The sequence below is a fragment of the Schistocerca gregaria genome, chromosome 5 (assembly GCF_023897955.1).
Source record: "Schistocerca gregaria isolate iqSchGreg1 chromosome 5, iqSchGreg1.2, whole genome shotgun sequence".
In the NCBI taxonomy this organism is placed as follows: Eukaryota; Metazoa; Arthropoda; class Insecta; order Orthoptera; family Acrididae; genus Schistocerca; species Schistocerca gregaria.
The window spans coordinates 66,570,169-66,642,257 of record NC_064924.1 but is presented as its reverse complement, the minus strand read 5'-3'; positions in this window follow the sequence as shown (position 1 = coordinate 66,642,257).

Sequence of the window (72,089 nt, the reverse complement as noted above, 5' to 3'; positions counted from 1 at the left end):
CAAGGCATTTGACTGTCTAGATCATGCCACACTCTTAGACAAACACAGGTTTTATGGAATTGAAGGATATAGACACAGCTTGTTTGAATCGTACTTAATGAACAGAAAGCAAAAAGTTGTGCTGAATAGTACAAAAAATGTTGGGAGGATGGTAAATTCTAGTGAATGGAGAGTTATTACAAAAGGAGTCCCACAGGGTTCAATTTTAGGTCCTCTGCTGTTCCTTATTAATGTGAATGACCTCCCACTTAACGTTCAGCAGGCGGAACTAGTACGTTTTGCAGATGACATGAGTGTTATAATAAATCCCATTACAGAAAAAGCAGCTGAAGATATTGTTAAGGATGTCTTTCAAAGAATTATTAAGTGGTTCTCAGCAAATGAACTGTCCCTTAACTTTGAAAAAACTCACTATAGCCAGTTGTGTACACCGAACAGAGTCATACCGACAATTGATGTAGCATATGAGCAGAGCTTAGTTATCAGGGTAGATTTCTGAAAATTTTTGGGTGCTCACATTGATGACAACTTGACCTGGAAGAAGCGTATTACTAAGTTTCTCAAACAATTAAGTTTATCTTCTTTTGCTCTTTGTATAATCGCTAGTCTTGGTAATAAACAGATCAGCCTCCTAAGGTACTTTGCATATTCCCACTCAGTAATGTCTTTCTGGAGTAACTCACCACTTAGACATAAAGAATTGATTGCACAAAAGAGAGCAGTGAGAATAATTAGTGGTGTTCACCCAACGACGTCATGTAGGCACCTTTTCAAGCAGTTAGGTATTTTAACTGCACCATCAGAGTACATATATTCGCTAATGAAATTCGTTACAAATAATCCATCACAATTTATGAAGAATACTGATGTTCGTACATACAACACTACAGGGAAAAATGACCTTTTCTGTCCATTATTGAAGCTGTCAGTTGCTCAAAAAGGAGTACTTCATTCAGCAACAAAAATCTTTGATCATTTGCCCAACAACATATAGTGTCTGGCACATAGCAGATCAAGATTTAAATCTTTCTTAAAATCATTTCTTTAGGGCAAGTCCTTCAACTCCATACTCGAATGTCTGTTTTAGAATTGGTAAAAAAATTGTACCTCTAAATGAAGTAGCATGTGCAGAACTAAAAATTTCAGTAGTATTAATATTAGCACTATTCATGTGTGTATATAGTTGCATGCCCCGGTATGAGGCGAAGAATATGACTTCAAAATTCTGCAATGCCATCATGAAGCAGCCTTAAAACAGAATTGAACTTAACGTAATTGAAATTAGTGTTGTCTACAGTATAGGAAATAATTTTATTTAAAGGCAGGTCATTTTCGTTGACTAATGACATAATCATGAATTGAACTTGCGGTTTCATAGGCACTTACGTAAAAGTTACCTTCATTGCTGACATCTGTTACAAGTGAAAAGAAACAGTTTTTAGAAACAAGTGCGGTCATAACATCTTTTAGAGACTTTGGAGCCAACATATCTTGCAGCAAACTCTCTCCATTCATTCTTCCACACGAAACACTGTCAGCAACACTGGAATCCCTAAAAATCTCCAAAAATATGTAATGTCAGTTTATTCGAACAATCCATGCTGGCGTAAGTGTGCTTATATTTTACATTGTGAAACATGCTAAATATCTCTGTTGCAGTCGTGTTATCTTGCTGTGTTTGAGGAGTCGCTTGATTAGAAAAATACGAATCCAGATTTTTTTCATTTTAGTTCATGGTCTTGTATTTCCTTTTGGGGTTTCAGTTGTAGGAAGTTGCTCAAGATCTGACTCACCTCCAAGGGAGAGAGAATTCACGCGCACAGATGCAACAGCGTGCCTTGCAGCATTGGCCCATAACGGGCTTCACCGACGTGTATGACGATTTCCAGCTATTTTGACACGACATTACTCGTTTAGCTGTCTTCATAGGACTTGTACTGAGTACTTTCTCATCAGATTCACAACTTAACACTGGTGTCTTCGATGAGCTTTGATAACCTCACAATTTACGTCGATTTAATGTCAAACAGTATGAACAGTGACATTGGAAATTGAAATGGAAGTCCTTCGAAAGTACGCGGCGGAAGACGAGGTAAACAATTCAGCATGCTCAGCTTCACTAGCAAAGCCGAGACATCACGAGATTTCCTTCTTCTAAGGGTCCAACGAAAATCGAAAGAAAAGGAGCTACTTTGAACTTCAAGGGTTTTTAAAACATTTCGATACAAAAAAAGACAAAAGCTCGTTTTTATGGGACAACTGTTCATAACACGGGACGCAGTATTTTTCACCTCAGTTACGGGATGCCCCGCACAATATGGGACAGGTGCAATCCTATACGCTAAATATGGTAATGGATATGTAGTATCTTGCTCATAGGCATATATAGAGTGTTTCACAATTTTTATTACAAGCGTTTGGGGGATGTAGAGAGGAGACAGCAGAAAAGTTTTCATTAGGTATATGTGCCCAGAAACGTACTGTTTGAATATAAAGCAAGATTTAAGATCAGATCACTTTCAAATTTCCAGTATTACTGTATGGTACGTAATGGTAGAGCTGCACAATGTATGTATCAAGAATGTTTACCGGATCGACTCAGTGCATCGCATACCATTTTCGTGCGATTACAACAACGTCTACGACAAACTTGTACGTTCGTAACAAGAAGAGCTGAGTGCGTTGATCCACGGAATCGCATCAGGGTTTGTGGACCCTGTGTATGAAAGGATAGGTCGCATGTGCACCTTGTGCGCAAGAACAGTAAGGTCTCCACGTGGATCAACTCCTGGAGGGCACATCGTCCCCTCCGTGTGTGTACCATGAAGCTGGAAATTTGAAACTTATTTTCCATTTAATAGGTACGTTTCAGGACTTAGCTTACTTATCGAGTCTTATATGCGCAACGATCAGAAGCTTGCAACAGGAACTGTGAAACACCCCTTATACGCTCTTGCTCGTGTAAAAAGTATCAACAGACCATTTGACATTCTGTTCCGCTCTGCAGTCATTACTGTTCAAAATGGTTCAAATGGCTCTGAGCACGATGGGTCTTAACTGCTGAGGTCATCAGTCCCCTAGAACAGAACTACTTAAGCCTAACTAACGTAATGACATCACACACATCCATGCCCGAGGCAGGATTCGAACCTGCGACGGTAGTAGCAGCGCGGTTCCAGACTGTAGTGCCTAGAACCGCTCGGCCATCTCGGCCGACCTATCATTACTGTGTCTGTTGTTAAAAATACATCTTTCGTCTTATTATTCTTTGCCGTATTTGAGATGTGGCAAGATTCAGTGTGGACGGGCCGTACTCTGTTACCGTTGCTTGCTCAGTTTCTTTTTTCCTTTTTTTAAAAAAAAAATCACGTACGCTTTATTTGAAAACGATTGCAAATATTGGGTTGACAATAAGGAACCATTGTCAAACTTCACTGTTAAGACACAATATCAAATAAAATAATTTTTAAGCAAGTTACACTCGCGGCTGAAGGCCTTATTGACCATAAATTCAACTTATTTGTAGACAGTGCTCCAGGGATCGATCTGGGAAAGTCGCTCAACTTCGTAAACGATGAGACAGGCAGCCAAGGGTTGTATTCACTTAACCGGATGGCAAATCAAGTTAGTGACAGTTTAAACGCAGGCCAACACTCTTGCAACAGCTACCTAACGTCTGCTAACCAATACAACGATGGAATAACCCATGCAAGACGGAACCGGCGGACAGCACTGAGTCCTCAGAATCCGGTGTTTAGAACATCCAGAAGCAGAAGGAATCACTACAACCAAAGTAACCCAAAAGAAAGAAATGTCCGAACCACAATCAAGGAGGCTGTCGACCTACAGGCCTTACCGGACAGCAGCGGCAAGGCGAGGAAAGGAACACCGCCGCGAAAATACGCTAACCTCCAGGGTAGGTAACTGGGGCGTTAGCGGCCACTAGCCAGAAAAATACTGCTGGTTGAACTTCACCAATAAACACAAGGAATTCAATGATTAATAATAAAAGGTGGAGGACGGCTAATTAATTTCGCCAACTCAAAACGCTCCACTCGTTGCTCTTCGTCTCAGCGACCCTGCGAACAGCAACGTGCGAACAAGCTGCATGCTCTCAAAATAGTGGAGGTTTCATAACTGGGTTAATGTTCACTCAACTCAAACGTCCTGCGTGCGGTGAAGAACGAGGTTGCCGCCCTCGCAACTACAGCCCCTCGACCTGGCACTGTCTGCAGTCTCGGCATGTCCTGGCGCTGCCCGACCTCACTGCTGCTCCGTCCCAACCGAATTACCCGACGCACTCCGACCACGAAAATACTTGACGCCCTTTCAAAGGTAGTACTAGAGTATTAGATATCGATAACCGCTGCTGCTGCCACTCACGGACAGACAACGCTAGCAAACGTAGTGGCGCAAGAAGAAAACGAAACGTCACTATCCCTATTATACGATGCCAATCTACCAACGGTACCAACACGAGCCGCAAGTCGGCTCAGTATTACGTTCTTACCATCAAATGTAAAAATACGTTTCAAACTTTGTTGTAGTATTTAGCTTTCACCACAGCTGACATCAGTATAGAGGGTGTCCATAAATAGTTACCCTAATTTCAAGATTAAATATTGTACTAAATATTAAATACTGTACTAATGATGGTAAGGTTTGTTTCTTGCTACATGTCTACTAGCAAACGCATGACGTTTCTGTACACCTGTGTCTCATTCAACAGTTTCGCCACAAGGAGCCGCGTGTGAGCTATATGGATGAAATGGCTGCCCCCTAGCAAAAAGTTCAATGTGCTGTGTGGCTAGCAGAAACCAAATCACCGATTACTAGGCCGCACGGGGTAGTCGCGGGGTTTTGGGCGTCTTGCCACGATTCACGCGGATCCCCCCCCCCCCCCCCCCCCCGTCGAAGGTTCGAGTCCTCCCTCGGGCATGGATGTGTGTGTTCTCCCTAGCGGCCGGCCGCGGTGGTCTAGCGGTTCTAGGCGCGCAGTCCGGAACCGCGCGACTGCTACGGTCGTAGGTTCGAATCCTGCCTCGGACATGGGTGTGTGTGATGTCCTTAGGTTACTTAGGTTTAAGTAGTTCTAAGTTCTAGGGGACTGATGACCACAGATGTTAAGTCCCATAGTGCTCAGAGCCATTTGAACCATTCTCCCTAGCATAAGTGAGTTTAAGTCACATTAAGTAGTGTGTAAGCCTAGGGACCGGTGACCTGAGCAGTTTGGTCCCATAGAAACTTACCACCACCAACGATTACTGTGTACCGAAAGGTTGTGCCCCATTATGGAAACAAAGCACTTCACTTCAAGTTAAACTGAAGAAGGATGGAAACATTTTTAGCAACGGGTTTCAGAAATGGACAGGAAGTAGCAGACCATCTGTTTCGGACGGGACTATGGAGTCACTGCAACTCGCCTTCAGAAGGTCGCTACACAAATCGATGAGACAAGCTTCGCGGAAGCTTCAGGTGCCAAAACGTACAGTGCGTAAAGTGGTTCGCTAACGTTTTAAATTGTATGCGTAAAAGGTTCAAATTGTTGTAAAATTGCAACCAGATGATCGCCGAAAACGTGAACGGTCTGCGATGGACATGCTGAACCGTTTGGTTGAGGATACCAATTTCTTGAAGCGTGTGTAATTTCCGACGAGGCTTCATTTTATTTTTTTGGTTCAGTCAATAGTCATAATGTCCTGTTCTGGGAATCATAAAATACTTATGTCGCACGAGAACACATTCGAGACAGTCCGAAACTTAATGTGTGATCGAGTAACTGGTCCATTTCCCTCCTTGAAAACAATGTGAGTAAATGTGTTTACCTTGACCCGCTGGTAAATTATGTCGTTGCCAAACCCTACAGGATATGCAACACACTATCATCTTTTAGCAAGATGGTATTCCCCCCTCATTGGCCTCTAGAAGTCCGTGAATTTCTTCATGAAACCTTCCCCATCATGCAGATTGGCAGGGAGGGCCCAGTTCCATCCTCCGAGGTCACTTGATATTATCTCCATAGCTTTCTTTCTTTGAGAATATGTGAAAGATATTGTAAACAAAACAGCAGTTACTGGTATTATGACATTGCAACAACGCTTCGCTGATGCCATTGGCAGAGTCACATCAGAAACTAGAGACTGAATACAGGCTTGATATTTTGCGTGGTACCACGGGTGCACATGCTGAAGTGATTTAAATGTCTGTTACCTGTACTAAATGATTTTGTATGGTTCAAAACTTGATAAGTAGAGGTATATATCGTGTAATCCATGTTCCATTTACTGTATCCAATAAAGAGTTACATTGTTTTGTTTGCTTTATGGACACCCTTTAAATATTTCACAAGCTGCGGCATAGTCGTGGATTAAAACAGTGATTCAGAAAGTGTGCTATAAACCTCTTTTATTTCCGTGGATGATCGCAAAACTTTTAGTCCTTGGCTACCGTTTTGATCAGAATTGACCATCTGCAGGAAAACATAAGAAATAAATACAACTCGTACACAGATTACATCTTAAAACAATGAAATATGCCGTAACGAAAAATTGTTACTTTCATGGGCGTCGAAATATGAGCTTAAAATATGACGAGGAGTACCTGTTTTATAAGATGTCCTAATACAATAAAGCCAATGTAGTATCGTTACAAAATACACACATAACCAGGTTAGCATCGTCGTACATATTTTAATTATGGTGTATGCTGGGGAATAGTACATGTTAATAGTGCTACTATTCGAACAAACTGCAGCACAACATATGTTTGTCCCATAAACTCGTTAGATATCGCTACTGTAACTCTACACATATTCGTCAATAATGAAATAGTACAGAATTCAAATGGTTCAAATGGCTCTAAGCACTATGGGACTTAACATCTGAGGTCATCAGTCCCCTAGACATAGAACTACATAAACCTGACTAACCTAAGGACATCACACACATCCATACCCGAGGCAGGATTAGAACCGGCGACCATAGCAGCAGCGCGGTTCCGGACTGAAGTGCCTAGAACCGCTCGGTAACAACGGCAGGCTGCACAGAATTCAATAAATGACTAATACAATAGATAAAGTCTATAATTTTCTTGTCAAGTGTATAAGTTCTCACAGTGATAAAATATATTAATTAAAAACACGAGTAAAATGAAATTTAAAAGTATTAAAATGATCATTTTAGATTAAAATAATTCCATACGTAAGAACAAACCTATGAAATAAATAAAATAACATGAAGCTGATAGAATAACCTGGAAAAGAAGCGAAAAGAGTGAAAACAAAAAATTAAAGTAAGTAAAAAGTCAAATATATTGGGGTGGCCGTTAGAATGCATCTTAGGCCAGAAGCCGGTGGAACATAACCGCAATAGCGCCTCATATACCGTACAACACGGCGTTCCAAGAAAAGTGTACAGGTGGGGGGGGGGGGGGGGGGGGGGGAGCGGGAAGGGAGCAGCAGTTGTAGGAAGTGTTGGGGAGTCAGTACCAGGTCACCAGCATTGTGAAGCCTGGTGCTACGTGGGAATTTTAGACAACTACTCAAATTGGTGGCACTAAATTGGTGGCATTTCGTGCAACTGTTTCAGCGTCATCTTAATGTGGCAGTTAGGCGCGTTAACATGGGGCTGGAGAAGGCACTGACGACAGAGGGCATGGGTCACATTGCAGTGGTGCCAGTTGACTATCAGTAGAGCAGGTTTCACTGTGCATGGCAACTCATTAGGTATGGGAAGGGGAGGCTGGCACAGCTTATAGATGACAGGGTGGTGGTGGGGTCACTCATGGAAAAATTGCTGTAGTAGTTGGTGTCAGAGCTGCGCATTTTTTAGATTGAAATCAAGTATACCTGCTTACAGGAAATCCATGTACATATGGTGAGATAAAGTTAGTGAACTGCTTATAGGCGTTGACTGAAATTATTTGTATAACGGAGCACTACTTAAGTAATTTGACAATTCAGGTGCTTCCTTTACCAGGATACAGATTAGCTGGCTGTTTTTCAGGGAGTTCCTTGCGGAGTGGGGGAGTGCCCATGTACGTAAAAAACAGTTGTCCATTTGAGTCCGTAGACGTATAACGCCATTGCATTGAACAGATATTTCAATGTTGTACAAGTTGTTGCTGATAGGTCCCCTAACTTCAAAAATTTTCTGCTCAAGCTAGAGAGGGTTCTTGATTCACTTTATAGGAAGTACCAAAAATTAGTTATATGTGGTGACATCCATATTAATTTTGTATGTGATTGTGAAAGAAAAAGGATGATGGTAGATCTCCTAAATTCATATGATCTGACGCAGACTACATTTTTTTTTAATTCATCTAGGATGCGGGGAAACAGTAGCACAGCCACAGACAAGATTTTTATTCATTCTTCATTACTAGATGGGCATTCTGTTAGTAAAAGCGTGAAAGGCCTTTCCGACCATGATGTACAATTTTTACACTAAAATGCTTTTGTACTCAAACAAATGTCACATATAATTTCAAATTATGTAGGAAAGTTAATCTAGCAACAATAGAGAGTTTTTAAACCTTGTTTTGCTTTAGAAGTCGTTTAACACCTGAAAATGCTATATTCTCTTTTCTCTGTGAGGTACTGAATGGGTTAAACAAATAGGCTTCGACCGCTAGGCATATTTTTTTTATTTAACTGAGGCGTTTGATTGAGTTAACCATAAAATATTGCTCCAGAAGTTGGACCATTACAGAATGTGGGTAGTAGCTCACAATTGGTTCATCTTTACTTTAGCAACAGACAGCAAAATGTCATTATCCACTGTTATGAGTTGCTGTGATGCGGGATCTGACTGGGGTACACTCGAATGGGGCGGAGGGGGGGGGGGGGGTGCAGGAGGGATGTTGTGTGCAACATTGGCTCGGTTTCAAATAGTACAGTTCCCGACATAAGTTCATGACTTGGAGGAAATAATCTAACACTCAATCACAGTAAGACTCAGTTTTTACAGTTTCTAACACATATTTCAACGAAACCTTATGTTTTAATTTCACAGACTGGGCATATGATTAGTGAAACAGAACAGTTCAAATTTTTTAGACGCTCAGATAGATAGTAAGCTGTCGTGGAAAGCCCACATTCAGGATCTTGTTCAAGGACTTAATGCCGCCATTTTTACTGTTCGAATGGTATCTGAAGTGAGTGATCGTTAGACAGGAAAGTTAATTTACTTTGCTCATTTTAATTCGCTAATGTTGTATGGTATTACATTTTGAGGTAACTCTTCCCATTCTAAAAGGTTATTTTTGGCTCAGAAACGGGCGTTACGGGCAGTAAGTGGTGTAAGTTCGCGAAACTGTTGTCGACCCCTGTTCACAAGTCTGGGTATTTTGACACGGCCGTTTCAACACATATGTTCTTTACTGTCATTTCTTGTTAACAATATCCGCTTATTCGCAAGAATAAACAGCTTTCACTCAGTTAATACGCGGCAGAAATCAAACCTGCATTTGGATCGGACTTCCTTAACTCCTGTGCAGAAAGGTAAGCAGTATATTGCTGCATCCATTTTCAATAAGCTACCACAAGATTTCAAAAATCTTATCAGCAATCCATGCGCTTTCAAATCAAAACTAAAGAGTTTCCTGATGGGTCACTCCTTCTACACTACTGGCCATTACAATTGCTACACTACGAAGATGACGTGCTACAGACGCGAAATTTAACAGACAGGAAGAAGGTGCTGTGATATTCAAATGATTAGCTTTTCAGAGCATTCACACAAGGGTGGCGCCGGTGGCGACACCTACAACGTGCTGACATGAGGAAAGTTTCCAACCGATTTCTCATACACAAACAGCAGTTGACCGTCGTTGCCTGGTGAAACGTTGTTGTGATGCCTCGTGTAAGGAGGAGAAATGTGTACCGTCACGTTTTCGACTTTCATAAAGGTCGGATTGTAGCCTATGCGATTGCGGTTTATTGTATCGTATCGCGACAAGGGCGCATAGTGCCAAATGGTGTGGTGTACAGTGAAATGCAGCCCATTTCAGATACTATAAGGAGAGAAGGATATCTTTTTTATCTCATGAAGTAACAAGTAGAGTGGGTAACTGTAATCTGGGAGGATATGACAGAGCTAGAATTAACCCTGGGTAATTTGCAAAACAAGACAGAAAAATTTAAAGAAACTGAAAAACATAAAAATAAGATTCAAACCAAAAATAAACAAACTGCAAACAATAAAATCGGTACTTACCGAAGAAGAATGACAAATAAGAACAAAACGAATGAAAAAATACTGGGCAATTCGGAAGGAAAACCCATTGAGGAAGATGACCAGAAAATGATTAACTGAAATGGGCTAATCAAGGCGTAGAAGTAACTTTTTTTAAATTGTAGCCAACAACATTCCACGTTACTGTGAGCGTTTACCACACATTTCTGCCAGAGATCTTCCTTCTGCTGTTTACTAACCGTTACATGGTCCGAAAAAGAAATATTATTGAATAAGTGTATGAAAGTTTTGGGAGAATCGTTTCTAGACAGTCCTGTAATTTATGTATGCACTTCGCCACCGTGGCACAGTGGCTTTGCACACTGCAAGGGCTACCTCAGCACTCCTCCCTGCTGAATCCAAATTCCTATTCATGTCTCAGCCCAATTATAACTCCTCCCAATTTCGAACAGCGTGTAATGTGATGACTCATGCGTCTCAGGGTCTCTAGAAACCTAAAGAATGACAAGTGTGGTGTCTTCGTTTTGTTATTGCCTTGATTTGCTGAGGATAACGCTCTCACTCTTGTAAAAAATCTTTCCACAAATCAGTACAAACGGTATTCTTGACCCTCACCAGCGTTGCTCGATGGCTGCTTGGCACACGGCTGTAGCAGCGGATAACAGAAATTCACCGAACGCGTCGCTACTTTATGTGTGACACAGCCTGTGGCGTAACCGTCTCATACCGTCAGACGTCGTGTATCCCAGTTTCACACCCGGTATCAGTGAGAGCTGCACATCACCCGCTTCTGCGTAGTCCAACTGGATCGTGACATATAACTGAAGCGGAAAAGAAGGAAGATGGTAGTTCAAATCGCTGTCGATGACGAGAACATTAGAGACGGATCACATGCTAGGATTGGTGAAAGATGGGGAAGGAAATCGATCGTGGCCTAAGCGATTTAGGAAGCCACGCAAAACCCAAATATGGGTAGTCCGACCCGCATTTGAACCGTTGTCCTCCCAAACACAAGTCCACTGTCTTAATAATTGCGCTCGCTCGGTACAACTGAAGAACCTATTTCCAAACTCTCATATTTCCATCTCAGAACGTTATTCAGAGTATAAGGGCAAAACATTGGCTGGATCTTTTCTTTGTCATGTTACTTGCTTTTTTTTTCTTTCCGCAAAGGCTTCTATCTGTTGTTAAATGTGGTATCGGATAGATCGGTGTCATTTCCAGAGTGACGTACCTCCCTTCCGTGCTGCCAATAGAAACATTTATCTTGGTGTACTGTAGAGTTTTGTGTCATATTTTAATTGAGTGTAATATAGCCACGAATGAATACTAAAAATATTAAGCTTACATTCCACAAAGATGTCACGTAATCCATTAGAATGGCAGAAAAATATAGACAACTTGCAGATATGTGCTAGTGATAGCAGACTAGAGTTGCTTATAAACACAGAAATGAACCATGCCAAGCAGTGAAATTCCAGTCAGAAGATTACCATGCTTTCACGCATTCTTTTACAATCACAAACTAAAACTTCAGTAGAATAATTTTACTACCTAACAGTGTCATTCTGGGACAGAAAACGGTAAGAAGCAGAGAAATCAATACTCAGCAGCTGTAGTTTACAGTGGCATACTTTGTACGAATATTCTGTGTGGGTATCTAAAACTACTGTATGCCATGTTTTCTGTGTACTTGCGGTCTTTTGATTGGTGGATGACATGAATCAGTTAATGAAGTTATTGTGAAAAGTCCTTGAGTTTGATTCGTCTTCAGTATAAAGCCATTTGTAAACAACATAAAACACTACAAAATGGTTTCATTCGGAATACATTACGGGAATTTTGATAGACAATTTACCATAAGTTGACTTCCATTCACTGAAAATTAATGCAGTTCTAGAGAAAAAAATTTTATATACACGAAGTTTACCACTTCTGTGGAACATTTTTCACCTCGTATAAATAAATTTTTTCTCTATTCCAGTAAACTAAATAGTGATTTCGATTATGTAAGTTGTGTTTAAACATTATTACATAAGCTGGTAAACATTACGTTCGTCTTGAATAACATCACGACATTTAGCGCATCCACTGTGGCGCAGTGCTTAGTGTCGCTTGTTGTCGTACTCTGGTTCGCCAGTTCTAACCCGTCTACCAACAATTACTTTTTAGTAGTCATTATTTCTGACCTATGTTCGATGGGCGACATATCCGGTGAAAGAGCAGGTCAGGGAAGCGTGGTACACGTTATTCTTCGACGAAGGTTGCACATTCCTCGCCACATACGGTCTGGCGTTGTGTTGTTGAAATATGGCATATGGAACGGCCTGCAAGAGCGGCAGAGTCTCGGGCTGTGAAACCACCTTGATGTAGCGGTAGCTGTTCAGATTTCCTTCAAGACGTAGGATGCGAGATCGCTTGTTATGGGCAATGGCGCCGCAAACCATTACTCTTGGCGTTTGTCCGCCATGGTGCTCAACTATACAATTTGCCCAAAAAAATGGTTAAAATGGCTCTGAGTTCGTCAGTCCCCTAGACTTAGAACTATTTAAACCTAACTAACGTAAGGACATCACACACATCCATCCCCGACGCAAGTTTCGAACCTGTGACAGTAGCAGTCGCGTGGTTCCGGACTGAAGCGCCTAGAACCGCTCGGTCACACTGGCCGGCACGGTCTGCCCGACTGCGTTCACACGGAGGAGTCGAACGCGTAATCGGCCGTCAGCGTAGGACAAGATGAAGAGGGAGTCGACTGAAAACACTAACTGCATTTTGCTACTAAGAAAGCCAGTGTAGTCGCTCACTTGCCCATTGTAGTCTGCTGCGCTGGTAAATTCTGGTCAGTGGAAGCAGGCGGAATGGCACAAGTGCCACCATTTCACCTCGTAGAAGACGGCGCCGAACCGTCGACCAGAGATGTCCAACGGCGTTGCAGTGCTTCAACTTCGCACCAGCAGTGTGGACGAAGCCGTTCTGTCCGTTTCGACCAAGCGGACAAGACAGCGTTCATCTCGACCTGTGGTCACGTAGCGTCATCCAGGATCCTGTCGGCGCTGTGTATGGGCCTCTTCTCTCCGCTGGCAAGCCACTATGGGCTGCTCACACCCGTCGAGATGCAGTAACATCAGTCTGATGCTACCGCAGCTCGACAGGTGTGAGCAGCCCATAGTGGCTTGCCCTCTATGTTTTCTGTTTCAAAATTCTGTAACTGAAGCTTTATCGCTTGCTATTTATTTTATATGTGACATGTAAGTACTACGCCTATTCCTTTTAATACTGCTAGTCAGTACTTATACAAATTTTTCGTACGTTTATGTTATAGGCCAGTTTAAATATTTATTTCTGATGAAGGCTCTCTTAGAAGTGACTGAAGCCTAGGTCAAAAAGACTTCATTTTGCGAGCGAGGGATGTTTATTGATTTATTTAACCATACAAAGCTGTGGCCATCCCTTGCCACAACTTTCGCCCATCTCTCGGGCAGGATACGAAGCTCGCGGTGGAAGAACTTGGAGATCCCTAAATCGATCCACTTTTGCACTTCTGCTGGTCAGCTAGGCCTTGTGCCATTGATAGAAAAAGTTGGTAGTCAGAGGAAGAAATGTTTGGAGAATGTGAGGGTAAGGTAGGACCTCTTATTTCAACGTTCCCAACTATATTTTGATGACTTTTGCGACATGGGGTCGACCCCTGCCATGGTGCAAAATCACATTTTCACGTCTATCGGTGTACTGTGGCCGTTTCTCTTTCAATGCTCGGCTCAGACACGTCAGTAGCTTTCGATAACGGCCCCGTATGATTATCTCAGTCGGTCTCTCTGCTTTCGAAGATCTTCCCCCTTCCTATGCCATGCTGCTCTTCGACGTCAAAATCACCGTTCTTGAAGCTCTGAAATCATTCCATTCTCTTCCTTTCACTAATAGATGCCTCGCCGTAGGTCTTACCCGGCATTTTAAGAGCCTCAGCCGCAGATTTCTTTACGTTACATCAGAAGATTAAAATATTTCGCAAATGAAATTAAGTGAATTGAGCTGACTTATTCATTCGAGAATAACTTTATGATGCAATCACAAATCTACTAATATTTTGATGGCGTTGTGTTTATGCTTATTACGTATTTGACACGTACAACCTACCACCAGCACCACCACTACTCTCATGGCAGAAGCAGACTTGTAGGCCTAATACGTTGCCGGTACCTAGCAGCTCCTAGCGGCCAACTGCTTCCCAGAAAGATATACCAGCGCTCCTTATCCAAAGCAAAGAGCCTCTAACGGTCGGCGTCATATTTCGTGGTCACCAGTAATGGCAGCTGAAAGGCATTCTATTATAATTAATATTGTAATTAACCCAAAATTATTTTTATACATGACGAACGAAGACACGAAATTTCCATTTTATACCGTGCTCGGCAACCAAGGTCTTTTTATTTCCCTTTATAATCTAATTCCCTAACAAAAAATTGTTGTATAAATACACAACAACATAATTAAATAGAATTATATACTCACAACGAACTAGAGAAAAAGGAAATAGGTCAAAGACAAACTAGTGGCAATATTATGGTGGCAACGCTACAAAACACAATCCACGATACATACTTAGAAGCATAAAAGTAAACAAAAAACAGTGGTGTACGAGAAAGAGAAAAACAAAAAAATGCGTATCTCTGTAGAGGAACTAAAACTTTCCAGAATGAGATTTTCACTCTGCAGCGGAGTGTGCGCTGATGTGAAACTTCCTGGCAGAAAGGTCCCGAGTTCGAGTCTCGGTCGGGCACACAGTTTTAATCTGCCAGGAAGTTTCACAACTAAAACTTTGACTACGACTATCAATGTCTACAGAAGAAAATCATCAACGATGTGCTACCAGACGGCATTTCCCGATGTAGGCGAGAAATCAAGCGCAAATCATCATAAGTAAAAACGAAAATATTGATAACAAACTGTTTTTCGATCCTAAAACAAATGAAAATGTAAATAACTTAATTACAGACCATTGATGATTCTTTACCTCAATAAAGCAAAAACGGACAGTATGGCCACACAAAACGAAGAATTTAAAACAAATGTAGTATCAGAACATGTCGAATGGGAGCAACAGCTGAGTACAGCTCATGCACTGAGAATAAATCAAAGAATGACGATTGATGCAGAGCAAAAATACAATAACGTAAATTAACGTTATAATTTTGTTTATTTCCTAATGCAGTTTAGTCCTGTAACAGCTACGGTGACTCGAGGACTGCATAAAAACTCACTGAGTACATTTCCTTATATTTGCGAAGTTAGGCCAATAATAAAAAAGATGTGTGAGAAGCATATTTCTTATACTTTAGGTGTAGATTAAACGATCAGGATGAACTATGGGCTCCGCGTGTTTGTTGTGTAAACTGCGACGTCAATCTAATACAGTGGGTGAAAGACAAGTTAAGTTCAGTGCCAACGGCCATGCCTGCTGTTTGGCATGAGCCAACTAACCATTTTAATGACTCTTATTTTTACGATAGCGAAATCAAAACGATATTCCCGAAAACAAAAATATAAAATTGTCACCGAGCTAGGTGGCGTGGGGGATAGCACACTGGACTCGCATTCGGGAGGACGATGACGGTTCAGACCCGTGCCCAGTTATCCTGATTTAGGTTTTCGTGATTTGCTTCAGGAAAATTCCGGGGTAGTTCCTTCGAAAGTGTACGGTCGTCTTGCTTCTCCAGTCTTCCCTAATCGACTGGGACCGATAAGCTCGTCGCGTGGTCCCCTCCGTCAAATCAACCAACCAGCCAATAGAATTTTTTACCCTAATGTTCTATCCTTAGACCAGTTTGACACGGAGAGTGTTCATCAATGCCAGAATCTCCATTAGAGTCGTAAGATATTGAAATCTCAGGATGTAGTTGTCACTGTGATGCAAATGATGTTCCTTGCAATAACTTTGGTCCCAAATACGAACCTGTAAACTCTAAGGAAACTGAAGAAAGGAATTGTCATTGGATCTGATATTATAAAAGTGACAAATGATGTAATTTGAGAGTAAGATAAATGTAAAGGAAAAGGTTGTGAGCAAAGCATTTTTGGAAGTAGTGAATGGCTTTTCTGATAAAGAAAAAAAGAACAAATCTCGTGTTAAAACCCTTGAGAGGACATATAACTCCATGGGAAGCCGAGTTTTTCAACTACACTTCCTCCATTCACAGTTTCAATATTTAAGACGCCATAAAAGAAATAGTTGGTTGTTATATGTTATAGGAAAAAAAGCCGGCAGTCATCAGTGTATGTACTGCAGTGGGCATGGAACACATAGGAGGACTGACCTGAGGATCAACACACACGACTTGTAGGCTGCCGTGACAAGCTCACCACAAGTTTAGCCGCATGCAGCGGTCGTCTTCTTTCAGCTGTCGCCTTCATCGATTCGTCTGACGCCAGGCCTTAGGCAAAGTTTTCACGGTCTCTTACGCGTCGTAGCTGTAAACACGTTATTCACCGCCGTATATCTTGATATCATGGTTTTCCTTGGGAGATCTGTTGGACACGCAGTGTTCCACGAATGTTGAACTTGCATCTCATTAACTAAACGTTCATTTCGTATTGACAAAACTCTGCGTGTGAGAATTCTGTACCCTCACACATCATCTTTCATACAAATATTACAGGTTAACTGAAGTTTCATTTATATTATTTTGGAATACCGCAATCGATTTTCTTTCTTTCGATAGTTCGTTAAGTAACATGGGCCAAGCAAAATAAATCATCGTTGGCAATGAATAGAGTGAGTTGGTTGTTATGTGGTGCTGCCGTCCCACGTCGTTTTGTTGCGACTGCAAGTTTTGGTCCCTGTGAAATTATTGATATGCAAGGTGTCCTATGGATTGAAACATTTTTTTTTTTTTGTTGCGTGTCATCTGAAGACGTCCGCCACGAATTCCCCTCCTGTGCCAACCTCTTCATCTCAGAGTAACTCTTGCACCTATGTCCTCGACAAGTGGACTTACTATGATTTAATACTTGTTGAAATTCTCAACACTAGTATCGTGTGTATTGCTGTCAGTTTAGTTTGGAGTGCCCTAATATGGCTATTACGCCAAACAGTGCAGTTATTTCCAATTGACGTGGTTTCTTTGTGATTGGTTTTCGCCTAAGGAACTCGATAGTACTTGTTTCTTCATACAATAATTTGTGTCTGATTTACACCCGTCGCACAGTCAGTCCCATGTGAGTGGTCAGCTCGACGGAATGTCATACATAACGCCACGGGTTCGATTCCCTGATGGGTCTGAGAATTGCTCCCCTCAGGGGCTGGGTGTTGTGTTGTCATCATCATCATTTCATCCCCATTGACATGCAAGTCGCCGAAATGACGTCAACTTGCACCAGGCGAAAGGTCTATCCGACGGGAGGCCCTAGCCACACGGCATTTACATTTTACCCATGTTGTTGTTGTTGTGGTCTTCAGTCCTGAAACTGGTTTGATGCAGCTCTCCATGCTACTCTATCCTGTGCAAGCTTCTTCATCTCCCAGCACCTATTGCAGCCTACATCCTTCTGAATCTGCTTAGTGTATTCATCTCTTGGTCTCCCTCTTCGATTTTTACCCTCCACGCTGCCCTCCATTACCAAACTGGTGATCCCTTGATGCCTCAGAACATGTCCTACCAACCGGTCCCTTCTTCTAGTCAAGTTGTGCCACAAGCTCCTCTTCTCCCCAATTATATTCAATACCTCCTCATTAGTTACCCATGGCACAGTTTAAATTTTAATATATATGACGAGCCAAAACAGTGTAACCACTAATATCGTATTCGTCCGCCTTTGGGACGCTATACAATAACCATTATGAGTGCAATGGATTCGGAAGGCCCTCGATAGGTTTCTGTAGCTATGTGACACCAGACAGACATCGCGCAGGCTACGCAGTTCCCGTAAATATCGGAGTGTCGGATGAGTGGTTTCTGGGCGCGAATCTGACGCCTAATAGGGTCCCTGATGTGTTCCATCGGGTTGAGATCAAGCACATTTACTATCCAATACATGAACATGAATTCACTATAATACTCCTAAAACCACTGTACGACAATTCTGGCCTTCTGACACGTACAGTTATCCTACTGGAGGATTCCATCAACGCTGGGGAAGACACCAAACATGAAGGGACATCGGTGGTCTCCAATAATGTTCACGTATTCCTCAGCTGCCTCGGTGCGTTTGCTTACAGTCACAGGTCCAACAGAAGCCCAGTAAGTGTCTCCCATAGCATAATATGACCCTTACCATAACGTGGTGCGTGTTTCGAGCCGTTCTTGTACCGTCCGCCTGGATTACGGCGCAGGCGGACCACAACCATCGATCTGATGTATCTTTGGACCAGGTGACAGGTTTCCACTGATCCCACTTCCAATACGGACCATCCAGTATCCACTGCAATCGTAATTGACAATTCCGTTGGGAACATCAGGAAATATGTGCATGTCGTCTGCTACAAAGCCGTCATTTTCAGTTGTGTGTGCAGAGTGGAGTGCTCCGAAACAGTTTTGCTTCCACCAGGATTGTGATTTGTCGTAAGATCTGCACATATTGCTTCATATTTTGTATTAGAGAGCTGCTGAGCCTCTGACCTCCACATTCTGTGATGCGGTGTGGACGTCCAACACCTTGTTGTCCACTAGTGGGTTTACCGTCCTTCAACCACTTTCCATAAACGCTCGTGACAGTAGCTCACGAACAGCCGACTAGATTTACCTTCCTGAGATGGTCGTTTCAAGGCTTCGGGTCATGAACTGTGCTTTCTTAAAATCGCGTATGTCACTGAAGTTTGCGGCTCCACACTCATTCTCGATGCTTACGGCATCGCGTGTCCACAACGCCACGGGCTGGCATTCATTCTGGCGGTCAACGGTGGTCATAATGCTTTGATTCATCAGTGTATAGCCACATTCAACGACGTCATTGCTGGAGTACATGCCAGCGTGGCAAACAGAAGGTGAAGAGGTAGAGAAGTTCTATGACGATATTGAACAGGTAATACAGTATGCGAAGGGGGATGAAAATCTAATAATCAAGTGGCTTTCGAAAGCAAATGTAGAGGGACCAACAGAAGAAAGGATTACGGGAAAATATGGTCTTGGCGGTAGGGACGAGAGAAGAGAAAGACGTTCTGCTATAAAATTTTAGAAGGTAATAACGAATATTTGTTGAAGAATCACAAGAAGAGGAGGTATACTTAGAAAAGACGTAGATACAAGGGAGGATTCCAGCTCCATTTTATCATGATCATACAGAAATTCCGAAATCAGATATTGGATTGCAAGGTGTACCCGTGAGCAGATATAGATTCAAATCACAATTATCAATTTAATAAAGACGAAGAGTAGACTGAAATTGAAGAGAATCGTCTGGAAGGATCAGTGTGGCAGGAAGTGAGATACTGAAGTACTGAGGAGTTATGAGTCGCGTTTCAAGTTCGCTACGGGCGTACCTGTATAGATACTGCGATGAAGAATACCACAGTGGACAGTTCAGTTGAAGAGGTGTGGACATCTCTAAAAAGGGTAATCACAGCTGCTGGGCAGTCACACATAGGTACAAGGAAGAAATCTCGGATACCAGAGGAAATGCTTCAATTGATTGACAAAAGAAGGAGTAACAGAAGATAGAAATACAGCAATATCAGTTCCTTAGAAATGAAATAAAAAGGAGGCGCACGGCATTCAAGGAGAAATGGCAGAAGGGAAGATGGAAGAAGTAGAAGAAGATATGATTGTGGGGAGCACTGACTCAACAATATAGAAAACTCAAAACAGTCTTCGGTGAAATTAATAGGAAGGTTAACAATATTAAGAAAACAAGGATTTCCACAGTGGAATGCAGAGGAGAGAATAGTTAGGGGAGGGTTTGTCCGATGACATGATACAAGAAGAAATTGGAGTCGATGTGGAAGACATAGGAGAGCTAGTATTGGAGCCGCAATTTAAAAGCAATCTGGAACACTTGAGATCAAATACGGCAGAAAGGACAGATTCCGTCGGTATTTCTAAATCTTTGGGAGAATTGCCAACCGAACGACTTCAAGTTAGTGTGAGGAATCTATGATACTGGCGACGTATTATCAGAATTTCGGAAAAACGTCCTCCACACAATTCCGAAGATACTGAGGACAGGTAAATGCGAGAACTATCACACGATCAGGTTGACAGTTCACAAATCCAAGCCGGTGACAAGGGTAACACATAGAGGAATGGAAAAGAAAACTGAAGAACGGTTAGATGATAATCATTTTGGCTTTAGCAAAGACAAAGGCCACAGTGAGATAAGATGATTACAATTTTGGTTTGTGGGGCGCTCAACTGCGCGATTATCAGTGCTGATACAAATTCCCAATCTTTGCACTTCCAAAGCTCATCAGTTTTTCTGAATGAGACTACGAATTTCGTACAACAGTGGGATAGTTGCCACGTTTCGACTGATAATGGGATGGGGGAGGGGCATCATGATACAAGACACGTTCAATAGAACTAAAAACCAGTCCTAGTTGTAAATGTTTTATTTTTCATTTGATGATAAGTTTCGGGCGAGGCCCATTTTGAAATCAACATAACAATGTCGAAAATGAAATTTCCGAAGATGTCAAAAAAATGTGTAACGTATATTCACAGTGCATACAGTTACCTGTTATTTGTCCAACACACACATCCTAATTTACATTCTATGTTCATTATTTGATTTGCAATTTCACTTCTCCGTCCCCTACTTTCATAGAACATGATCACCACTCCACCCTAATAGCTTCTAAGCGTCACTCACACTAGGAATATGCACTTTCTTTCTTTCTTTTTCCTCTTCTTCTTCATCTTCCTCGCGCACTTCATGGTCACTGTGGCTTTGATTCTTCGCTTCATTTGCAATGTTGGCTTCAGTTTGCGTTTCGGTTGTAACAAGGTCATCATCTATTGTTGCATACATTTCATATTCGCACTGATTGAAAATATCACAGCTGATTTCAGGGAACAATGGAGATAGCAGCAGATCACCGGTGTCCTCGAACGTGTCTTCAGTTTTGGCGGCATTTATTCCTCGAACATGAGGACACTGCGGAATGGAACTCTCGTTTTCATTTAGAGATCAAAGGTACTGGGGAGGCACGAATAGACGAATCTTGGCTCGATAACAATCTCACTTCTGGCAAATGTTGGTAGGGCGAAGGTGTGGTTGGTGAGACAGCTAATGGAAGAGACACCCAAAGATTAATAGTAGCATCTGTCGGTTCTAAGAATGGTTTCGTGAGGGCAGCTGAGCTCAACCAACTCTTTGCAAAATCGAGCGAAGGAGATTACCACAGCCAGAAGAATTCGAATAACTTTGAAAAGTGGTTTGAAGAAATGGTATTACCAAATCTTCCCCCTAACTCAGATATGGTCTTAGACACTGCGCCCTATCACAGTAGCCAGCTGTATTACTACACTCCTGGAAATTGAAATAAGAACACCGTGAATTCATTGTCCCAGGAAGGGGAAACTTTATTGACACATTCCTGGGGTCAGATACATCACATGATCACACTGACAGAACCACAGGCACATAGACACAGCAACAGAGCATGCACAATGTCAGCACTAGTACAGTGTATATCCACCTTTCGCAGCAATGCAGGCTGCTATTCTCCCATGGAGACGATCGTAGAGATGCTGGATGTAGTCCTGTGGAACGGCTTGTCATGCCATTTCCACCTGGCACCTCAGTTGGACCAGCGTTCGTGCTGGACGTGCAGACCGCGTGAGACGACGCTTCATCCAGTCCCAAACATGCTCAATGGGGGACAGATCCGGAGATCTTGCTGGCCAGGGTAGTTGACTTACACCTTCTAGAGCACGTTGGGTGGCACGGGATACATTCGGACGTGCATTGTCCTGTTGGAACAGCAAGTTCCCTTGCCGGTCTAGGAATAGTAGAACGATGGGTTCGATGACGGTTTGGATGTGCCGTACACTATTCAGTGTCCCCTCGACCATCACCAGAGGTGTACTGCCAGTGTAGGAGATCGCTCCCCACACCATGATGCCGAGTTTTGGCCCTGTGTGCCTCGGTCGTATGCAGTCCTGATTGTGGCGCTCACCTGCACGGCGCCAAACATGCATATGACCATCATTGGCACCAAGGCAGAAGCGACTCTCATCGCTGAAGATGACAAGTCTCCATTCGTCCCTCCATTCACGCCTGTCGCGACACCACTGGAGGCGGGCTGCACGATGTTGGGGCGTGAGCGAAAGGCGGCCAAACGGTGTGCGGGACCGTAGCCCAGCTTCATGGAGACGGTTGCGAATGGTCCTCGCCGATACCCCAGGAGCAACAGTGTCCCTCATTTGCTGGGAAGTGGCGGTGCGGTCCCCTACGGCACTTCGTAGGATCCTACGGTCTTGGCGTGCATCCGTGCGTCGCTGCGGTTCGGTCCCAGGTCGACGGGCACGTGCACCTTACGCCGACCACTGGCGACAACATCGATGTACTGTGGAGACCTCACGCCCCACGTGTTGAGCAATTCGGCGATACGTCCACCCGGCCTCCCGTATGCCCACTATACGCCCTCGCTCAAAGTCCGCTAGCTGCACATACAGTTCACGTCCACGCTGTCGCGGCATGCTACCAGTGTTAAAGACTGCGATGCAGCTCCGTATGCCACGGCAAACTGGCTGACACTGACGGCGGCGGTGCACAAATGCTGCGCAGTTAGCGCCATTCGACGGCCAACACCGCGGTTCCTGGTGTGTCCGCTGTGCCGTGCGTGTGATCATTGCTTGTACAGCCCTCTCGCAGTGTCCGGAGCAAGTATGGTGGGTCTGACACACCGGTGTCAATGTGTTCTTTTTTCCATTTCCAGGAGTGTATGTTACGATTCAAAGGCGGAAATGTGCGCATGGTAGGAAAAAAGTCGTGACCTACATGCAGTTCAACTTGCGTGGTGGAAAGTAAGAAGAGCGTTCAGGGAACAATATGTCACTGGAGACATGGCTGCGGAAAATCTCCGTAAACCTGCGGCCAGTTCCCTTATGTCAGTCACTGGAGATGGTTGGGCAGGCTACTGTCGTAAGGTGCAACAATCGGAGAAGGAGTACTGGACGAACGACAGTATAATCTAAGTTGCCATTGATGACATCAATTTTATTGTAGGCACAGGTGACCCCAGTGATCGTCAAAGACGAGTTTATATCAAGTTGATGATGTGGAGTGTTTGAACTTGAATGACTTTACACAGCCTTGATATTGTTGGTTTCTTCCATTTGTTTGATTTTCACACTGTATATTGTGTATATATGAAGAATAAAGTAAAAATCATTAGTAAACTTCTTTTACATGCATCACATCTGCCTAAATAGGCTTTACATAGAGATTTTGTAGCTACTACACTGCGTAATTTTCAGCAGTGGGTATCTTAATAAGCACTATATGCCTGTGAGTTAGACTTCCTCAGCACTAACTACTACGCATAACTCTGAGGCAATATGTATAGCGACGAAGCAATCGCTAACTCTGTCATGTCTGCTATCGCAAAAAAAAAATCATTAACGCTGTAATGCTTCTTGCTAGCTAGCTGTCACTGACGGTCGAACGCATGCGATTTGTATCGAATCAACCCACCGCCATCCCAGATCAGCTCGCCAAGTGTTAACTTTGTTTACGCGTATTAATACACTGATTTTTGGAAAATCTTGTTGCTAACTGAGGCTGAAAATGACGTTATATACGAGGTACACTTATATATATTTGTCGTGTTAAGCGAGGATGAGAAATATGTTCCTTATGAGAAATATTGCCATACCAAAGTAATCACGATGGCATGGTTGAGTTGTTGTTGTAACCGAGGTTGCTATAAGGAAGTTCAACTGTACGTCATTTATTATCCGCTAAAATGTAATCGGCTTTCATTTTGAATAATAAATAAATAATATGTCATATAACTCCTTTCTGTCTAAAACTCACGAGTTTAATCCATGACGGACACCATGCTGATGAGATAGCGTCAAGGTTTTCCCTATGATTGGTTTGTGCCTTTGCGGAATATTGCTCACAACCTTGAATGTGTAGCACTCACACAAGACTTGTTGCTTGTTAACTCACAGCTCAATCATACGATGCATCCTAGATCTTGTAAATCAGATCTACACCTACATTCGGGCTACCCCTTCTCAACCAGGTATCAGCTCCTTCTGCGTGGCAGGAAAGTGCGCTTACCTTACCTCCCTGTTCACATAGACATTCCAAACATCAGCAAAGGAAGGCTTTGTATATCGTCACCCACTCCTGTAAACTGCGACGATGTTAGTTCTCAATGACTGTAATGCAAATGACTGCTCGAGAAACACATGGCAGATTAAAGCTACAAGGGAACAACTTACGACGTTGCGCATGTTGACAAAACGACCTATTTTTGAATTGCCACGCAAGATCTGACTAGTTCTAAATCGAATGAGTACCAACACTGTCACTTGTGCCAATTCATTCCACAACTGGAAGAAAATAACTTCTGAAATACAGAGTGTTAACCATGCACAAAAATACGGGTACCCCGAAGACACGATACATTCTATCCCTAACATGGCGTGGCAAAACTATGGCATTCAAAACGGCTTCCAGTCGTCTCTCAATGGAGAAATAGAGGTCTTGTACAAGTTTTCAATCGAATCTTCTATCATTATTTCTACAAAACGGCGCCAAATTAAGGTAACGATGGTGGGGATGGATACGATGACAGATTCTCTACAAAGTAGACCAGAAAGACTCAATGGTATTGAGATCTGCTCTCTATGACGGCCAACGGAGATGCCACAGTTCATTCTCGCGCTCACCTGGGCGATGCAAGCTGTTGAACAGGTCTCTGTTGTCTTGGAACACAGCATCACTGTTAGGGAATAACCATTGTACCAAATAATGAAACCGACGAGTCATAGTGGCCACATAATCCTTGAGAGTAATGCTACCGTGCAGAGTGCGTATGGGTCCCATAGAATACCATGTGGCACTCTTGGGACATAAACTTAGCCAGAAGTTGAAAACAGTGTGAAACAAGACTAACCCGACCAAATGACTTTCTTCCATTGCTCCATAGTCTATGTACTACGGCTTCGCCATCACATTTTCCAGCTGCGGGCGTTGGCATCACTGACGAGTGGTTTTGGACTTTCAGCTCGTGCTGCAGTTCTCATTCATAGACGTGCCTTCGTGTTGTTTTGGTGCTGACAGGTTTCCCAAATGTGCCACTCAGTCGTGCTGCGACACCTGCAGCTATCGCCCTCTTATTTTTCGTCACAGCACTCGTCAACGACCGTCCGTCATGAACACTCAACTCACACTACGTCCGCGTTGTGACTTCGCGGATTATGTTTTTCCACTTGGCCTGTGCGCGATATGAACCTTCGATATGGTGCCTCTTGAAACATCGAAACATCTGTTGCATCTGTTATTAAAGCATCCATCGTACCAGCAGCAACAAATGTTATTTGGAAGACAAAGAGTATGTGGTATACAAATAGAATAGTTAAGTCACAGGATAAAATTAAAACCGTATGATTAGTTGTGAAGGAACTATCTGGTCAGCTGCACAAGGTCGACGATATAAAGACAGTTCGTAATAAAATATTTCTGTTACCGATAAAGCAAATATATGTAAAGTATTTAACAATCATTTTCTGAACATTGCTGGTGATTTAAATAAAAATCTGGTTTCGTCAGGAAATCATATAACTTTCTTGGCCTTTTCGAGATTGATGTCTGAAATAATTCTCTGTTATATAGACAAGGGGGAGATTGATTTAATAATTAAATTACTGAAGATTACGGACTCTCATAGATATGATGGAGTGCCTAGCAGAATATTAAAGTACTGTGCTGCACATGTTATCCCTGTACTTAGCCATATTTGTAAGTTGTCCTTCAGGAATGGTCAGTTCCCCTTTAAAAAAAAAGGGAGAAAGGCATCATGTAGATAATTTTAGACATATTTCTATGCCATCAGTTTTTGCTAAAGTTACTGAAAAGGCTGTATATGTAAGGATAATAGATCATTTTATATCATACAATTTGCTATCAAATGTACAGATCGGTTTTAAAAGTCGTTTAACAACTGAAAATCCTATATTCTCTTTTCTCTTTGAGGTACTGGATGGATTAAACGAAAGGTTTCGAACGCTAGGCATATTTTTTGATTTAACTAAGGCGTTTGATTGTGTTAACCGCAAAATATTGCTCCTGAAGTTGGATCATTAAGGAATACGGGAAGTAGCTCAGAATTGGTTCACATCTCACTTTAACAATAGACATCAAAAGGTCATTATTCACTGTGTTGAGAATGGCTGCGGATGGTGTGAGTGGGGATGGTCAAATGTGGGGTGCCTCACGGATCAGTGTTGGGCCACTCCTGTTCCTTATCTTATTTATTTAAATGATATGCCCTTTAGTTTTAGGGGTAACTCTAAAATATTTCTGTTTGCTGATGACACTACCTTGGTAGTAAAGGATGTTGTGTGCAACGTTGGCTCGGATTCAAATAGCGCAGTTCATGACATAAGTTCATCGCTTCGCTAAATCACAGTAAGACGCAGTTTTTACAGTTTCTGACACACAATTCAAAAAACTCGACGTTTTAATTTCACAGATTGGTCATATGATTACTGAAACGGAACAGTTCAAATTTCTAGCTGTTCAGATAGATAGTAAACTATCGTGGAAAGCCCTCGTTCAGGAACTTGATCACATACTTAATGCTGCAATTTTTACTATTTGATCGGTATCTGACGTAAGTGATTGACACGAAAGTTAATCTACTTTGCTTCTTTTCATTCGCTTACGTCGAATGGTACTGTATTTTGAGGTAAGTCTTCACATTCTAAAAGGATATTTTTGCCTCAGAAAATGGTGGTTCAGGCAATAAGTCGTGTAAGATCGCGAAACTCTTGTTCAAAAATGGTTGAAATGGCCCTGAGCACTATGGAACTTAACTTCTTAGGTCATCAGTCCCCTAGAACTTAGAACTACTTAAACATAATTAACCTAAGGACACCACACACATCCATGTCCGAGGCAGGATTTGAACCTGCGACCGTAGCGGTCGTGCGGCTCCAGACTGTAGCACCTAGAACCGCTCGGCCACTGCGGTCGGCGAAACTCTTGTCGACCCCTGTTCACGAGTATGAGTATTTTGACTTTGGCCTCTCAATATATATATTCTTTACTGCCATTTATCAACAATATCAGCTTATTTCCAAGAATAAACACGCTTTCATTCAGTTAACATTCGGCAGAAGATTTCTTTAACTCTTGGCAGAAAGGTGTGCAGCATACTGCTGCATCCATTTTCAGGGGTAAGCTAACGTAACAATTAAAAAATCTTAGCATTAATATAGGCGCGTTCAGATCGAAAGCGAAGGGTTTCCTTATAGGTCACTCCTTCTATTCTGTCGAGGAGTTTCTTGAAAAATTAAGCTGATTCTTATGTTGTATTGACACTTGCGTTTACTTAAACTTATGGTTTGATTTGATGTTCATAAACATTTTATTTTTGTCTTATTATTTTTACGTTGTAATTTCACGTACTGACGCGTTCCATGACCTTGGAGATTTGCTCCTCAATTTGGTCGTTCGGAACTTGACGTGAAAATAAATAAATAAAACAATCTGCTCACGATCGACTTAATTCCGATACAATGCACTCGTAGTTACACAAGGCTCTGTTCTGACCACGATTGAGACTTGCAACACGTTGAGAACATTGTACAGATTCCGTTCGTGGTCAAGTACAACAGCGCCATCTGAAGGCTTGGCTAGTATCTGATTTTATGCGGTGTTCCATGTTTTTGTCCCATACCTGCAAGTCAAGAATGTTCTCTGACAGTTTTCCCTAGCATTCCAACAGAGTTCCCAGTGATGGCAGGGGGTGAGTAGACTACATTCATGGCCTGGATGTTACTGTGTAGTTCGTGTTAATTATTAATGGGGTCTGAGCACTATGGGACTTAACAGATGAGGTCATCAGTCCCCTAGAACTTAGAACCATTTAAACCTAACTAACCAAAGGACATCACACACATCCATGCCCAAGGCAGAATTCGAACCTGCGACCGTAGCAGTCTGGTGGCTCCGGGCTGAAGCTCCTAGAACCGCTCGGCCACCGGGGCTGGCGATAATTATTAGTGTTTAGTGTTGTAGACTTACGCTAAATAATAAAAATAAATAAATAAACGCAGGTACTCCCTCTGAGACCCCGAACTGTATATCTATCCCCCTGTTTTGTTTAGGAAGGACAGTGCCACACCTATAAACCACTTTGTACGTAAGAGACAGCAATCATACACACACAGTTTGGCGCTAATATGTAAACACAAACTATTGATCGTACTTTAAAAGCGCAGTAAATCAGTAATGCGTCAGGGATGCTGCAATAGACTGACGTGACACGAGCAGGAGATTGATACAAGGAAGTTAGTCGCTTAAAGCAGCCTTCAAACACATTAGCCTTTAGCTGTCAGCCTACTTACCGAATTCTATACACGCATAGCGCGTTTATAGCACATTGTCTGGTGTCTGTGAAAGAATAAGACATCTTCAAAGCAGTTAAAGGGAATGTGACTCTCTCCGGGCTGCTCGGACGAGGAGCAAGGCCGCGCCGGAGATGTGAGAGGGCTGGCGAGGGCCCTGGGGCGGGGGTGGCGGCGCATTGTTCTGGTGCTCGAGCCGCTCCCACCGCGCCAGGTAGCGGGGGCGGTGGGGGCGGAGGGCCCACCAGACGCCGGGTTTAAAATCTTTACTTTGCAGACGGAGCCCTTGCTATACGTCCTCGCTGAAAACACCGCCCAAGGACCTCTATACAATGATACTACCCTGTTCAACTTTGCGCATACACGTTTTGCATTTAGCAAAGCAGGGAAGACATGCGTGTCTGTTGTCGGTGAGGGGAGACACAATACATAGCTTTCCTGGTTTCCTGGGCTTCGTTTAAATCTTCCACGCTCCTGGGCCGACAAAAGCCCTGTTTCTTGGAATGAAAGGTAAACGAAATCGCGTGATCAGGGCCTGAAGACTACGCGATAATCGACCGACCGCCGTGTCGTCATCAGACAGTAGTTTCATAATCGAATCGGCTTATGAAATGCAAAAAGAAATTCATACAGAGTGGTATGCGAGCAATGGGTAACAGTTAGGGATACGACAGAAACGCTTTTTCGAAGCAAAAATACATACCTTAAGAGCTATAAGCACTTCATCTTCGATACTGTGAAAAATATCTCTTCTACTACGAGCTCTACGCTTTTCATATTTTGGGAGGAGGTAACAGATATGAAAACAAGGAAAAATTTTCTGGTAAACGTGAGCTCTAAAACGCTTGCCTTAATATCTATGAGGAATTATTTGGTAGATGAGATGTGCTTCACAGAAGTGAAGATCAACAAATGCTCACAGTTCTTAAGGTATCCACTTTAGAGACGATGTTTACTGGCCTTTCTTCTTTTTGTCCTTGCTACCACCTCTCAAACTATGGAAAGGAAAGAGCTTACGGTAGAAGAGACTGGCTTCACAATATCGAAGATGAAGAAGTGCTCATAGCTCTGAAGGTGTGCATTTTAGAGCTCATGTTTACTAGATGTTTTTGCTTTGAATGATCGTTCCTCTCATATTGCTGAATATTTCCCATTGCTCCTGGGACGCCCTGTTTTGATCATATAGGCTATTAAATAACTTTTGTGAAACCATCAGTCGCAATAATTATTTTAGATGCAATTAATCATGAAATTATATATCAGTACCCTTACAAGAGTACACTGGCCGCTATACATGGAATAGAACTGGTGCCTAGTGTACATGTGACCCTTCACAGCTGACCTAAGTTATGACATTGAAATGGAATAATTGCAGCAAGATGGGTATCAGCGCGACAGAATGACACAAATGGGGCAGCGTTAAGGCCCGCCAATGAGCACAGCATGAATCAAGACGTCTGATTTTGTGGTTTCACGCCGGCCAGTGTGGTCGAGCGGTTCTAGGCGCTACAGTCTGGAAACGCGTGATCGCTACGGTCGCAGGTTCGAATCCTGCCTCGGGGATGGATGTATGTGATGTCCTTAGGTTAGTTAGGTTTAACTAGTTCTAAGTTCTAGGGGACTGATGACCTCAGCAGTTAAGTCCCATAGTGCTCAGAGCCATTTGCATCATTTTTTTTTTTTTGTGGTTTCACAACGCGAATTGTCGAGTTTGTCGACAGGGAATGGCGTACCACTCACAGGTATCTGTCACAGCATAAGAGCAGTGGTCGTAAAGAGATCCTTAACTACAGGGACAGAAGTTGAGTGTCACGCCCTGTCAGTGAACGGACTACTGGAATTGCTGCAGTCTCATCCGAAATGTTCTGCTGCAGTCCTTGAAGACTACAAGGGTTCTTGCAATATACATTAGACTTGAAGGCTCCCCACACAAAGTAATCGCACACGGACAGATCAGGTGACCCGGATCGACTGCTAGGACACTGACCTCTGCTAACATCTCTGTCAGGCGAGAAAATTGTGTAAGTGTGGTCCAAGGTTCGGCCTGCTGTATGAGCAATTGCTCCATCCTGTTGGAAGTAGCTGCAGGTCTTTTCCTCCTTCGTTAATGCTGCCCCAAACGGTTTCAAAATGCTGCCAATGTAACGCGTCAAAGTCAGCGTCTGATGAAAGAAAATATGACCAATAATACGGAGTTCAGACACTGCACTCCAAACCCCAACCTTTTGATCATGCAATGGCGTTTCGTGGAAGTTGTGCAAATTCTCCGCTGCCGAGAACCTGAGATTTTGTGAGTTCACATAACCACTCAGCTGAGACCAGGCTTCCTCAGACATGAAGAGCAGATCCATGTCCAAGCCATTCATTGTTATCTCAGTGAGCAGCCACTCACAAAACTGGAGGCGCTGAGGAGCGTCCGCTGTTTTTAATGCATGAACAACAGACACTCGGTAGGTATGTATGTGCAGGTCTGCTTGATCGATGTGATTTGCTCGTCTCTTGAGACAGGCGCCTCAAGCATTTTATAGTGAACAGCAGGAACATTTTCTGGAGTGTGGGCACATTTCGGAACGTGTTCTGACTTGTTCAAATAGATCCTCCCTGATGCCATTTTCGGACTAAGCGTTGCATGGCACTCTTTTCTGACTTTGACACTATTAAACGTTTCAGCAAACAACTGACCACAGCGTTTCCGTGACTTTAATGTCATGTAACTTTCCACAACGAACACCCGCTGCTCCACTGTGAGTACCATCGCCCACTTTGGACTGCTCCACTCACACTGACACAGACCGCCTGCCCTCTGAACCGGAGTGGATCAGGTGGCGGGTGTAGACATGGTGTGCGCGTCGCTGGATGCCGTTGTATCCATACATTCACGTCTAATCGTATCTACTCGTCCTGGCCACTTTTATTTGCTCCACCCTGTATCTCAACCAGTTGAGGTGCGAACACTGTGAAGATAACTGCATTAAAATAAAAATGTGATGTCTGGTACCTAGGAAAACGTCTCCGCTCGCTGCAGCACATAAAGCTGCACAAGCTGAGTGGACAAAACAAATCACAAACCGTGCAGTAGGTGACTAGAGGTGTGCACTGTAGTCTGATGAGTCACGATTTTGTACGCTTTGCGAATGGTGCGAGGCATGGAACGCAGCGACGGCGCCATGCGGTGTTTCATCCGCTTTTTGTAGCGGATGCATTTCATGCCAGAGGTGGTTCTGTAGCGTTTTCGGACTGTTTCTCCTACCGTTACTTGGGCTCCTTTGCTTTAGCTTACCACAAACTTGAATATGCCTGTTTATTTCGATATTCTCGGGATGACTTGTTGCCCTTTCTTTCACATCTTGATCTCGAGCGTGGTGTTGTCATTCCCATCTTCCAGGATGATAATTGCTGTGTTTTCAGGCCAACACGCATGCTTTGCTAATTTTACGAACGCTCAGGGAACCATACAACGCCTCGACTGGCGTGCTACATCCCCTGGTCTTACTCTATCAGAAAATGTGTTACCATTTGGAATAGCAGATCATACGTAGCAATCAAAATTCCCCCAAAACGGCATCTCTAGAAGGTCTAATCAGTAATGAGTGGCTTCAGTTGGACAGTCCGCAGCTTCCTGCGCGTGGGTTCCCGGGTTCGATTCCCGGAGGGGTCAGGGATTTTTCCTGCCTGGAGATGACTGCGTGTTGTTCTGTCGTCTTCATCATCATCATACATCACCGTTACGGTCGGAGGAAGGCAACGGCAAACCACCTCCATTAGGACCTTGCCTAGTACAGCAGTGAGGGTCTTCCGCATCGTCCCCTACGCTCCTCGGAGTATGGGACCACATCAGCTGGATATGATATAAATGAAGAAACTTATAGATACTCTTCCTCGCCGAAGTGGTGCGGTGTTGCCCTGAATTAACGGGACGTCTCCTCTGGGTGACTAATTTCTTTGTTGGGTGTGTTTAATTTTAAAGTAAATGGTCACCCAGAAGTCTGTTACCATTTGAAAATGCACTAAGTCACGGAATAGTGTAGGCAGAGAGGTAAAACTTGACACAAACATCTGCAATGACATAGGGTCTTAATAAAAAGAAAACCAAGTACAAAAACCGGCCAATAGATGACACCGGACAGAGGGGTGCTGCTTTTCAAACTATCAGCGTGATGGTGCAAAACAAGTAGATATGCTGCAAAATCGCATCATCCCTAGCATGGCTGATAAACACCTTCTAGAAAGTACGACTTTCATGCAGGGTGGCTCTCAATTCCATTTTGCTACACGTGTGAAAGATCTCTTGCGCAAACCGTTTTGTGAGGATCGTGTGCTGAGCCGCCACATCCGTCATGCTTGACCTCCCAGATCCCCAGAACTCAATCCATGTGACTAATAGCAGTGGTGTCGATCGTCCGACCTCATTAGTATTAACATCTGAAGTCAATTTCTCACCATAGCTACTGATATGTTCACAACATAGTTCCCCGAATACAGGTATTGCTGATGAATAACGGCCGGTATGTTGAGGGTTCGGTATAAATAACATTATCTTTGCTAAAAATCAACTATATTCTAACTATTACGTTTGTATAATATGAAGCGCAATCTGTTGATCATTTTGTACACTGTTTTGTTTCAATCAAACCCCTTGTTATTTGAATGGTGTGTCAGTTTGTACCTCTCTACCTCCATTATTCCGTGAAGTATTTCACGCTCCATTAAGACGAAACTATGAGACACCGTCGTGTTCTCTGTACCTCCCACTTGTCACTGATGAAAGTTTGATCATTGTGCCAGACTTAGGGAAACGCGCAATTGAACATCGCCGCATCTAAACTACATTATTTATCAGTTTACTCAAGAATTTTTTAACAGTAAACACTCACGGCCGGCCGCGGTGGCCGAGCAGTTCTAGGCGCTTCAGTCCGGAACCGTGCGACAGCTACGGTCGCAGGTTCGAATCCTGCCTTGGGCTTCGATGTGTGTGATGTCCTTAGGTTAGGTTTAAGTAGTTCTAAGTCTAGGCGACTGGTGACGTCAGATATTAAGTCCCAAAGTCCTTAGAGCCACTTGAACCACGCTCACGGCTCTCTTGTTGCCACTGGTTATCTAACGTACAGGTTAAGCTGCACTTGACAACTACCAGGCTTTAATAATTGTACCATAGTTAAATATAACCAGAAACCGTGTTATTTATCAAACACACAAATATTTGTTCTATAACAGTACGAAACACACATGTCTCGCTTATTGGCACTGCTAGCGGACACTTACTGTCACAATGTTATTTTCGTTTTTAAAATGTCTGTCAAAAACGCATAAAGGTATTTACAAAACTGGTATACTTACAATAAAGGATTGTCAAAAATATTTAAAGTGCGTAACTTGTGGTTAATTAAACATCTAAAACGTGTGTATTATTTACCAAAAACATATAGCGTTACGAGCCACAATGGTTATGTAAGATGTCGCTATTTATTTTCACGTCTGAATTATTTATCAAGACTACATAAAGAGTGTAAATTACGGTATTTCCACATCTAAAGTGCTCATGAGAGGAATGTAAGTTTTGGAGCTGTGCAGTTATTGTATAACTTACAGGCTAAGGTGTACTTGACACCTAAACTAAGACTGCACGCTGTCAAATTAACTGCCACAAAGCTACTTCACGCCTAAATAGTCTGCATTATTGTTCTGTAACAGAAAAAAACAGATGGGGCTAAAATAACTTGATGCATATTTTATTTTATCCATTGGAAATGATTGGTGAAAGCCTGCAACTTGGAAGTTGTGTCTCAGCTCTGAATCAGAGTCGAGGGGCGTTAAGTACATTTCCCGTTGTGAAACAAATCTTTGATCATATAAGATGCACAAGTAATAGTTGATGTAATTGTTCGCTGAGTTCGTTCACTGTCCACAACAATAATACCGTCACAATGGAGACAACAAGCTTTCGTATGGACCAGCTTATATTTATTACTAGTGGGTCGCCTAACGATGTAAAAGGATGGATTCCGAAAGGTAAGTGAAGACTAAGATTAACGGATATTTACTTGCTCTAATGACTGGAAAAAATCACAATAAAAATTAACAGGGGACAAAGTTATCTAAAACTCAACTCAAACTTAAAAACTGTACCAAAAATTGAGGAAGATTGTGTACAGAAATCTCAACGACCTGCGCTTGCCTGCGCAGCTCGCAAAACCAAAGTTAAACATGCAACAAGATGCCACAAATTATAAGCTAACAAAGGAACACAAGTTGGGTTGCATCCACATTTCCTCAAAACCAGCAAACTGTGTGACCATCAGCATCAAATGGCAGCCATGAGATGGGTGACGCTCACAGCGGTTAATGATGAAATAACAGCAAAACATAGATACCCCTCCACAACTCTCTACTTTCGAAAAACTCTGTATCGAGGGGATGACTGAATGCTGCTGCCAATTTGATAGCGGAAAATATCAATTATTTCATGATAAAATGGGAAACGTTGCAGGAACTTCCCACTCTTGGCGTACAAAAAGGGATGTTAACAAAGAAGATGATAGTATTGGGGTGGAGCAGTGTCCCATCGGTAGGTCGGTTTCTTCGCCCCAAGCACAGTCGTAGGACGACTCAATGCGACTGAGTGAACCAAATTTTGTAGCAAAACCAACGGACTTTCCCATGCTGATCAGGCAGTGTCTCATTGTCTCGTCCTCTGATGTCTGAACAAAACAGGGAAAACTGTGGTGCTCGTTTATTATCTGAGTATGGCAGTGGTGGCGCAGAGCCTTCTACTCAGAGTTAAAGAGGTGCTGGCTATGGTTAAAAAACAACGAAGCAAGCCGCAGTCTTACTTCTGTGAAAACAGCCAAGCTCCCAGGAGACGTTCGTCCATTCTAATGAGATTCACTGACCACCTACCGCCAAGAGAGAGGAGAGACCACTTCAGCAGTACAGCTTGCAAATGAGGAAAATGAAAAACTTTTCTCCTAGCAAATGTTACCAGTACACTCTAAATAAGATTAAGCATGGAATGGAAGCAAAAATGAATTAGCATCGCACAATGATGTGTAACAGTGATGCCACAAACTGTAAAACAATGGGTTTGTTTATGAAATAATTTTTAAGCTACCAGTCACGACTTTCTTTTTATTTACGTTTTCCATGAGGCAGGACTGGTAACATAAAATTTATTTTACACTGAAGAGCCAAAGACAATGATACGGCTGTCTAGTATCGTGTAGGACATCCGAGGGAATTTACAGCATCAATTCTGCGAGGCTCTCCATAAATCTGGAAGATTGCGAGGGGTGGAGGTCTCTTAGGAACAGCACGTTACAAGGCATCGCATATATGCTCAATAATGTTCATTTGTGAGGATTCTGTTGGATAGCGGAAGTATTTAAGCTCAGAAGAGTGTTCCTGGAACCACTCTGCAGAAATTATGGAAGTTTATGCTGTCACATTGTTCTGCTGGAATTTCCAAGTCCTTCGTATTGCTCAATGGACAGAAATGGGTGTAGATGATCAGACAGGATGCGTACGTACGTGTGACACGTCAGAGTCGTATCTAGACGTATCAGAGGATCCATATCACTCCAGCTGCTAACGCTCCATGTTATTACAGAGACTCCACTAGCTTGAACAGTCCCCTACTGACATACAAGTTCCATGAATTCATGATATTGTCTCCTTACCCGTACACGTCTATCCGCCCTATACAATTTGAAACGAGACCAGGCAACATGTTTCCGATCATCAACAGTCCAATGTCGGCGTTGACGGGCCCAGGTGAGGCATTCAGCGAGGGTACACTAGTGGGCCTTCAGCTCCGAAAGCCCATACAGATGATGTTTCGTTGAATGATTCGCACGCTGACACTTGTTGATGGCCCAGCACTGAAATCGGCAGCAATTTGCGGAACGGTTGCACTTCTGCCTCAATGAATTATTCTCTTCAGTCGTCATTGGTCCCGTTCTTGCAGGATCTTTTTCCACCGCAGCGGTGTCGGGAAGTTGATGTTTTACCGGAATCCTGATATTCACAGTACACTCGTGAAATGGTCGTAGGGGAAAATCGACACTTCATCGCTACCTCGGAGATGCTGTGTCCCATTGCTCGGGGGCCGCCTGTAACACCACTTAAATCTTGATAATCTCCCATTGTAGGAGCAGTAACCGATCCAACAACTTCGCCAGACACTTTTTATCTTATCTTATATAGCAGCGCTGTATTCTGTCTGTCTACATACCTCTGTACGTGAATACACATGCCTATACCAGTTTCTTTGGCACTTCAGTGTATAAACAAACCCATTAAGTTGCTGCAATGATAGTTGACATGGTCTCTCAGGTCCAAATGAAGCAATGCTACTGGTATGACGAAGACGTAGCTAACCAAGCACCAATTTAGGAAGGGGGGGGGGGGGGAGAAATAAGATAATGCATCAAGAAATATATAATTAACGTGAGAAATGTTTGTTATATTGCAAGCTGCCTTGGTTTTAAAATTACAAGACGAGGTTAGCAGGTCCAGCAACAATACGATTGTACCCTCCAAAATAGTGACTGGGAAACGTAGGACTATCAAATAGATACAAATCACAATTACTTTGAGTTTTTACGATAAATGGAATGAAAAACCAAATGCCAGAGTGGCAACACTAATATAGTAAGCCCTTGGCATATCTAACTTAAGGGTCAGGTGGGCAGAGATATTAATAATCGCACAAGTGAATTAACTGAAATCACAAAATGCCAAGTTATTATCGTGATGTTAATTGAAAACAGGTAGTAAAACATATCGGAATACGCCACACATGTGTTTGGAGTTGACAGCAGACTGTTGATCAGCGTTCATACAAGTCCTATGAGTGAAGTTGTAAGGTGTCAGGCAAATCTAACACCTTCCATGAAAACCCTGACGTGATAAGCAAATCCAGTAGTATGTCACATAGCTCCGAATAAATCGTGACATTAAATTAACCAAACTAATACGAGTAACGAGTGAGCAAATGGAATACCACAGACTAACACAAGAATGTCTAAATGCATGTCATACCTTCCCACCGTGAGACAGACGCAGTTCCGAGGGGAGAAACGAGAACGGAAGCCGAGAGCAGAACCCTGTTAATCTAGAAGGCCCTACGATATGGGACGGACTGGACACCCACTTCGCCAGCTAACCATTAGGACGACATCACCCGCAAGTTTTAGCGTGAGACTTTTTCGCGCCTCTGTTACGTCAAGGACCACCTCCCAGCCCATGTTAAAAGACAGAGCAGTATAGATCTTAGATAACGCTGAAAGGACCAAACCAGCTGCAAGTTTTAGCGTGATACTTTTTCGCGTCTCTGTTACGTTGCAAACTTTAAAAACATTGCCCCCCCACGAAAAGTATAACGTTTCTCATTGGATACACAGAAATTTTGTAGGCGGAGCTTAAGGTTAACATTGAGACCCTGATTGGTCAGATGAAAACACAGCCAGATAGTTTTTTTTAAACCAACTTCGGTAAATGGTAGTAAGCAGAACTTAGGAGAGGGGAGTTAGTTCCGAGACGGCGAGCTGGATGGCTGCTGCGCCGGCCGCTGCCGCCCTGACGCTGCTTAAACACCGACAAGGTAATGAACGCACGCGATGCCGCATTTTTGAGCGCATAAGGCTTCACTCATAACTGCAGAAGTCTCATCTGTTACACCCCCTTTTTGCGTAATACTAGTGTAGGTCGTCAATTAAAGCTCATGGTGTTCACATTTGCCACTTGAAGTAAAAATCTGAAACGCGATGATTTTTCTGTTATATAGTTATTGAGAAGTCACATCAGCCACTGTAATTTACGACAAGTTAGATAAGTAATTAAAGATAATTTAGGGTCACTGTAGACCATTTTGATAGTTTTCTCTTTTGTGAAACTTAATTTAAACCTAAATTATAGATGTGATATGGCATAAGTCATCCTTCGATCCATTGTAGAACTTGCAAACCCATTCAGGGAATATTCGTTCACATTTTTGTTGAACGCAGTTGGTTTTTGCCATCCTGTATTAAAACATTTCCTTTTATCAATAGTGCAATTTACAAACGATGTTTTGCGAGTAGAATAAAATTTCCAGTGGTAAACTTAACTGCTTGTTCGACGTTACTTTACCAACTAACTAAAAATAGGAAAGCCTTGAACCCCTTCCACAAAATTTAGTTAGTATTAAGATTCTTTTATAGGGAGTGCAGTGGAGCTGACGCTGAAATCATTAAGTATTTGGTTATATCATCGCTAGTCTCACTGAACTCTTCTGAATTTTACATGTCATGTGTGGTCTGGCGTCTTCTTACCAGCAACAGGTCCCAGGTTCAAACTAGTCAATTCCGTAAAAAACAGGCTCAGAGCGTCGTTGCGTGAAAGTGGTAGGGAGACATGATATAGAACAAACAGACACCACCATGAATGTTAGAAAGTCTGAAGTAATCGAATTACTGTAAAATGACGTTCATTTCCCTACATATCGTCTCGCTGTTGCAGCTCGATCACACCATAGTATCGCAGGTGGAGGCTGAAGCGGCTGTAGAATCAGTCACTGGTGGAACCACCGACTCATGCCACCACCCAAGTGCAGATCAGCTCAAAACTTTTCTAAGTAGCCAATACATCAGCTCAGTGGCAAGACAGACCGGCGGAGTCTGTTGGATCTCGCCATGAAAGTCTGATGTCGGAGAGTCCTGAATATCGAGTGATTCCTGATGGAATGTTAGTTAAAAGGAAACGTCGCATTGCTATACTCTGCATATCTTACAAAAATTCAGATCGGTTGAGCTCTGTATCTTCCAACTTGAAGCATCAGAACGATTTTTCCCTTGCTAAGTCTGAATCTTGAATAGACAGTGACGTTTTAATCAACGGAAGACAATATTTTTATGATAAGGAAAGAAGTCGCATAGTGTTTGGACCTGAATCGTAATAATATTGACTTAATTTCTATCTCCATGAGTAAAAGAGAGAACCTCTCTCATTTTTTGTCACTTGTCTCCTTCTTCTCTTTTAGATGCTCTTGTGCTCTACATCTCTCTTTTATCTGTATCGACATCCATGTCTTGAATAATAAGTAATGATAGCTGAAATTCATTGTTCTGTGCTTTCTCATTTTTATGTCAACATTACGTTTTAATAACTCATCTCATGGACCAAGCGGTGGGATTTTGTAATCAAAATTAGGTGGCTTGGTCGTGATCTCTTCAGCCGCCATTGCGGCTATCCCATTTAGATAATTACTGTTCATATTTATTACATACACTGAAGAGCCAAAGAAACTGGTACACCTGCCAAATATCGTGTAGGGCCCCCGCGAGCACGCAGAAGTGTCTCAACACGATGTGGCGTGGGCTCGACTAACATCTGAAGTACTGCTGGAGGGAACTGACAGCACGAATCCTGCGGAGCTGTCCATAAATACGTAAGAGAACGAGGGGTTCGAAATCTTCTGTACAGCACGTTGCAAGGCATCCCAGATATACTCAATAATGCCCATGTCTGAGCAGTTTGGTGGCCAGCGCAAGTGTTTCAACTGAGACGTGTCCCTGGAGCCACTCTGTAACAATTCTGGACGTGCTGGGTGTCACATTGCCCTGCTGTAACTTCCCAAGACTGTCTAAATGCACAGTGGACATGAATGTATGCAAGTGATCAGACAGGATGCTTATGTACGTGTCACCGGTCAAAGTCGTATCTAGACGTATCAGCGTCCCATATCACTACAACTGCACACGCCCCACACCATTACAGAGCCTACACCAGCTTGAACAATCCCTTGCTGACATACAGTGTCCACGGGTTCATGAGGTTGTGTACATACCCGTACACGTTGAAACGTCCCCTTAGAAAAATTATACACGACTGTGCTTAAACTGACACACAATATTTTTGGCGCAACGCAATCTGACTTTCAATAATCCCTACAAGTGAATGGCCCTGACTAAATTAACCTATACGTTTCACAAATCACTTACCTCACAAAAATCTTCGTTGCTGAAACTACTGCAATACAGCGAGAGCCACTACTGCCAGCTAAATAAAAGATTCAAACGACGGAAGGCACTAACTACTGATAGGCATAGTTAGCGAATGAAAGATTTTAATACAGAACAAACAATGTATTTACCTTAAGAGTCATAATATATATATATCAGTTCATGACATCCAGTCTTACAAATTTGAAAACTCCGCCATCTCTCTCCCCACGTCCACCACTGCTGGCGGCTCACCTCCAACTGCGCAACGCTACGCGCTGTTAGCATCCAGCTGCTGCTGCCCAACACTACAATGGCAGACAACAATGCAAACCAGCCACAGACTGCACACGGCACAGCCAGTGATTTTCATACAGAGCGCTACGTGGAGGCGGCGTTACCAATAAAAAAAACTAAACAGCCTACTTACAACGTCCATCCACTCGATGCGGTCTGAAACTTCCGGCCAGGTAACATGTTTCCAGTCATCAACAGTCCAAAGTCGGTGTTGACCGGCGCAGGAGAGGCGTAAAGCTTTGTGTCGTGCAGTCATCAAGGGTACACGAGTTGGTCTTCGGCCCCGAAAGCCCATATCGACAGAGTTTCGCACGCTGACACTTGTTGATGGCCCAGCATTGAAATCTGTAGCAATTTGTGGAAGGGTTGCACTTCTGTAACGTTGCACGATTCCCTTCAGTCGTCGTTGCTCCCGTTCCTTGCAGGATCATTTTCCGGCCGCAGCGATGTGGGAGATTCGACGTATTAGCGGATTCATGATATTCACGGTACACTCTTGAAACTGTCGTGCAGGAAAATCCCCACTTCATTGCTATCTCGGAGATGGTGTGTCCCATCTCTCGTGCGCCGACTACTACACCACATTCAGAGTCACTTATATCTTGATAACCTGCCATTGTAGCAGCAGTAACCGACGTAACAACTGCACCAGACGATTGTTGTCTTATGTACATGTTGCCGAACGCAGCACCGTATTCCGCCTGTTTTTTACATATCTCTGTATTTGAATACGAATGCCTATACCAGTTTCCTTGGCGCTTCGGTGTAGAACTGCTTATTTTATCTTCACAAAGTCCGATTTTCCAGTGGAAACGGAAATTGGTAAACTTAAATTTGAAATTACACAGTCATAGAATTTTTAACTAACCCCGTTAATTAGGATGGTAGCACTCCATGCTCTCATTACTTATCTAAGGCGTAAGAAAAGGATATTTTATCATAAAATATTTCTTATGAAAAATGGGCATCTCACGTGATGTGAAATCACGATTCACTAATGAGTAGTGAACCAAACCGACTGAAGACATTATTTTGATCTGAAAGAATTTTCATATATCCTTCTCTTCTCAGATTACAACATGCGTTACAGAGTGCTAAACCATAAAAATGCTTCTTATAAAACAATAGTCCCCTTTGTTTAGCTAATGTATGTCCTACCACCTTCCATAGAAAAGAGTCGCTCCACTCTCTCTCTCTCTCTCTCTCTCTCTCTCTCTCTCTCTCTCTCTTCCTCTTTATGTGGCCAATGAGGCGATCTTTGTCGTCACCCCTCCCAGGTTGTAAAAGTTTTTTGCCAGGAGTTCACGGCACAGGAGACCGCATCTGCGTTCATTCAGAACAAAGGTGGACGATCTGATGCGGCACTATAAAAGCGTGGATGATGGCCGTTGGGTTATTGACCTTCACTTCTCCTCGGCACGCCCACTGACAATTGACTCTAGAGGTGATGGCCAAATCCTCTGCTCCAGGCGGTCAATGCGCTTTTTCCATCACTCAGAATGCTCTCAACATTCTCTCACTTTTACAACACTTGCAAATTCGAATCAAGAGTGAAAGAAAATGAGGTTACCTACAACTGCTAGTATGGCTGTTTATCATCTTCCTTAGTGTAAATTAAATATTTCAGTCATATGGAGCTCTCATGACAGATTTGCGTAAGTTATAAGATTTTTTCCGGAAAAACAGTTGTTCAAAAATAGCCTTTATATCCCTTTTTATCTTGGACCTACCCGAAGTTATGTCCTACTAGCGTGTTTATCGATCTGAATCACATTTTCCGATACTTTAGCATAACAAATCGTTCTAAATATGGTGAATTTTCAAGAGTGTAAAGTGTTATATTATTTCAAAAACATATTATCGTTGTATAGAAGTAGAGCTTTGGAATGCACCAGGTACGATATTTAAACTCTGTACGGTCAAATACAATAGTGAACAAAGATCTACAAAGAGAGGGATGTTCGATTTGCCGAAAATTTGATCTTGAATCAAAATAAAATGGTCTGTATTGTTTCCGAAAATATGTAGAGATTTCTTCTACAACTGTGCAATACATATGTGGCACTACTTCCATAACTCAATTGTTCTGCACTGAGCTGACAAAAGTCATGGGATAGCGATCTGCACATATGCAAATGGGTGGCAGAATCGTGTACACAAGGCATAAAAGTGCAGTGAATTGGCGAAGCTGTCATTTGTACTCATGTTGTAAGGTAGCATAATAAATGAAGGGCAATTTCGCACCTTCCATAAGAGTTTTATACATCGTAATGGGAAAGTGAATATGACACCTAACTTACTTCGGTGGTAATGAGCAGATTTGCCTACAAGTACCGAATGTAAATCAAAAGGGATAGCACTCAATCGACGGTATTAACACACCACTTCTATTCAATGCATGTCAATGAGCATAAGGTGAAACAAGCAGCGTTTTGTGTGGAAGCCAGTGTGGGCAGATACAGAGGCCGCACCCTGGAAAGCTCTTAAGGGGGGTGCCCCACGGCGGAAATCAGTGATCGGACAAGTGAAGCATGCTGCAGAGCGAGTAACGGGCCACCAGAAGTAAGACAGAAAGAAGCTTTAGAAAACTGCGTTTCAGAATTCCAAATAGATACGAACAAAACCAGTGATGCAGTTGATGACGTAAACAGCAAATGGTACACATGTGAGCGGGCGCAAAACATGCGATTGGCGGAAACGAACTAAGAAAGAGTAAAGTGCCAAGGAACTAAGAAAGAGTAAAGTGCCAAGATTTCGACGCATTTCAATGATAGGGCCCTTGCGATTGGTAGAGAGAGTTTCCACAAAGTAAGAGAAACGCTCCCACTAGTCCAAAAAAATCTTGACGTGGAGAACGAAAGAACCCAGGTGGTGAGAGGGTTCGGCTATGACAAAGACAAGAACGACATTTTCGGGGCTCTTCCCTGAACTGGCGTCAACTGCAGAATGCAGCACATAATGCTGTGTACGACGCAGAGGAGAAATTTGAGTGAACACTGCGTGCACTGCGGCTGACATCCAGCTAGATATTAGCTGTAGCATCGTTGAGCTCCCACTGTGGAGAAATGAACCAGCCAGTTAGTTAATTGTCCTTGGGAGGACTGAGAGGGCATTTTAATATGCACGCTGCTCCAGCCATGCGCGTGCATATCGCCATATTCCAAGACTAAGGATGAGTGCATGTTTTCTCGCATCACGAGAAACATAGGGAGAATTTCTGCTGAAAAAAAATCAGCAAAGGCTTAATTAGATTTCATAAGAATTTCAGTGGGCGAGAGCAGCCATGCAGACAACAGCTCATCACAGCTAAGGTAATTACCGCGCACCAGCTTGCGTCCACTGTAAACTCGAGCGACCTTGGGTAACATTTCGCTCAACTTGCAGCAAAACTAACCATCCTCCATAGACTTGATTGTCATCCTAAACAGTACCGAATTTTAAACCGGAATCGGATGATTTATCGTAGTACTGGCCAACATCATGACATAGTCGTAAGAATAATTTTGTAAAGAAACTTCTAGTTAAAATTTACTATTGTTGTGTTTACGATTATTTCACTTTATGAGGACGAGATCCGTTCGTTTTAAAACTGTTGTAACATTGTCACATTGTAAACTGTGAAAATGTGTGTATTTCTGTAATACGTTTGCAACACTAAACCAAAGTTATTTACATCTTACACAGTTGTTGTTAATCAGACACGAACCTTCAAGGTGATTAACGTGAAAAGGTTTCTGACGTGATTACGGTTGCACGATGGGGATTAACTGAATGCGGAATCGTAGTTGGAGCTAAAAGCGTGGGACATCCCATTTCGGAAATGGTTACGGAGTACAGTATTCTGAGAACCACAGTGTCAAGAGTGTGAAGAGAATAACAAATTTCAGGCATTACCTCACACCGCAGAAAGCGCAATAGTCGATGGCTTTCTCTTGACGACCAACAGCAGCGACGTTTTCGTAGAGTTGTGAGTGCTAACAGAGAAGCAACACTACGTGAAATAACCGCAGCAGTCAACATGGGACCTACCACGAACGTTTCCGCTAGAACCGTGGTTCGAATTTTGGCGTTAATGAGCTACGGCAGCAGGCGTCCGACGCGAGCTGCTTTGCTAATAGCACGACACAGTGGCTCAGCTGGGCTCGTGGCCATATCGGTTGGACCCTACCTAGGCCACTGGAGAACCGTGGCCTGGTCACATGAGTCCAGATTTCGATTGATAAGAACTGATGGCAGGGTTCAAGTGCGTCGCAGACACCACGAAGCCAAGAATCTATATTGTTAAAAAGGCACTGTACAAGTTTATAATTTGTGTGTACCGTGTTTAGATGGAATGGACTGGGCCCTCTGGTCCAAGTGAAATGATGATTGACTGGAAATGACTGTGTTCGGCTACTTGTAGACCATTTGCAGCCATTCATGGACGTCATGTTCACAAACGACAATGGGATATTTATGCATGACAATGCGCCATATCAGCAGGCCATAATTGTTCGTGATTGGGTTGGACAACATTGTGGACAATTAGAGTGAATGATTTATTCACTCACATTGCCAAACATGAATCCCATCGAAAATTTCTGGGTCATAGTCGAGAGGTCCATTTGTGCAAAAAATCCTACACCGGTAATACTTCCACAATTATGGATGGCTTTAGAGGCAGCATGACTCGGTATTTCTGCAGCAGTCTTTCAACGACTGATTGAGATCATGCCACAGCGTGTTGCTGTACTACGCTGGGCAAGAGGAGGTCCGACACGGTATCAGGAGGTATCACGTGACCTTTATCACTTCATTGTAAAATATTAAAACAATTACACATGGCTCCTATATTGGCATTTCTGATATAACATACAGGTTGAGTAGGTTTATCAATGAGCGAAGTCCGGTTATTCTACCTTACTTTAAAGAAACCACATGCTGTCTGTATTATTTAGCAAAATATGCAAAGTCTGTCCTACAATGTTACGACACATAATGGTACAGCTGCTAATAGAGCTTACAAGTTAATGTGCACTTGTCACCTAGAATTGTTTGATATTTGTACTCGCTTTAAAGAAACCAAAATTTATCTGTGTTATTTATTAAAACACACATGGGTAATACTGATCTAACATACATGATAAAGTTCACTCGTTAACAACAATACTTCAGTCTTTGTACCACACTTTAAGTATCAACTAAGCCTAATGACAATGTTGCAAATTGACCTATATATCACCAGTTACACTTTAGCAAAGAATTTGTAACAAATTGCAGCATATATCCCCATTTTATGTTCGAACAGTTTTATCTACATATTGAAGCACAATTTTTCTTAACTTTGTTGCTGTCATACCATACAAAATCTATGCTAATATAAAATTGATGCTATTGGGGAGTATTGATGTCAGCTCACATGGTAACTGTCACCAAATATGAGAACTAATAATTATGATGTCACTATAATAGGTAGCCTCAGAGTTTCACCGTACAACCCATTACTTGCAGACAGCTCCTTGCAGTAAATGAGTTTTTCGTGCATGTGCTGTGGGTTCCTTCTTTCCTTTGGAAACATATAGTTGCATATTACACTGTTGGCATGACTCATTAACAGCTACATTCGGACAGTACGCTACTTTCGGCTAGAGCGTATTCGTTCCTTCAGGAACAAATAACAAGGACAAGCTACTGCCGAGTGCAGAGTTTATCCACCTCGCAAGCAGTGGCACAGATCCCTCACGGAACTGTTTAGACAGAAGTTCCATATTAACAAAAAGAAGTCGAAGCTGCGGACATAGGTGCATGTAATGGATATGTATCACACAAATCCTCAATACGGGTTAATGAAACACAAGAGGAACAAAACACAAGTGCATTACCTCTGAGCAACAAATAAGTTCTCTGATTACTTTTAACTGCAGTTGAACTTTCTTGTAACGACATAGGTTACAACGACAACTGGACTATAGCGTCCTGATTTCTATGGTACGGCCGTATTCCCCAGGAGAAGTAATTCATCCTTGCTTAATACGACACATGTATATACTTGTACCTCATGTATAATGCCATTTTCAGCCTCCGCTAGAAAACCGACTTTCCAAGAATCAACGTAAGGAAACATATTGTTGTAATACGGGAACTTGTCTCATTCTTTTCTTTGCCCATTCGTCAAAAACAGGTGTAGTATAGCATCCTCACCTCATTGTTACCCTAGCATATTCATACTGCAGTGGTGGTGACAGTCACAGAACTAGTCAACAGTGCCAGTTTCCATAACAATTCGTTACGAAGTGTACTCATTTTAGAACAGCATGACCCGTAAAACAAAAATTTTAACGTCGGAAGAAGAACTGAAAGTGATTCCTGAAATCGAGAGTGGAGCAAAAAAGTTTGCATGTGTCGTCAATTTTGATCGTAAATTGCACAGTCCAAACGATTTGGAAGAACAAGGATAAAAGACTGTGTTTGAACAAAACTTATGTAGAATTAAGCTGTTGCGGAAAGATGAACAGAGCGACGTGGGTGAAGCTCTGCTTAAGTGCTTTAAGCAACAAGGAAGTATCAGTGTACCTTATGGTAAAAGCAGAAGAATTTGATGAGAAATTAGAAGATGAAGAATTGATATGGAGTTGTTTCTGGATTGATAAATTGAGGCAACGTCATGGCATTACTTTTGCAAAGTGAACGGTGAGGCCAACAGCGTGAATACTGAAACAATCCAACTACCGTGTGGCTTACGATTCATGAACGATCAGTAGACGGCGACACCTTTAATGCAGACGGGACTGGCGTTTTCTTTAAATTGACACCTGACGAAACTTCGAAATTCAAGGGCGAAAAATGAGTAGATGGCAAGTTACATAGGGAACGAATAACACTTCTGGTTTGTGCTAACACAGATTTAACGGAGAAGAAAAACTTGCTGGTGATAGGTAAATCAAAAACTCAAAAATTTGACAAGAAATTGATAGATGAAGAATTTGTGTGCAGCAGTTTCTGGATTGACAGATTCATGCAACGTCGTGGCATTACTTTTGGCAAGTGAGTGGTGAAGCCAAGAGTGTGAATAATGAAACGATCTAACAACGGGTCACTGTCTTGTGGCCTGTAATTCGTGAAGGATATGCAGATTGTGACATCTGCAAGGCATGTTATCTAAAGAACAATAATAGTTTTGATTTGTTCTAACACAGGATGGAATTACACCCGATAGGTAAACAAAAAAAATCCGAGGTGTTTCAAGCTCGTACAAAATCTGAGAAGCCGGCCGTGGTGGCCGTGCGGTTCTAGGCGCTTGAGTCTGGAACCGTGCGACCGCTACGGTTGCAGGTTCGAATCCTGCCTCAGGCATGGATGTGTGTGATGTCCTTAGGTTAGTTAGGTTTAAGTAGTTCTAAGTCCTAGGGGACTGATGACCTCAGTTGTTAAGTCCCCTAGTGCTCAGAGCCATTTGAACCATTTTTTGAAAATCTGACAGTGCACTACATCTACATCTACTTCTACATGACTACTCTGCAATTCACATTTAAGTGCTTGGCAGATCGAACCACAATCATACTATCTCTCTACTATTCCACTCCCGAACAGCGAGCGGGAAAAACGAACACCTAAACCTTTCTGTTCGAGCTCTGATTTCTCTTATTTTATTTTGATGATCATTCCTACCTATGTAGGTTGGGCTCAACAAAATATTTTCGCATTCGGAAGAGAAAGTTGGTGACTGAAATTTCGTAAAAAGATCTCGCCGCGACGAAAAACGTCTTTGCTCTAATGACTTGCATCCCAACTCGTGTATCATATCTGCCACACTCTCTCCCCTATAACGTGATAATACAAAACGAGCTGCCCTTTTTTGCACCCTTTCGATGTCCTCCGTCAATCCCACCTGGTAAGGATCCCACACCGCGCAGCAATATTCTAACAGAGGACGAACGAGTGTAGTGTAAGCTGTCTCTTTAGTGGACTTGTTGCATCTTCTAAGTGTCCTGCCAATGAAACGCAACCTTTGGCTCGCCTTCCCGACAATATTATCTATGTGGTCCTTCCAACTGAAGTTGTTCGTAATTTTAACACCCAGGTAATTAGTTGAATTGACAGCCTTGAGAATTGTACTATTTATCGAGTAATCGAATTCCAACGGATTTTTTTTGGAACTCATGTAGATCATCTCACACTTTTTGTTATTTAGCGTCAACTGCCACCTGACACTCCATACAGCAATCTTTTCTAAATCGCTTTGCAACTGATACTGGTCTTTGGATGACCTTACTACACGGTAAATTACAGCATCATCTGCGAACAATCTAAGAGAACTGCTCAGATTGTCACCCAGGTCATTTATATACATCAGGAACAGCAGAGGTCCCAGGACGCTTCCCTGGGGAACACCTGACATCACCTCAGTTTTACTCGATGATTTGCCATCTATTACTACGAACTGCGACCTTCCTGACAGGAAATCACGAATCCAGTCGCACAACTGTGCTACAGTGCTAATAAAAGTGCTGGATGATCTTTGAAATCTTTGAAGCTGAAATCAGGTGTTGGGGACGAGAGCTTAGAAGTCAGAAAAGGAAAATACTGGTTCTTGTTGACAACTGTCCAGCACATTCTGTACTCTCTAGCCTGGAGAATATTAAGTTTAAATAATTACTAAAAGTGATTCAGAACGTCACAAAGGTAAACTTATCGATTTCCCAGAATGAAACTTCCAGCGTTGCTTGATGCTTCCTACTGCATCACCGCTATTTAATTTACTGATTCTGATTTGAATTCAGTTCAAGCGTTGTACAGTGCCCGGGGCAGAACAGAATTGCATGTGTGGACAACTCGCTGTTTTGTACAGAAACATCCGCAGGTAACGCGATATGCGTCCTTTGTGAGCGGGAAGCACTCGCTCTGACGCCGAAACTCTGGCTTTTACGGTTAGGAGACGTCGCATCTGCTGCAATGTGCTCGGGCCCTTTCAATCGAAGCCCTCACGAGCACATCGCATCACTTTTATGTCTGTGATTAACGCAGCCGTACACAACGCAAAATATCGCGGGGCTTTAATAACGCATCTCTCGCGTCTGTGTTTTATAACGGCCAGCGCGGGCGGGCCAGCAGAATTATAGGCGCTTTGTCAAAAGCACGCGGGCTGTTGCAGTTCTTGCGCGATAAAAGTATTACCGGCGGGACATAAAATTAACCTGACAGGAAGGGCAGGGCCAGGCAACGTGTCACGATTCGTCACGCCTGCAGCTGACGCACGCTGACAAAGCTTTCAGCACTTACGCGTAACTGCAGCAAAACGTACTTGTGACAAGAACACCTAGCGAGTTTCACTCAGTGTTTACACAAATTATACGGATAAAAACGATAAGCACATTCAGCAAGAGGAAGTCTGCACAGTAATTGTGATAATTTTAAACGCGAGCTCATTTGACTGCAATACAAGTGATGATTTTTGAAGTCCAGCATTCAGTAACTTAGTGAATATAGGCACAGCGTCACAATTTTTGATTTTGTAATGCACTTAACAAGAGGTACGTATTAGCAACATTAGCACTGATGAGAGAGGCGTATAATTAAATTTAAAAATAGTTTATACACTACTGGGCATTACAATTGCTACACCAAGAAGAAATGCAGATGATAAGCTGGTATTCATGGGGCAAATATATTATACTAGAACTAACATGTGATTACATTTTCACGCAATTTGAAAGCATAGATCCTAGATCCTGAGAAATCAGTACCCAGAACAACCACCTCTGGCCGTAATAACGGCCTTGATACGCCTGGGCATTGAGTCAAACAGAGCTTGGATGGCGTGTACAGGTACAGCTGCCCATGCAGCTTCAACACGTTACCACAATTCATCAAGGGTAGTGACTGGCGTATTGTGACGAGCCAGTTTCTCGGCCACCACTGACCAGGCATTTACTATTGGTGAGAGATATGGTGAATGTTCTGGCCAGGGCAACAGTCGAACATTTCCTGTATCCAGAAAGGCCCGTACAGGACCTGCAACATGCGCTCGTGCATTATCATGCTGAAATGTAGGGTTTCGCAGGGATCGAATGAAGGGTACAGCTATAGTTCGTAACACATCTGAAATGTAACGTCCACTGTTTAAAGCGCCTTCAATGCGAACAAGAGGTGAGCGAGACGTGTAACCAATGACACCCAATACCATCACGCCGGGTGATACGCAGGTATGGCGATGACGAATACACGCTTCCAATGTGCGTTCACCGCGATGTTGCTAAACACGGATGCGACCATCATGATGCTGTAAACAGAACCTGGATTCATCCGAAAAAATGACGTTTTGCCATTCATGAACGCAGGTTCGTCGATGAGTACACCATCGCAGGCACTCCTGTGTGTGATGCAGCGTCAAGGGTAACCGCAGCCATGGTCTCCGAGCTGATAGTCCATGCTGCTACAAACGTCGTCGAACTGTTCGTGCAGATGGTTGTTGTCTTGTAAAAGTCCCCCTCTGTTGACTCAGGGATCGAGACGTGGCTGCACGATCCGTTACAGCCATGCGAATAAGATTCCTGTCATCTCGATCTCGACTGCTAGTGATAAGAGGCCGTTGGGATCCAGCATGGCGTTCCGTATTACCCTCCTAAACCCACAGATTCCATATTCTGCTAACAGACATTGTATCTCAAACAACGCGAGCAGCAATATCGCTATACGATAAACCGCAATCGCGATAAGCTCCTTACAGGCGGTATCACAACAGCGTTTCACCAGGCAACGCAGGTCAACTGCTGTTTGTGTATGAGAAATCGGTTGGAAACTTTCCTCATGTCAGCACGTTGTAGGTGTCGCCACCGGTGCCAACCTTGTGTGAATGCTCTGAAAAGCTAATCATTTGCGTATCACAGCATCTTCTTCCTGTCGGCTAAATTTCGCGTCTGTAACACCTCATCTCCATGGTGTAGTAATGTATTAGCAAAAACGGAAGCGTCTACAGTCCGTTAAAGGTAGTTTCTGGAAGGAGTCATGTAAATATACAGATTGAGAAACCTCTGTTGAGCATAGAATAAAGAACAACTATCAAATTGATACTCCAGTACTTCCATGCCTATGCGATGTGTTAATTACAATTTTATTATTCTGCAGGCTTACTTGCAACATTTTAAGTACTGAAAAAGGCATTCCCACAGATAAAGAGTGGCGTAACAACTGGAACAGGGCCTTAAACTTACTGCAGGATCTTCCGCAACCTACAGCGTTGCCAGAGAGTGCAGACAGCGAGACTTAGAGAATTATCAGCGTGGTTAGTTTGTTCGTCCCATGTCGAGATCGGTGTGGACATGGACACTGCGGCGAGCGACCGCCGACCAGGTTTTATGTCAAGGAGTGTACTTTCACTAGGAAACAGTTTGCACGGTAATTGGCCACCTGAGTGTTCGAAAGCAGAATACAATGATTTTTTCACGTCCAGCATTCAGTAACTTAGTGAATATTGGCGAGAAACAAAGTAGAAAAATTAAACGTGCTGAGAGAAGCGTATAATTAAATTGACAAATAGTTTGTAGTAAGAAAAATGAAGGCGCCTGCAGTACGGTAGGACACAATTTCTGCAAAGTGAAACGTAAAGATTCAGATTAGAAAGCTTCCTTACTACCAAATTCATAGTCCAGTATTTCTGTGCCTGTGTGACACATCGATTACACTATCATTCCTATGCGAACTTGTTTGCAATACTTTCAGTACAGAAAAAAATCCATTCCTACAAATGAAGAGTGGCGTTATTACGTAATGATTATAGTAGTAATCTAACATACTGGAGCACCAGCTGTAAATACACTCCAGGAAATTGAAATAAGAACACCGTGAATTCATTGTCCCAGGAAGGGGAAACTTTATTGACACATTCCTGGGGTCAGATACATCACATGATCACACTGACAGAACCACAGGCACATAGACACAGGCAACAGAGCATGCACAATGTCGGCACTAGTACAGTGTATATCCACCTTTCGCAGCAATGCAGGCTGCTATTCTCCCATGGAGACGATCGTAGAGATGCTGGATGTAGTCCTGTGGAACGGCTTGCCAAGCCATTTCCACCTGGCGCCCCAGTTGGACCAGCGTTCGTGCTGGACGTGCAGACCGCGTGAGACGACGCTTCATCCAGTCCCAAACATGCTCAATGGGGGACAGATCCGGAGATCTTGCTGGCCAGGGTAGTTGACGTACACCTTCTAGAGCACGTTGGGTGGCACGGGATACATGCGGACGTGCATTGTCCTGTTGGAACAGCAAGTTCCCTTGCCGGTCTAGGAATGGTAGAACGATGGGTTCGATGACGGTTTGGATGTACCGTGCGCTATTCAGTGTCCCCTCGACGATCACCAGAGGTGTACGGCCAGTGTAGGAGATCGCTCCCCACACCATGATGCCGGGTGTTGGCCCTGTGTGCCTCGGTCGTATGCAGACCTGATTGTGGTGCTCACCTGCACGGCGCCAAACACGCATACGACCATCATTGGCACCAAGGCAGAAGCGACTCTCATCGCTGAAGACGACACGTCTCCATTCGTCCCTCCATTCACGCCTGTCGCGACACCACTGGAGGCGGGCTGCACGATGTGGGGGCGTGAGTGGAAGACGGCCTAACGGTGTGCGGGACCGTAGCCCAGCTTCATGGAGACGGTTGCGAATGGTCCTCGCCGATACCCCAGGAGCAACAGTGTCCCTAATTTGCTGGGAAGTGGCGGTGCGGTGGAGACCTCACGCCCCACGTGTTGAGCAATTCGGCGGTACGTCCACCCGGCCTCCCGCATGCCCACTATACGCCCTCGCTCAAAGTCCGTCAACTGCACATACGGTTCACGTCCACGCTGTCGTGGCATGCTACCAGTGTTAAAGACTGCGATGGAGCTCCGTATGCCACGGCAAACTGGCTGACACTGACGGCGGCGGTGCACAAATGCTGCGCAGCTAGCGCCATTCGACGGCCAACACCGCGGTTCCTGGTGTGTCCGCTGTGCCGTACGTGTGATCATTGCTTGTACAACCCTCTCGCAGTGTCTGGAGCAAGTATGGTGGGTCTGACACACCGGTGTCAATGTGTTCTTTTTTTCCATTTCCAGGAGTGTAACTTCCATGTGCTGCTTATCGCCGTCTTTCGGACGTTGAGAAAGACGGAATCAGTGACGTGAGAAACATGGGAACATGATACTGATAGATCGTACAGACAGTTTACTGTAGTACAATGACACCATCGCGAATGATCGCCCTTTGAACTGAGGACTAGTCAGTGAGTAGACCGAGCACGGATCCTTCCAGTAAGACCATTCCACCTCAAGATGTAGGATTGTCTGGCTGCACCTAATGTAGGAGGTGGTCGACAACGTCTGAAATGCGGGCCAATGTTACCACCAGAGAGTCGCTACGAATCGCCAAGAACAGATTACTGGAAGCTTGGTTGAGACCACGAGTTGTCATTTGTCATTTACCACTTACACCATACAACGGACAACAGAGACAGGCGGGAATGAAAAACACGATCTGAATCACTACTTTTTATTACTGATGACCAGTTTCGATCTGATTAGTAGATCATCTTCAGATTTAGTGCTGATAGTTGCAGTTTATCTATAGCGGTGAACTATCAGCTAACACCCTGCCATCAAGTAGCACACCAATCTTAATCTCATCCAAACCAATAGCAGAAGTATATGTTAATAGGCCTAATAACGGGCGAGATCGTGCGAAAAGTTCTGAGGTTGATATGCAAATGAATTATGAGACACGTTCATACCGAAGGCGGCGTTTATAAGCCTAACATTTTACATCAGCGTGAAGTGCCTACGAGTCGCAATTTCCTTCTGATCAGCCACAATTAGAAATACGCTCAGTTCCACTAATTCGAGGTTTTCTAAGGAAGAATAACTAAACGGACAAGCCACCGACATAACACATGGACTTCAAATATGACTAACCGGCCAGCTTTGGCTTTCAGTGTACTGAAAAAAATAATAGAATTTGCAACACGCGGAGAGCCGCACGAAAAGTGAACAACGTATTTGCAGACTTGCATCGTATCGTGTAACAGAGCTTTTTCTTCTGATGAAGCCGGCGAACCGTCGTGGGACTGGCTTCACAAGACACCGAAAGCATTGAGCAGTAATCCACCACTGTCCTCAACATATGTAAATTGTTTGATACATTTACGAGGCGTGCATGTCTCGCTCGATGGCGTCCTAAACGGGCGCAACACGGTACGCGCTTTGTGACGTGTGTGGGGGGAGGGGGGGGGGGGGGGGGGACGATCACTCTCGTTCCTATGCAGTGTTCGTTAATACATTCTGGCACAATTCTATATCGAATCGATGATTTATTGTCATTATTACGGTACAGCTCACCTGCGGGTGACACAGGAAAACAGGCGGTAGTGACCGGACATTTGTGAGTGTTGTGTTTGCCAGTCACAGATAGGGGCAGATGCAAACCTGGAGACATATTAGTTCTTACCCACCACTCAGGAGACCCTCCACTCACTGCACGAATAACGGCCGTCAGCAATGGGGATGGTATGGTGCAGTTTCCGATGCACTGCTATTTTACCATGGGCGTTGCAAACGGGTACCGCGACTGAACAGTTTTAACGCTCCTGCTGTCTTATTCCTGACTACTCAGTTTAGACAAATTTCAAATGTAACTGCATCTTGGTTCCACCAACATAAATCTGTAATACATAGCCTTATAGGAAAAAAGTGGACTGCCCTGCAGACATGGTCGGATGCCAATGAGAATTCGTACACGCGCCATCATCAGCGGATCTGCAAATGGTTAGAGCTACAATTATCCGTGTCGGATATAATGGCCACTAGAGTGCACAGGCACTGCTCGTGCTTAGTGTTGTTATCAAGTCTGATACGGTATGTAAAAGAAGAGAACAGCGTAAGATATTCAGTAATCAATGTGAAGGACGCGGAAATGCTGCGTACTCGTGTGAGACAGAGCTATCAGCATTTGACAGAATTAGAAAGGGTTCTCATTTTCGGTCTCCATTTCTGGAGCATTTCGATGCGACAGTGGTACAATGTTGGACTGCACGGGAACATGACAGGCAGGCATACACGTCGTGAAGGCTGCGGTCGATCACATTTGACCAACAGAAGGAGATTTCGCCGTAATGTACACCAAGCCTATTGTGACTCCATTTCTGCAACTGCCATCCGAGAACAAGTAATAGATTATCTGCAGCACTGTGTGTCGTCCCCTACTGTTGCTCAGAAAGTAGCAACAGCCGGACTAGGGAATTACTATCTCATGCGTAGACTGCCGTTAACACCACAACACAAACAGCTGCCGGCCGTTGTAGCCGAGCGGTTCTAGGCGCTTCAGTCCGGAACCGCGCTGCTGCTACGGCCGCAGGTTCGAATCCTACCTCGGCCATGGATGTGTGTGATGTCCTTAGGATAGTTAGGTTCTAAGTTCTAGGGCACTGATGACCTCAGATGTCAAGTCCCATAGTGCTCAGAGCCATTTGAACCATTTTGAACCACAAACATCTGTGTTAGGAGCGGTGGCGTGAGCTTGAAGCGTGGACTCCTGATGTATGGAGTCGCAGTGAGTGCAGCAATGATTAGTGGTTCCGCAATTGTGGTGTGCGTGCTGTAAGACCCTCGGTAGACACACCATCAGATTATTTGACTTGTCGCTCTAACGAAGTAGGCGAGTGTCAGCAATATGTCTCGTGGTCTTATCGTGGCGTGTTTATCTTCTGCCGTTAGGTTCAAATGGCTCTGAGCACTATAGGACTTAACAGCTATGGTCATCGGTCCCGTAGGACTTAGAACTAATTAAACCTAACTAACCTAAGGACAACACACAACACCCAGTCATCACGAGGCAGAGAAAATCCCTGACCCCACCGGGAATCGAACACGGGAACCCAGGCGTGGGAAGCGAGAAAGCTACCGCACTACCACGAGCTGCGGACTGCCGTTAGGTCAGATGATAGAAATGCCACTTGCACGCTTACAATAGCAGATTGACGGTGACCAACTTTAAACAGAACTTGATTAATTTCACACACATTTATTAAAATAATAAAAAGGCATAGACTTTACGTAACTTTATTTTGGATGCTGTTTACAATTGACAATTTGAAGTTCCTTTGGTCTTGGTACGTTAATCTTATTCTCACATATCTCTGACACTTGACAAAGTGTCTATACATTTCTCTTCTTGGCTATGTACAGAAATATGATAATCTTATTAGGCGCAGACTGAAACTTGACTATAGACAAATGCAGACTAATGCAGACTGTCTAATCGGAGGTCTGTACACTCGTTATACTACCTCTCGCGTTCATGTATCACTGCGCGAGTGTGATCGGCGAGGAGAAAAGGTTCTAAATTAGCAGCCATCTCATTGGCTGCGTTACATATTAATACGCGGATCGGCGGAAGCAGAATTTGGTCCGTCTGTAAGACAGCGCCATCTCGTAGTGCGGAGACGGACGAGCGCTGCGCCTGCGCTGTTGTGCTTAGCGGGGCGCGCTCTAGTTGTGTATGCGCTGACTACGCGGAACTATGTACACAACAGCACTACCCTAAATACAGCTACCAACTCTGGCGGCAATCTTCAAAGAAGTCTCGTTCTTCCAATGTTTTGGAGAGGCACAGCGGTGTTACTCCTGGGAAGTCATCGAGTATAGCTTTATGTGACGGCTGGTGGTGACTGAGGGTAATCATGCAGCACGACAGTACATAACGGAAATCCTGCGTCCTCATGTGTTACTTCCCATATGACAGAATCGTCTTGCGATTTTTCATCAGGACAACGCTCGTTCACACATGACACGTGTCTCTGTGAACTGTCTGCGTGATGCTGAGATACTCCCATAGCCATTGTCTGTCGCCCAATACGCATGGGACGAGTTCGCACATTCATTGCCAGTACCCAGAATGTCAAGGACCATTTACAAGAGTCGAGGGCCAGCTTGTCTCAGGATTGGACCCAACGGCGGTATGACCGCCTTCCAACCGAAGCAGCGCGTGCTTGTAAGCCAGAGCGTCATACTGATAAGAGGACACATACTGCCACGTTATTTTAAATTTGACTCCATTTTGTAATCCCTGAAATAACGTCACATACCACCCCAGCCTGTTAAATTTCGTTTCCTCATCCCCTTCTGGGTGCTTCATTTTTCTGTCTTTTTTTTTTTTTTTTTTTTTCAAAAATTGTAGTTTGCGCAAAATTTATGCATGAAAAAGATAAACTGAACTTATCGATACCAGGCTGCTGCGTAAAATGGACCAATATCATATAGAGCAAGCTTCTGCCCCCTAATTATTTGGTCCTGTGTAAGCTACGGTTTCCTATACTTTGTATGCCATAACGAAGAGTTGATTCTATATTGTATGACTCTTCACTAGTTGTTACTGTTATTCAGCACTGAACTGGCGTGCTCTGTGCCATTTCAACTAGCGATTATCAATGGTGGCCACCGTCAACATGTGCGTGACCGCCGGCCGCGGTGGCCGTGCGGTTCTGGCGCTGCAGTCCGGAACCGCGAGGCTGCTACGGTCGCAGGTTCGAATCCTGCCTCGGGCATGGGTGTATGTGATGTCCTTAGGTTAGTTAGGTTTAAGTAGTTCTAAGTTCTAGGGGACTTATGACCTAAGATGTTGCGCCCCATAGTGCTCAGAGCCATTTGAACCATGTGCGTGACCACACCAATTAACTATCGTGACATCGGGTTTCCCTGTCTAATGGCACACTGCTCAGAGGTGGCAGAATTGAATATGGGAAGGATGGTTAGAGTCAGCATCTATATCTATTACTGTTGGCGTTGGCCGGCCGAAGTGGCCGAGTGGTTCTAGGCGCTTCAGTTTAGAACCGCGCGACCGCTAATGTCGCAGGTTCGAATCCTGCCTCGGGCATGGATGTGTGTGATGTCCTTAGGTAAGTTAGGTTTAAGTAGTTCTAAGTTCTAGGGGACTGATGACCTCAGAAGTTAAGTCCCATAGTGCTCAGAGCCATTTTGAACTGTTGGCGTTCGTTTGCTGTTGATTCCGATGAAGTTAAAAAGTTTAACTGCAATGCTATTTTTTGAGGACCTGGCATCTTACCACTCCCAACTCCTCGTTGGCTACCGCATTTCAGTAACAGGAAATTCACTGCTCGGAAATCACAAGACGGGTGGTAGATATTCTTGGTAAAGGCCTGAATACAGAGGACAGCAGCTTAAATCACTTACTAAAGGTACTTCCCCGAGGCCAGATGGTATGCCAAGGATATTCATGTCAGAGTATGCTGACATAATAGCTCCTTACTTAAAGATCATATACAACCTCCCGCTCGGCGAAAGATCCGTACCTAAAAACTGAGAAGTTCCACAGGTCACACCAATGCTCAGGAAAGGAAATAGGGTTAATGTGCTGATTTACAGAGTCATATCAATAATATCGTCTTGCAGTAGGATTCTGGAACATATACTGTGTTGAACATCATCTATTACCTGATGAAAACGATGACAAACAGCATGGACTCTTGTGCAACACCACTAGCTCTTTATTCTCACGAGCTAACGAATACTATCTACAGGAGATCTCAAATAGATTCCATATTGATATTGTTCCTCACAAGTGGTTTCTAATCAGATTACGTGTTATGGAATATCGTTTCATTTGTGGCGTCGGAAACTTATAAAGTAAAACACAAGTGATATCTGCCGTTCCCAAAAGGAAATATTACAGGCTCCTCGTTTTCCCTCATTTATATAAACAACTTAGAAGACCATCTGAGAAGCCATCATAGATTGTTTGCGGATGATGATGTCATTTACGAAAAAATGGTTCAAATGGCTCTAAGCACTATGGGACTTAACATCTGTGGTCATCAGTCCCCTACACTTCGAACTACTTAAACCTAACTAACCTAAGGACTTCACATACCTCCATGCCCGAGGCAGGATTCGAACCTGCGACCGTAGCAGGGGCGTGGTTCCGGACTGAAGCGCCTATAAGCGCTCGGCCACATCGTGTCATTTACCGTGTAGTAAATTAATCAGAAATCAAAACCGATTGTAATGGATTTAGACAAGATACCTATATGGCGCGAAAAGTGGCTGTTGGCGCTAAATAATGAAAAGTGTGAGGTCATCCACGTGAGTACTAAAAGGAACCCGCAAAATTCCAGTTACACGATAAATTACACTACTCTAAAGGATATCAATTCAACTAAATACCTAGGGATAACAATTATAAACATCTTAAGCTGCGACGATCACAGAGGTAATTTTGTCGGGAAGGCGAACCAAAGACTGCGTTTTAATGGCAGAACATTTAGAATATGCAACAAATCCACTAAAGAGATTGCCTATATTACGCTTGCTCTGATAGAATAATGCTGTGCGGTATGCGATTCTCACGAAATGGGATTGACGGAGTACATTCAAAATGTTGAAAGGACAGCTCGATTCGTATTATCGCGAAATAGGGAGAAAGTGTCACCACTGTGGTAATCGAGATCGGTTGGCAATCATTAAAACAAAGGCGTATTTCGTTACGCCGAGATTTTTTCACGAAATTTCGAACTCCGCTTTTTCCTCCAAATGCGAAAATATTTTTCGACGCTCACCTACATAAAGAGAAATGTTCATTGTAATAAAACAGGAGAAATCAGAGCTCGCACAGAAAGATTTAACTGTTCAAGGGTGGAGCGGTAGTGAAATAGTATGAAATTGGATAGATTAATCGTCTCTCAGGTTTTAAGTGACAATTACATCGTAGACGGGAGTAGTTGCATATGTAGTAGATCCGAAAATTACGCAGCTAGTCGGAGAAACGAATCGTGAAGGCAAAACATTAGATTTGCTGATCATCTGCACATCCGATCCTATCGACTCATTTGGGGTATGACAGGGAATCAGTGATCGTAAGGTCTTTAAAGCATCACTGCATATGGCTGTAAATAGCAACGTAAAAAACGGTAGGAAATTACTCCTAATTAGGAAAAGCGAGTGAAAACGAATTTCAGGTTAGTTGAGCACTAAACAAGAAAAATTCATCTCCAGGCACTTAAACGTTGAGCATCGACGAACAGAGTTAAAACAGCACTGTATAAAACACCATAGATAGATACGTAATGAGCAAACTACGAAGGATGGGAAAGCCCCACCGTGGTTCAACAACCGTGTTGGAACATTACTACGAAAAGAAAGAGAGCTTCACTGCAAATTTAAACGTAGACAAAGCCTCGCAGATAGACTAAAACTCGACTAAACGGAAATTAGCGAAAGGAGAGCCAGGTGTGAAACCTTCAACGAATTCGAAATCATAATTCTGTCTACCGATTTAACAGAAAATACTAAGAAGTTTTTGTCTTAAGTGAAATCATTAAAAGGTTCGCTCCATAAGTCCAGACACTCTTTAACCATCGAAACCGAGTATGGTAGAGAGAAGGCTGAAATACTAAACAGCTTTTCCCTAAACTGTTTTACTGAGGCAAATCCTAATCTTACTGTAGTTCCTCATTTAGATAGTAGCACGAATGTCAGAATGAGAGATATCGAAACAACTCACCAAGGAACAGAAAAACAACTGAAATAGCTTAGCGGAGGAAAGGCCACTGGACTTGATGGGATACCACTGCGACTCTACAGAGGATATGCGAAAGGACTTGCTTCTCTTATAGCAAGAGCACACCTTAGCTCGCAAGGAGGAGCGCAGCGTTCCTAGTGATTGGAAAAAAAAGCGCGCGTCATACTCGTTTTTTAGAAGAGGCAACGAACAGGAGCATAAAACTATATAGGTCACATCTCTTGTGTCGTTTTGATGCAGAATTTTGAACCATCTTTAATGATCGAGTAGTATGGTGATTCTGAAGTCCGTAAATCTACTCTGCAGGAATCAACATGTTTCCCGAAAGTAACGATCGTGTGATATCCATCTCGCTCTCTTTGTCCACGAGAGTTAGAAAGCAATAATACAGCAGCCCGGGTTGATGCCGTGTTCCTTGATTTCCATGTCTTACAGTTCCACGCTGCCGCTTTAGAAAGAAATACAGTCGCACGGAATATCAAGCTGTCTGTGTGACTGGGTAGAAGAGCTCCTTGTAAACACAACACAGCGTGTCATTCCTAACAGAGAAAATCTTCAAACTTAAAAATAACTTTGGGCGTAACCAAAAGAAGTGTGATTGGACAATTATTTTTCATAGTATACCGGGTGAATCACAATTGCCACCAAGAATAACTCCGAAAGTATGATAGTAACTGAAACGTTTGTGGGACAAATCTTGCATGGAACAACGGGACCCATAATACGACGTTGGCTTTTTGTTGCTAGGTGGGGTCGCGTCTGAGATATGACGTTCAACTTTGGTTTTTTAAATGGGATACTGTAGTTTGGTACTGATTTCCCGATAGCGGCTATGGATAAGAATCCAATGATGTGTAACAGTAAGGTCTTTGAAGGTAAACGAAGGTCAAAAAGCTGGCATGAACGTCCATTTACAGAAGGTGTTCAAAGTGATGACCATTGGCATCAGTGCAGTGCTGCAATCTTCTTATCATGGATTGAGTGGTATTCCTCTTCACTTTCGCACTTATCGAAGCACATGCTCTGACAATTCTCTTTCGTATATCGTGCAAATAGTAAATATTCGCCGAATAAGACATCCATCTAACGTGCCACTGACATGTAAACACCATTCAACAGTTTCGCAATACAACACTAATAGGAACGGTAAGACTAGTATCGTCGAATGAAGCGAATTTGAATGATGAATTCCTTCGAAGAACAAGTCGATATGCTTCTCATTTACGGAGAATGCCAACGAAATTCAGTGAGAGCTAGAGACTTATACGCTGAAAGATATCCTCAACGTACTCATCCTACAAGTCGTACATTTAAATACGTGTGTGATAAATTGAGAACAACTGGACCTTTAACGCACTGGAAACATATCCGGCAAAGGAAAGTTACTAACGAGGAAAAGGAAATCTGTAACCTTGCCACTGTGGTTCGAGATCCTTGTGTTAGTCCGCGCCAAATCGCAAAGGAATCTGGCATAAGCCAGAGTGGTGTTGTTCGTGTTCTGCATCGTTATAAATATCATCCTCACCACATCAGTCTCCACCAAGAATTAACTGGTACGGATTGTATGCGTCGCACTGAATTCTTCCGATGGGCTCAACTTCAGATTCAGAGGGATGACACATTTATTAATTTGATTTTATTCACCGACGAGGCTACATTCACGAACCATGGAAATGTTAATTTGCGTAACATGCATTATTGGGCAACTGAAAATCCATGTTAGCTGCGGCAAGCTGCACACCAGAAACCGTGGTCGGTGAATGTATGGTGTAAGATTCTGGAGGACAGAACTATAGGCCCCTATTTCATCAAAGGAAATCTTAATGGTAGGAAGTACACCATATTCCTGCAAGAAACATTATGTCTGTTATTGGAAGAAATACCTTTAGGAGCAAGGCACAGAATGTGGTATCAACACAATGGGTATGCGGCACATTTTTCGCTGATGGCCAGAAATGAGATGCAGAGACAATTCCCAAATCGTTGGATTGGACGCGGAGGAGATGTGTCGTGGCCGGCTCGTTCGCCATACTTGACGCCTCTGGATTTTTTTTTGTGGGGATTCGTAAAATAAATTGTTTATAAAGACGTTCCAATTACACTTGGAGATATCGAGACACACTTGTCAGAGCATGTGCTTCGATAAGTGCCAAAGCTATAAGTAGTACCACTCAATCCATTATAAGAAGATTGCAGTACTGGAATGGTCACCACTTCGAACACCTTCTGTAAATGGAAGTTCATGCCACCTTGTTGACCTTCGTTAACCTTGCTGTTACAGATCATTGGATTCGTCCCGATAACCGCTATCAGAAAATAAGTACCAAACTATAGCATCCCACTTATAGAACTAAAGTTGACATGCATCTCCTTGAAGCTACCCCACGTGGCAACAAAAAACCAACGTCATATTACGGCCCCCGTTGTTCCATGCTACTTTTGTCCCACAAACTATTCAACTCCTACCATAATTTCGGAGTTATTATTGGTGGCAATAGTTAGTGACTCACTGTGTATATACTTCCATGAGGTTTTTCGCGGCTGATGTTGTTTACAGAGAAATCGCAGTGCCAAAAAATTGTATCGAAATGCAAAAAAACCTACCGAGGATCAACCATTGGTGCAGGTATTGTCATTTGATCCTCAACATTAACAAATACAATATATTATACACATATAGGCAGAAATATCCATTACTGCATGATTATGCAATGGCAGAAGAATCACTGGAAGCAGACATCCATAAAAGACATCGGGGTATGCGTTCAGAGCAATTTAAAGTGGAACGACCCACCAAAACTTTATTGCATGTAAGGCAGATGCCGGACGGAGATTCATTAGAAGAGTGCTCAGGAAGTGTAGTGTACACACAAATCAGGTGCTTACAAAACACTCGATCGACCAGCAGTTGCATATTTCTCGTCAGTCTGTGACCTGTACAGATAGAGTTAATAGGAAATAGAGAATATCCAAATAAGAGTAATGCGCTTCATTAGATTTGTTTAGAAGGTTCGAAAGCGTCACGGAGACACTTAGCCAAACTGATACATTTACCTTTGTCCATCATCCCTGAAAGTTTGTTATATCATCACGGAATCACCCATTAGATTAGGAATAGCAGAGGACTTATAACACTTGCTTGGAGAACGCCACATTTCTCTTCCGTGAGATCCCGTATCGTGACTAGAACGATATCCCATTCCTCTTTGCTCCACTTATGCAATTGCCTGACCGTGTCACGTGGCTGCATTTAATCTCACAGTGAGCTCTTATCATAATATTTCAGCTCATCAATGTAGATGTAGTTTATGTAGATGGTACCGTGCTGCCTCTGGACATAAACACACGGGGTATGGGTTATCAATGACACTAAACCGTAGAGCATTCTGGTGCCCCGTACCACAACTTATAACGTACCACCTCTTTATCTAAATAGAGGTGTTTCAAGTACAGCAACCTCCAAAAGCACTTATAAATACCACTAACAAATTGATTGGGTCGTCAACGTCACTATAGATTGTTTACTATGTGAGACAAAATGGTTCAAAAATGGTTTAAATGGCTCTGAATACTATGGAACTCAACTGCAGAGGTCATAAGTCCCCTAGAGCTTAGAACTACTTAAACCTAACTAACCTAAGGACGTCACACACATCCATGCCCGATGCAGGATTCGAACCTGCGACCGAAGCGGTCGCACGGTGCCAGACTGTAGCGCCAGAACCGCTCGGCCACTAGCGGCCGGCACAAAATGGTTCAAGTGGCTCTGAACACTATGGGACTTAACTGCTGTGGTCATCAGTCCCCTAGAACTTAAAACTACTTGAACCTAACTAATCTAAGGAAATCACACACATCCATGCCCGAGGCAGGATTCGAACCAGCGACCGTAGCGGTCACGCGGTTCCAGACTGTAGCGCCTAGAACCGCACGGCCACTCCGGCCGGCTATGTGAGACAAGGGTAATTTTTTAAATGTGAATATTCAGGCACCTCTGTCCCGAAGGCTTACCATCTGTTCATAAGAGGTGAAAACTGCTGGAAGATTCACAACAATAAATAAAATTAGACTAACACCTCTTCCATTCACTTATATCTACCGCACACAAAAATTACGGCCCACAATAGAGAACAGTGACATCATAAAATACTTGAAAACACTTATAGAGGAAATGGGTAGCTACTAAGAAGGACACGGTACAAATGAATTCAAAGTGAAATTCGTATTTTTTTTTTAATTTCTGTATCCATAGCGTCACTCCGTTTTTAAGCATAAGACTTAACATGTTCTCAGAAACATCCTATGTCCATAGCGTCGCTCTTTTTTTTTTTTTTTTTAAAAAAAGCGTAAGACTTAACATGTTCTCAGAAACACCCTTACAAACTCCAATCTCCTCCTAGAAGCTAGCTACAGTAACATAAAACTACGTGTCCTTCCTTCTGGTCCATTAATTATGTACACTGAATTCACTTCAATTCACATTGCGCTTTAAAGACTGCGTCTTGCAGCTACCTGCTTTCTTCCATCGTGCTGATTACTGTCTATGGCCACCCTACGCAGTCCACACTCGCCATTCACCGTCGGACACCGCACCGTCTACGATTACCACTGTTTCCATATTCAGAAACACTTTTTACCTCCTTATCCTTTCGTCTGTCTCACCGAAACCCATAAAATCGATCTCCCACTGATTAATCAGCTCCACTCTAATCCGCTGCCGTGCTAGGTCGTCCCAGGTAAACTTGCGATACATCCGTCGTCCGCAAATCACACATATCACTTTACGAAAGGAAAGTGTAACTTTTCAGTTGTAAACTAACAGCCTTGTAGCGTTCACAAATAGTCTATGAATTGCCAGAGCGGCTATTGATCCATATCTAATCCATGTACGCCATCCGCTTCGTTGCAAATATTGCCGTGCAATAGTCTGCTTTGTCGGACTACTAGAACACAATACATAACGAGATACACCGAACTAGAGAAATATCACCTGAACGAAAAGTAAGATACGTCCTAAGAGTCTACCTTGGTAGAATTTCCAACAAAATAACGGACTTTTTAAAGCCACAAATATTCAACTAGCTTTTCGAACCAATAACAACCTTTCAATAAAGTTACGTTCCGCCATCACTAGAATATCCGAACATCATAAGCCAGACATACATAAAATCACATTTGGAAGCTGTAATAGCTTTCACATTGGCCAAATAGGAAGAAATTTTAACGTCAGATACAGGAAACGCATTGGAAACAGCGAGAACAATCGCTTGAGCTTCTTTCAACATTTGAAAAATCGGAGCTCCTTTCTACATCTGAAAAATCGAAACCACATTTCTGATACAGCCGAAAATACGTTCCAAACCCTGTGCAGGATACCAAAAGGTTTTACAATGAACATTCCTCATGACAAAAATATCCGCAAGAAGTATTAAACGAGCATACAGAATTTAGACAGAAGTACTATCTCAGACCGAGCATGGCAGAGCAGTGCTTAGTGTACTGGACTCGCATTCGGGAGGACGTCACTTCAAACCTGCTTCCCACCATCTTGATGTATGTTTTCGGTCATTACCCTAAATAGCTTAAGGCAAATGCCGTTATGGTTCCTTCGAAAGCGCATGGCCGCATTCCTTCCTCAGCCTCCCTTAATCCGAGCTTGTGCTCCATCTCTAATGACCTCATTGTCGATGGGACGTCAAAATTTAATCTCCTCCTACTACTATTGCCTCAAATACTTTATTGAACATTTAAAACACGGAAAAGAATAAATCGGAAATAACATGCGCAACAACCAAAGATAATCGTGACAAAATGAAGTTAGTAAAATAACGTTGTTAATTTTCATAATATTTGTAAATATAAAACAGCTCAGGAGTAGAACTGTCAAACCCTAATTATTATATATTATATATTATTTTCAATATATTTACGTCATTTAGCATCTAATCAAGCAATTGACATTATAGTATTGTTTTCTAACGGCGTAATATGGACGTCACCTCTTTTTAGACGTGAGTACAATATGGTCACTTTAAGGGTAAAAGACATTCACATTTATACACGTTCTCAGCAAAATTGTATTCGCAGGTAGTTGACAATAGCAATAAATGCCGAAACAGTGTGTCGTTACTAAAGATTAATTATTATAAGCAGCTATTCTGGTGCATCTTTCTAATAATCATGTCATTACCTGAAATGTATGGTGAGTTAAAAAAATTGTAAGAAGAACTTCAACAAAAATGTAACAACGGTAATGGGATATTGTCGAATTAAATCAGTTTATGCTGGGGGAACTGAATTGGGAAATAAGGCGTCAAATGTAGTAGATCAGTTTTGCCATTTGTATAGCAAAAGAACATGATGGCCATCTAGAGAAGATATGAAACGGGGACTGGCAGTGGCAGGAAGAGACGGAAATGCTAATAGTGAATGCAAATTTAAGTATTACGACTTCTTTCGCGAAGCTGTTTGTCTGGAGTTTAGACTTGTATGGAAATGAACTGGTAACGATAAGTAAAGCAGACAAGAAGAGAATAGAAGCTCTTGAAATATGATGATACGGAAGAATGCTGAAGAAAATAACTGATGAGGAAGGACTAAATCGGTTGGTAGGATACGTGTTGGGGCTTTAAGGAATCGATAATTTGGTAATGTGTGGGTGGCAAAAATAATAATGGGAGGTCAAGACATAAATACAGAAGCGGGTTCAGATGGATGCATGGTTGCAGTAGCTACGCAAAGATGACGGGGCTTGCACAAGATAAACAAGCCAGGATTTCGTCAAAGCGCGGGAGGAGGGGGGGGGGGGGCGGTTTGGATTTGTTGAGAGGACCTTACTCTAAAGGGCTCATGTTTCTCATTTATTCTGATCATTTCCATGAAGAACGATAAACCATTTTATTAGACAAAGATTTCGGAGTTTTCATCAACCGCAGACATAATCTCCTTACTTATGAGCTCTGTATTTTGAAAAAATACTAAGAAGCAGTCATGCTCCAAACCCCCTTGACCCACCAATGGCTTTTTACACTCTTCTGTTTTCAGTCTAGAATTTAACTGAGGAAGTGGTCAACAGCGGAAGAGCGCTAATTTCTTGGGACACCGTAATTGTTATCGGCAGTGCTTTTGTAATAAAGATATCTCTGTTCGACAGAGATGCTATAACTATTTTTGAGGGAATAAATGGAAAGGATCCGGAATTTTCAACCTTACACTTTTGCAAACTTCCTTCTTTAAGTATGAAGGAAAGATCATTTTCTGCATTAAAGAATGTCCCGGCATACAGATACATGAGCGGTAATGAAGAGACTTTGGGTTATAATTTATTTATCATATGGTGTTTAATGCCGGGAGTATCCAAAAAGGTGCTCGACTCGCCTTCGATGCGCCTCCTTTCATTCAAGCAGAGCGGGTTCATGTTTAATGCAATTGGAGTCTTCCAGGAAAAAAGGTTGTTGTTGTTGTGGTCTTCAGTCCTGAAGCTGGTTTGATGCTACTCTATCCTGTGCACACTTCTTCATCTCCCAGTACCTACTGCAGCCGACATCCTTCTGAACTCCTTAGTGTATTCCTCTCTTGGTCTCCGATTTTTACCCTCCACGCTTCCACGCTGCCCTCCAATACTAAATTGGTGATCCCACGATTTCTCAGAACGTGTCCTACCAACCGATCCCTTCTTCTAGTCAAGTTGTGCCACAAACTTCTCTTCTTCCCAATTCTTTTCAATACCTCCTCATTAGTTATGGGATCTACCCACCTAATCTTCAGCATTCTTCTGTAGCACCACATTTCGAAAGCTTCTATTCTCTTCTTGTCCAAACTATTTATCGTCCACGTTTCACTTCCATACATGGCTACACTCCATAAAATACTTTCACAAATGACTTCCTCACATCTAAATCTATACTTGGTGTTAACAAATTTCTCTTCTTCAGAAATGCTTTCCCTTCATTGCCATTCTACATTTTAAATCCTCACTACTTCGACCATCATCTGTTATTTTGCTCCCCAAATAGCAAAACTCCTTTACTACTTTAAGTGTCTCATTTCCTAATCTAACTCCCACAGCATCACCCGACTTAATTCAACTACATTCCATTATCCTCGTTTTGCTCTTGTTGATATTCATTTCATACCCTCCTTTCAAGACACTGTCCATTCCGTACAGCTGCTCTTCCAAGCCGGCCGCGGTGGTCTCGCGGTTCTAGGCGCGCTGTCCGGAACCGTGCGACTGCTACGGTCGCAGGTTCGAATCCTGCCTCGGGCATGGATGTGTGTGATGTCCTTAGGTTAGTTAGGTTTAAGTAGTTCTAAGTTCTAGGGGACTAATGACCACAGCAGTTGAGTCCCATAGTACTCAGAGCCATTTGAACCATTTTCTTGCTCTTCCAAGTCCTTTGCTGTCTCTGACAGAATTACAATGTCATCGGCGAACCTCAAATTTTTTATTTCTTCTCCATGAATTTTAATACCTACTCCGAACTTCTCTTTTGTTTCCTTCATTGCTTGCTCAATATAGAGATTGAATAACGTAGGGGATAGGCTACAACCCTGTCTCACTTCCATCCCAACCACTGCTTCCCTTTCATACCCCTCGACTCTTATAACTACCATCTGGTTTCTGTACAAATTGTAAATAGCCTTTCGCTCCCTGTATTTTACCCCTGCCACCTTCAGAATTTGAAAGAGAGTATTCCAATCAACATTGTCAAAAGCTTTCTCAAAGTCTACAAATGCTAGAAACGTAGGTTTGCCTTTCCTTATTCTTTCTTCTAACATAAGTCGTAGGGTCAGTATTGACTCACGTGTTCCAACATTTCTACGGAATCCAAACTGATCTTCCCTGCGGTCGGCTTCTATCAGTTTATCCATTCGTCTGTAAAGAATTCGCGTTAGTATTTTGCAGCTGTGACTTATTAAACTGATAGTTCAGTAATTTTCACATTTGTCAACACCTGCTTTCTTTGGGATTGGATTTATTATATTCTTCTTGAAGTATGAGGGTATTTCGCCTGTCTCATACATCTTGCTCCCCAGATGGTTGAGTTTTGTCAGGACTGGCTCTCCCAAGGCCGTCAATAGTTAAAATGCAATGTTGTCTATTCCGCGGGCCTTGTTTCGACTCAGGTCTTTCAGTGCTCTGTCAAACTCTATACGCAGTATTGTATCTCCCATTTCGTCTTCATCTACATCCTCCTCCATTTCCATAATATTGTCCTCAAGTATATCGCCCTTGTATAGACCCTCTATGTACTACTTCCACCTTTCTCCTTTCCCTTCTTTGCCTAGAACTGGGTTTCCATCTGTGCTCTTGATGTTCATACAAGTGGTTCTCTTATCTCCAAAGGTCTCTTTAATTTTCGCGTAGGCAGTATCTATCTTACCCCTAGTGAGATAAGCCTCTACATCCTTACATTAGTCCGCTAGTCATCCCTGCTTAGCCATTTTGCACTTCCTATCGATCTCATTTTTGAGGCGTCTGTATTCCTTTTTGCCTGTTTCATTTACTGAATTTTCCATATTCACCTACTGTGTTTCCTTCGCTCCCTTTTCTCGAGTTTCAGTCACCCATGAATATTAAATTTTCGTCTCCCTTCACTACCTGAATAATTTCTTTTATCTCATCATACATTTCATCAATCCCTATCTTGGCCACAATAATGCGTTCATTATGCTGTTTGTAGTAGCTTACCCGTACTCCTACTTTTTTATTCATTATTAAACCTACTCCTGCATTCCCCTATTTGATTTTGTATTTATAAGCCTGTATTCACGTGACCAAAAGTCTTGTTCCTCCTGCCACCGAACTTCACTAATTCTCACTACATTTAACTTTAACCTATCTATTTCGCTTCTTAAATTTTCTAACCTACCTGCCCGATTAAGCGATCTGACATTCCACGCTCCGATCCGTAGAACGCCAGTTATCTTTCTCCTGATAACGACGTCCTCTTGAGTATTCCCCACCCGGAGATCCGAATGGGGCACTATTTTACCTTTGGAACATTTTATCCAAGAGGACGCCATCATCATTTAATCATACAGTAAAGCTGCATGCCCTCGGGAAAAATTATGGCCGTAGTTTCCCCTTGCTTTCAGCCGTTCACAGTACCAGAACAGCAAGGCCATTTTGGTTAGTGTTACAAGGCCAGATCAGCCAATCATCCAGACTTTGCCCCTGCAACTACTGAAAAGGCTTCTGCCCCTTTTCAGGAGCCACACGTTTGTCTAGCCTCTCAACAGATACTCCTCCGTTGTGGTTGCACCTAAGGCACGGCTATATGTATCGTTGAGGCACGCAAGCCTCCACACCAACGGCAAGGTCCATGGTTATTTGGGGGGCGGGGGGGAAATAAAGGAATTGGTAAGGAATTGGCTGTGGCCTATAGTAAAACAGCAGCCCTAGCATTTTCCGAAAATGAAAATTGGAAGCTACAGCAAACCATTTTCAAGCTTGGTGGCCAATGGATTTAGACCACCTCGCCTCCTGAATCTACGGATTGTTAACAGTGCTCCCAAGTACTCAGAGCTATCCCAAGTCGGTCGAGAAT